General features: G+C 46.5%; 1 protein-coding gene across 1 annotated transcript; it reads right to left on the bottom strand.

The window, feature by feature from the left end:
* Positions 1 to 21,212: 21,212 nt before the first annotated feature.
* LOC120990596 (zinc finger protein 260-like) lies at positions 21,213 to 62,434 on the bottom strand. Its single transcript, XM_040419515.1, has 8 exons — positions 62,365 to 62,434; positions 60,025 to 60,166; positions 59,834 to 59,943; positions 38,577 to 38,668; positions 38,418 to 38,496; positions 38,226 to 38,317; positions 37,621 to 37,741; positions 21,213 to 23,209 (listed from the first exon to the last, which is right to left on the bottom strand). Exons 3-8 carry the CDS (start codon positions 59,922 to 59,924, stop codon positions 21,486 to 21,488), a joined length of 2,199 nt encoding a protein of 732 aa, XP_040275449.1. The 5' UTR covers positions 59,925 to 59,943; positions 60,025 to 60,166; positions 62,365 to 62,434; the 3' UTR covers positions 21,213 to 21,485.
* Positions 62,435 to 72,089: the final 9,655 nt, after the last annotated feature.

Raw genomic sequence — 72,089 nt, 5'->3', positions numbered from 1 at the left:
CCCCCACACTACCCCCATATAGTAATTTCCCCCACAATACCCCCATATAGTATTTCTTCCACACTGCTCCATATAGTAATTTCCCCCACACTGCCCACATATAGTAATTTCCCCCCACACTGTCCCATATAGTAATTTCCCCCCACACTGCCCCATATAGTATTTTCCCCACACTGCTCCATATAGTAATTTCCCCCACACTGCCCCATATAGTAATTCCCCCCACACTGCCCCATATAGTAATTTCCCCCACACTGCCCCCATATAGTAATTTCCCCCACACTGCCCCATATAGTAATTTCCCCCACACTGTCCCATATAATAATTTCCCCCACACTGCCCCCATATAGTAATTTCCCCCACACTGCCCCATATAGTAATTTCCCCCACACTGCCCCCATATAGTAATTTCCCCCCACACTGCCCCATATAGTAATTTCCCCCACACTGCCCCCTATAGTAATTTCCCCCACACTGCCCCATATAGTAATTTCCCCCACACTGTCCCATATAGTAATTTCCCCCACACTGTCCCATATAGTAATTTCCCCCACACTGCCCCATATAGTAATTTCCCCCACACTGCCCCATATAGTAATATCCCCCACACTGCCCCATATAGTAATTTCCCCCACATTGCCCCCATATAGTAATTTCCCCCACACTGCCCCATATAGTAATTTCCCCCACACTGCCCCCATATAGTAATTTCCCCCACACTGTCCCATATAGTAATTTCCCCCACACTGCCCCATGCAGTAATTTCCCCCACACTGCCCCATATAGTAATTTCCCCCACACTGCCCCATATAGTAATTTCCCCCACACTGTCCCATATAGTAATTTCCCCCACACTGTCCCATATAGTAATTTCCCCCACACTGCCCCATATAGTAATTTCCCCCACACTGCCCCCATATAGTAATTTCGCCCACACTGCCCCATATAGTAATTTCCCCCACACTGCCCCCATATAGTAATTTCCCCCACACTGCCCCATATAGTAATTTCTCCCACACTGCCCCATACAGTAATTTCTCCCACACTGCCCCATACAGTAATTTCCCCCACACTGCCCCATATAGTAATTTCCCCCACACTGTCCCATATAGTAATTTCTCCAACACTGCCCCATATAGTAATTTCCCCCACACTGCCCCATACAGTAATTTCCCCCACACTGCCCCATATAGTAATTTCCCCCACACTGTCCCATATAGTAATTTCCCCCACACTGCCCCATATAGTAATTTCCCCCACACTGCCCCATATAATAATTTCCCCCACACTGCCCCCATATAGTAATTTCCCCCACACTGCCCCCATATAGTAATTTCCCCCACACTGCCCCATATAGTAATTTCCCCCACACTGCCCCATATAGTAATTTCCCCCACACTGCCCCATATAGTAATTTCCCCCACACTGCCCCTATACAGTAACTTCCCCCACACTGCCCCATATAGTAATTTCTCCCACACTGCCCCATATAGTATTTTCCCCCACACTGCCCCATATAGTAATTTCTCCCCACAATACCCCCATATAGTAATTTCCTCCACACTGTCCCCATATAGTAATTCCCCCCACACTGCCCCATATAGTAATTTCCCCCTCACTGCCCCATATAGTAATTTCTCCCACACTGCCCCATATAGTATTTTCCCCCACACTGCCCCATATAGTAATTTCTCCCACACTGCCCCATATAGTAATTTCCCCCTCACTGCCCCCATATAGTAGTTTCCCCCACACTGCCCCTATATAGTAGTTTCCCCCACACTGCCCCATATAGTAATTCCCCCCACACTGCCCCATATAGTAATTTCCCCCACACTGCCCCCATATAGTATTTCCCCCACACTGCTCCATATAGTAATTTCCCCCACACTGCCCCATATAGTAATTTCCCCCACACTGCTCCATATAGTAATTTCCCCCACACTGCCCCATATAGTAATTTCCCCCACACTGCCCCATATAGTAATTCCCCCCACACTGCCCCATATAGTAATTTCCCCCACACTGCCCCATATAGTAATTTCCCCCACACTGCCCCATATAGTAATTTCCCCCACACTGCCCCATATAGTAATTTCTCCCACACTGCCCCATATAGTATTTTCCCCCACACTGCCCCATATAGTAATTTCCCCCACACTGCCCCCATATAGTAATTTCCCCCACACTGCCCCATATAGTAATTTCCCCCACACTGCTCCATATAGTAATTCCCCCCACACTGCCCCATATAGTAATTTCCCCCACACTGCCCCCATATAGTAATTTCCCCCACACTGCCCCATATAGAAATTTCCCCCACACTGCCCCATATAGTAATTTCTCCCACACTGCCCCATATAGTATTTTCCCCCACACTGCCCCATATAGTAATTTCCTCCACACTGTCCCCATATAGTAATTCCCCCCACAATGCCCCATATAGTAATTTCCCCCACACTGCCCCATATAGTAATTTCCCCCTCACTGCCCCATATAGTAATTTCTCCCACACTGCCCCATATAGTATTTTCCCCCACACTGCTCCATATAGTAATTTCCCCCCACACTGCCCCATATAGTAATTTCCCCCACACTGCCCCATATAGTAATTTCTCCCACACTGCCCCATATAGTAATTTCCCCCTCACTGCCCCCATATAGTAGTTTCCCCCACACTGCCCCTATATAGTAGTTTCCCCCACACTGCCCCATATAGTAATTCCCCCCACACTGCCCCATATAGTAATTTCCCCCACACTGCCCCCATATAGTAATTTCCCCCACACTGCCCCATATAGTAATTTCCCCCACACTGCCCCTGATATAGTAATTTTCCCCCACAATACCCCCATATAGTAATTTCCCCCACACTGCCCCATATAGTATTTCCCCCACACTGCTCCATATAGTAATTTCCCCCACACTGCCCCATATTGTAATTTCCTCCACACTGCCCCATATAGTATTTCCCCCACACTGCTCCATATAGTAATTTCCCCCACACTGCCCCATATAGTAATTTCCCCCACACTGCTCCATATAGTAATTTCCCCCACACTGCCCCATATAGTAATTTCCCCCACACTGCCCCATATAGTAATTTCTCCCACACTGCCCCATATAGTAATTTCCCCCACACTGCCCCATATAGTAATTTATCCCACACTGCCCCATATAGTAATTCCCCCCACACTGCTTCATATAGTAATTTCCCCCACACTGCCCCCATATAGTAATTTCCCCCACACTGCCCCATGTAGTAATTTCCCCCACACTGCCCCATATAGTAATTTCCCCCACACTGCCCCATATAGTATTTTCCCCACACTGCTCCATATAGTAATTTCCTCCACACTGCCCCATATAGTAATTTCCCCCACACTGCCCCATATAGTAATTTCTCCCACACTGCCCCATATAGTAATTTATCCCACACTGCCCCATATGGTAATTTCCCCCTCACTGCCCCCATATAGTAGTTTCCCCCACACTGCCCCCATATAGTAGTTTCCCCCACACTGCCCCCATATAGTAATTTCCCCCACACTGTCCCATATAGTAATTTCCCCCACACTGCCCCCATATAGTAATTTCCCCCACACTGCCCCATATAGTAATTTCCCCCACACTGCCCCATATAGTAATTTCCCCCCACACTGCCCCATATAGTAATTTCCCCCACACTGCCCCCATATAGTAATTTCCCCCACACTGTCCCATATAGTAATTTCCCCCACACTGCCCCATATAGTAATTTCCCCCACACTGTCCCATATAGTAATTTCCCCCACACTGTCCCATATAGTAATTTCCCCCACACTGCCCCATATAGTAATTTCCCCCACACTGTCCCATATAGTAATTTCCCCCACACTGTCCCATATAGTAATTTCCCCCACACTGCCCCCATATAGTAATTTCCTCCACACTGCCCCATATAGTAATTTCCCACACACTGCCCCATATAGTAATTTCCCCCACACTGCCCCATATAGTAATTTCCCCCACACTGCCCCATATAGTAATTTCCCCCACACTGCCCCCATATAGTAATTTCCCCCACACTGCCCCATATAGTAATTTCCCCCACACTGCCCCATATAGTAATTTCCCCCACACTGCCCCATATAGTAATTTCCCCCACACTGCCCCATATAGTAATTTCCCCCACACTGCCCCATATAGTAATTTCCCCCCACACTGTCCCATATAGTAATTTCCCCCACACTGTCCCATATAGTAATTTCCCCCACACTGTCCCATATAGTAATTTCTCCAACACCGCCCCATATAGTAATTTCCCCCACACTGCCCCCATATAGTAATTTCCCCCCACACTGCTCCATATAGTAATTTCCCCCACACTGCCCCCATATAGTAATTTCCCCCCACACTGCTCCATATAGTAATTTCCCCCACACTGTCCCATATAGTAATTTCCCCCACACTGTCCCATATAGTAATTTCCCCCCACACTGCTCCATATAGTAATTTCCCCCACACTGCCCCATATAGTAATTTCCCCCACACTGTCCCATATAGTAATTTCCCCCACACTGTCCCATATAGTAATTTCTCCAACACCGCCCCATATAGTAATTTCCCCCACACTGCCCCCATATAGTAATTTCCCCCACACTGCCCCATATAGTAATTTCCCCCACACTGCCCCCATATAGTAATTTCCCCCACACTGTCCCATATAGTAATTTCTCCAACACTGCCCCATATAGTAATTTCCCCCACACTGCCCCATACAGTAATTTCCCCCACACTGCCCCATATAGTAATTTCCCCCACACTGTCCCATATAGTAATTTCCCCCACACTGCCCCATATAGTAATTTCCCCCACACTGCCCCATATAATAATTTCCCCCACACTGCCCCCATATAGTAATTTCCCCCACACTGCTCCATATAGTAATTTCCCCCACACTGCCCCCATATAGTAATTTCCTCCACACTGCCCCCATATAGTAATTTCCCCACACTGCTCCATATAGTAATTTCCCCACACTGCTCCATATAGTAATTTCCTCCACACTGCCCCCATATAGTAATTTCCCCACACTGCTCCATATAGTAATGTCCCCCACACTGCCCCCATATAGTAATTTCCCCCACACTGCCCCATATAGTAATTTCCCCCACACTGCCCCATATAGTAATTTCCCCCACACTGCTCCATATAGTAATTTCCCTCACACTGCCCCATATAGTAATTTCCTCCACACTGCTCCATATAGTAATTTCCCCCACACTTCCCCCATATAGTAAATTCCCCCACACTGCTCCATATAGTAATTTCCCCCACACTGCCCCATATAGTAATTTCCCCCACACTGCCCCCATATAGTAATTTCCCCCCACACTGTCCCATATAGTAATTTCCCCCACACTGCCCCATATAGTAATTTCCCCCACACTGCCCCATATAGTAATTTCCCCCACACTGCCCCATATAGTAATTTCCCCCACACTGCCCCCATATAGTAATTTCCCCCACACTGTCCCATATAGTAATTTCTCCAACACTGCCCCATATAGTAATTTCCCCACACTGCCCCATACAGTAATTTCCCCCACACTGTCCCATATAGTAATTTCCCCCACACTGCCCCATATAGTAATTTCCCCCACACTGCCCCATATAATAATTTCCCCCACACTGCCCCCATATAGTAATTTCCCCCACACTGCCCCATATAGTAATTTCCCCCACACTGTCCCCATATAGTAATTTCCCCCACACTGCCCCCATATAGTAATTTCCCCACACTGCTCCATATAGTAATTTCCCCACACTGCCCCCATATAGTAATTTCCCCCACACTGCTCCATATAGTAATTTCCTCCACCCTGCCCCCATATAGTAATTTCCCCCACACTGTCCCCATATAGTAATTTCCCCCACACTGCCCCCATATAGTAATTTCCCCCACACTGCTCCATATAGTAATTTCCCCCACACTACCCCATATAGTAATTTCCCCCACACTGTCCCATATAGTAATTTCCCCCACACTGCCCCATATAGTAATTCCCCCACACTGCCCCATATAGTAATTTCCCCCACACTGCACCATATAGTAATTTCCCCCACACTGCCCCATATAGTAATTTCCCCCACACTGTCCCATATAGTAATTTCCCCCACACTGCCCCATATAGTAATTTCCCCCACACTGCTCCATATAGTAATTTCCCCACACACTGCCCCATATAGTAATTTCCCCCACACTGCCCCCATATAGTAATTTCCCCCACGCTGCCCCATATAGTAATTTCCTCCTCACTGCCCCATATAGTAATTTCTCCCACATTACCCCATATAGTAATTTCCTCCACACTGCCCCATATAGTAATTTCCCCCACACTGCCCCATATAGTAATTTCCCCCACACTGCCCCATATAGTAATTTCCCCCACACTGCCCCATATAGTAATTTCCTCCTCACTGCCCCATATAGTAATTTCTCCCACATTGCCCCATATAGTAATTTCCTCCTCACTGCACCATATAGTAATTTCCCCCACACTGCTCCATATAGTAATTTCCCCCACACTGCCCCATATAGTAATTTCCCCCACACTGCTCCATATAGTAATTTCCCCACACACTGCCCCCATATAGTAATTTCCCCCACACTGCCCCATATAGTAATTTCCTCCTCACTGCCCCATATAGTAATTTCTCCCACATTATCCCATATAGTAATTTCCTCCACACTGCCCCATATAATAATTTCCCCCACACTGCCCCATATAGTAATTTCCCTCACACTGCCCCATATAGTAATTTCCCCCACACTGCCCCATATAGTAATTTCCCCCTCACTGCCCCCATATAATAATTTCCCCCACACTGCCCCATGTAGTAATTTCCCCCACACTGCCCCATATAGTAATTCCCCCCACACTGCCCCATATAGTAATTTCCCCCACACTGCCCCATACAGTAATTCCCCCCACACTGCCCCCATACTGTAATTTCCCCCACATTACCCCATATAGTAATTTTCCCCACACTGCTCCATATAGTAATTTCCCCCACACTACCCCATATAGTAATTTCCCCCACACTCCCCCTGATATAATAATTTCCCCCACACTGCCCCATACAGTAATTTCCCCCACACTGCCCCCATACTGTAATTTCCCCCACACTACCCCATATAGTAATTTCCCCCACACTGCCCCATATAGTAATTTCCCCCACACTACCCCATATAGTAATTTCCCCCACACTGCCCCATATAGTAATTTCCCCCACATTACCCCATATAGTAATTTTCCCCACACTGCCCCCTTACAGAGCACTAGTCAGACCTCATCTGGAGTATTGTGCGCAGTACTGTAGAGCATATCTCCAGAAGGATACTGTTACTTTGGAGAGAGTTCAGAGAAGAACTACTAAACTGGTCCATGGATTGCAGGATAAAACTTACCAGGAAAGATTAAAGGACTGTGACAAACTCCCCTCTTTTGAGGTTGCCACGAGTACTTGGAGAGGACTACTTGCCAGCCTCTTACCATGTGATTACGGTCCCATGTTGTATGCACCGGTTTTGTGCAATAGCTGCATAGTTATATAAGTTCATGTATTTTGCTGTCTTTTGCTACCATGTGGCTAATGGAGTCTTGCCTCTGTCCTTGGGAGATAAGTGGATCACTTCTCAATTGTCTCCAGGACAAAAGACTGTGTAGAACCGGTTTTGGACAGAAAAGCCATGAGTACAGCCAGGCCAAAGAGACGTTTATTTACTTTTGAACTCCTGGTCTAATTCGTGCCATTTTGGGATGTGTTACATGTCTATGTGTATTGTAAAGGGTGGGACATTGTATACGTTGAGTAGGGAGGTCTGTTCCATTGTCTCTCTGTGTATATTGGCGATTGCCCTCTGTCCTGAGAGATAATTGAATTACAACTCGGTTGTCTCCAGGACAGAGGACAATGTGTTTTGTCCTGCCTGGGTTGATTATATTAACCATGGTGTACCATGATTATATCACAGGCAGAGGGGAGGATGATATGTGGGTTGTAATCTTTGTGTTATGGGTTAATGTATGTTTGTTGTGGGTGTCTCCCTTGCATGGGAGCAGGGGATAAAAGCAATTGTATTTTTTGAATGTGGTTGCCTTCCAGTAAAGTATTTCTAGCATTCAGCTTTGGCTCATGTATAGACTTATTTGGCGATACCAGCGATACCAGCGATACTAGCGATAATAGCGATTTATTGCTCTGTGGATTATTTGGCGGTGCTATTTCAAGGGTAGAAGGGAATACTAGACGGTGACACGGATGATACCGTCACAACTGGTGGCAAGCAGCAGGATTTTCCCTTCTTTTTCCCTGCACAGAGGATTCAAGGAAGGCACTAGTGTATGGTGCATGGATGACAACGCTGGCACTCGTGCAGCAACCCTGGCTTTGAAGGAGCTCAAGGGACAGAGCTAGCTACCGGGCAGCATTCCTATCCACAGCAACATGGAAGAGGAGTTTCGCTGGAGGTTGCAGCAGTACTTGGCCCAACAGGATGGGCCTGTATCAGAGGAGGGCATACTGGACTACAGAGATGCCACTCAAAATGGACTGTGGTATGACGCCTTAGAGGAGGTACAGCGGCAGCGGAGAGAGAGCCTTCCCGGTGAGGAACAGAGGCTCCAGGTACTCGTGGCCCTGCGGTCACCCTTCCTAGGAAAGCAACCCTTGGCTGAGTGGGTGACAGAACTGTGGACCCTGATTTGGAGGGAGTTGTGGCTGGACAAAGCATACCGGGCACTAAAGTGGTATGCCACCCAGCGCAACCCATGGATGACTAACCACTATCTGCCGGAGGGAGAGGATTATAATGGTCCGGGCTTACTGTGGAAGCCTTTGATGAGGGCGATGACTTTGGATGCCCCACAGAATGTCGGTTCTTGGACATCCACGACATCAGGGAAACCGAGCTGGACCTTCCCCGAGCGGACGACCTTGGGCCAGACCTGATTCATCTAGTCACCATGGAGTGGGAGCTGGAGTAGAGCTACCGTCAACTGTTCAACCTAGCTCAACCACCATCCCTCAGCCCAGAGGATTGCCTGGAAATTATACCCTCTTTTGCCCAACCGACCTCAGAGGTGGGCAACCTCATAGACTTGTCCTGGGAGGACCCACAGATGGCAGGTGGAGATGGGACCGAGGTCTCTCTACCAGCCCTACAGGGATGCTGGGCCGCCTGCCCAGATCTCCAGTGGCAGTGCATATCACAGGGAGAGGAGACAACCGGTCTCTCTCCCCAGCGGCAACCTGAGTTCCAGGGGGAGGAGATGTGGGTCCCTCTGCCCTACAGCAAGCAGAGTCCTGGGGAGGAGAGGCAACCAGCCTCACCTTTCAACAGCAGCCGGAGATACCGGGAAAAGGGGAACACAAGCCCCTCTACACAGGCGCAGATGAGACCGCGGGCTCTGTGCCAGTCCTACAGGGATGCTGGACGGTCGGTCTAGATCCCCAGCCATCTCCGCAGGGATACCAGGCGGAGGAGGTAAGCGAGCCCTCCCCTTCCCAGCTACTTCTCAACCGAGTTCTGGGGCAGGGGATGAGCCTGCGATGCCCACTGATCCCTCCAGCCGAGTTCTTTTGGCAGGGGATGAGCCTGCGATGCCCACTGATCCCTTCCCAGTGGAAGATCTGGCATCCGGGCATAGCGCCGCTAGCCTCTGCTCCACCGACCCCCTTGTTACAGGGCTGGCTTGCACCCCCCTCACCACAGCAGAAGAGCTGGCATCCGGGAAGAGCGCCGCTAGCCTCTGCTCTACCGACCCCCTTGTTACAGGACTGGCTTGCACCCCCCTCACCACAGCAGAAGAGCTGGCATCCGGGCAGAGCGCCGCTAGCCTCTGCTCCACCAACCCCCTTGTTACAGGGCTGGCTTGCACCCCCCTCACCCCAGCAGAAGAGCTGGCATCAGGGCAGAGCGCCGCTAGCCTCTGCTCCACCGACCCCCTTGTTACAGGAGTCCAAACATGGTGCCGCTATTGGGTTTCTGTGGAGAGATATGTATATCTCCCCTCCCGGGCATCCTAGCATCAAGCCAGGACCACGTGGCTTTTTGGCTTTGCCCCAGGATCACAAAAAGATAACCAAATTATGCCTGGGATGGACGGGCGATTCATAATTCCTTATAAATCGCCGGTTCCATGCTGTCTGCTAGATTCGATTGAACTGGGGAATGGCTTAGACCCCCTGCAGGGGGAAATACAACCAAATGTGGCCTGCTATCTGGCTGCGGCTTTGATGCAGGGCCCTCCTGTGGAGTTCACTACCTCTGCTATCTTTCAGCAAATGGTGGGTGTGAGGACTTGGCTGACAGTAAATATTAATCCATATTCCTGACAGTCTCCATCAACCTTCAGCCACGCCCCCTGACCAAGCTGTTCTTGAGGTGGTACTGAAGGATTTGTGGGCAACATCTAAAACAGACACTGGAAGACTCCCTGTGTCTCTGGCTATGGTATATCTCAGGCCAGGATGTCAGCCCCCTCAAGTAAAGCAGCACCCCCTCTGTCCTGCCCAGGAGATAGCAGTGGCCCATCAAACTGATGCTTTCCTCCAGGCCGGTGTATTGATAAAAACAGTATCTCCTGCTAACACCCCGCTGTTCCCAATAAAGAAACCATTTAAGGGACAGCCTGTCAGTTACAGGATGGCTCATGATCTTAGAGAAGTCAACAAGGTGACAGTTTTATAAACTCCAATAGTGCCAAACCCACAACCTTACTGTCACAAGTTCCATCCACTGCCACATGTTTCACAGTGATAGATCTGCCAAATGCTTTCTTTAGTGTCCCGCTGCATCCTGACTGTCAGTATCTGTTTGCCTTTACATTTACGGGTAATCAGTATACTTGGACCGTCCTGCCTCAGGGAGCTCAGAACTCCCCGACCATGTATACACAGGCTCTGCCATCTGTCCTTACAGACCGGGCACCGCCGGCTCAGTGCTCCTGTTACAACACGTGGATGATTTGCTCCTGTGTGCTGAAGACAGTGAGACTTGCTGTGAGGCGACTATATCTCTTTTACTTTTCCTCCATCAGAACGGGTGTAAAGCCTCAAAGCAGAAGCTGCAGTTTAGTAAAGACAAGGTTGTATTTCTAGGACACCGCCTCTCCCATGGAGCTCACCACCTAACCCCAGAAAGAAAGGATACAAGTGCCCAAAGGAGCACAAAGCCTGCGGGTGTTTTGGGGGCTGGTGTCCTACTGTCGCCCCTGGATTAGACATGTCTCCATGTTAATGCAGCCTCTGTATGATTGTCTGTCATCTCACCCATTTCACCTGACAGAAGAGGCAGTGAATCATTTCCATACATTGAAGCTGTGCATAACCTCGGCCCCGGCCCTGGGTATTCCAAAATATGACGAGGAATTTCACCTGTTCTGTTCAGAAATGCAGGGTCACAGCACGGCTGTACTGACTCAGAATCATGGTGACCGCCAGCAGCTAGTGGCGTACTTTTCAGCCAGATTAGATCCTGTTGCCAGAGGCGCCCCCTCTTGTGTCAAGGCGGTAGCGGCAGTGCAGGCAATGATAGAAAAAGCCTCTGAAATTATGTTAGACTACCCGGTGACTGTACAAACACCTCATTACATACAGGGCATATTAATACAGGTTCAACCTCAGCATATTTCTATGGCCAGGCAACTCAGACTCCAGTGTGCACTCCTCATGCCGCTAACATTTATTTCACAAGGTGTACTACTCTGAATCCTGCTACTTTGTTATCAATCACAGATTCAGAAATGGGGGAAGAGGGCATAGAAGGTATGGGCAGCCTCCTAAATGACATGATGGAACATGACCCCATGACTGTGTACAATTAATGCAACAAGAAACGTTAGGATTTAATCATAGCCATGATTTTTTACAGTAGCCACTGTTTGTACAAGGATGTATGGTCTGTGCATTGAACAATACCGGTGAAGTGGTGAAGACTCCAAGCAAGCACCCCCCCAGGCCACTTTACCCGTTCCAGAGATTGTAGATAGACTATATACAATTGCCTAAGGTAGGAGTATAGGAATTTGTCCTTGGGTGTGTTGATCTCTTTTCAGGGTGGCCGGAAGCCTTCCTAGTAGCAAATTCAAAGAACACAGCAAAGAAGCTGCTCAGTGAGCTGGTGTGCAGGTAAGGTGTCCCTGAAGTTACAGAATCAGACAGGGGTTCCCACTTCACAGGAGAAGTAATGAGGGAAGTGACGCAGGCTTTAGGGGTCACCCAAGCTTTCCATACAGCATACCACCCCCAAAGCAGCAGCCGTGTCGAGCGTCTAAATGGCACGCTCAAATAAAAAATCCAGAAAGCCATGCAGGAAACTCAGCGGCCTTGGCCAGAGTGTTTTCCCTTAGCCTTATACTCAGTCAGGACCTTTCCAAACAGAAAGACAGGATTATCCCCATTTGAGATCCTGTTTGGAAGCGCCCCCAGATTAGGATTGTATTCTCCACAACAGCCTAACAAGCTACATGCGGCCCTCACATAGAGGCCTGAGCACAGCCTTAAACAAGTGTTTGCTTCCCTTCCAGATCCAGTAGAAGGAACACACAGTCTGCAACCAGGAGACATGTGAGGAGAGGCCTGGACCCCACATTCGATGGTCCTTTCCAAGTCCTGTTGACTACTCATATAGCAGTAAAGGTTGAAGGAAAGCCTAACTGGATACAAGCTTCTCACTGCAAGAAAGTTCTGACGCCCAAGAATGAGGATCCTCCTGCTGATGGCCGCCCTAATCCTGGGAACAACGGCCCTGTACCAACAACTGAAGGATAACTGGGACAATGCACTTATCCGACACCACCAGGTGCTGTTTACAGGACTCAATAACACTGGCAGTAAAATTAAGGACTGTTGGATCTGTACTCACAGTCCCATGAGCTCAAGAACTCTGCCTTATCTGGCAATCCCTTTGACTTTTAAAGAACTTATTCATATGTCTTGTTGGCAGTTTGTCTTACAAAGAAGACCAGGGCCTGATGATGAGAAGTATAACTCCACTGCGGTCCCTCTCCCCATAGCAGGGCGGATGGAGGCTCCTGGTGGCAAGACAAACAATACTGCAAGTAGTGATGATTATAATAGTAGTATATGCTGGGATTAAAGGGGTATTCCCATCTTGCTACTTTATTCTCAATTGCTGCCAGCTAGCCGTTCACTTCCTGGTTTCCTGCAGCTAAGGCTGGGCGGGGCTTAGGCAGCTAGAGTGAAGGCCGGCCACGCCTCCTTATGACATCACACTGAGAGCTGAGTCCTGTGTGCTAGTTCATGTGAAGAGTGACTCATCAGCCTGGCAGCCTGCAGTGTCTGTGAGGGTAATGGTCACTCAGAGCCATGTGAAGTGAGCTCAACGTACAGGAACACGTGGCTGTTCTGCAGTTTTACACATAAAATCTCTGTCTGATCTTTTACAAACCCATTCTGTGCATCAAAAACTATAATTCCATATTATACATTAGCCCAAAAGCTTGACCAACCACCACCCCCCAGCACTGATGCAGATTTGCTTCCATTACTGCTGTACTCCAGTTGTGTATAAACCTCACACTATGTATCTTTATAGATGCATATACAGCTCAGCTACATATGTCTTCTCCAGTCCCCTAACATCACTTGAATGGCTTCCTATACATCTCTGCTACATCTTTATTCTACACCCACATTCTACACTGTGTCTGAAAAGCTTCATATACAGCTCTGCTACATCTGTCTGTTTATCTCTTCAACCAGCACTGTGTCAGAACAGCCGCATATTCAGCTCTACTACATCTGTTTTTATCTTCAACCAGCACTGTGTCAGAACACGCTGCATATTCAGCTCTGCTACATCTGTTTCTCTTTCACCAGCATTGATGCTGACCTGCCACATATACAGCTATGCTACATCTGTTTTTATCTTCAACCAGCACTGTGTCAGAACACCCTGCATATTCAGCTCTGCTACACCTGTTTCTCTTTCACCAGTATTGATGCTGACCTGCCACATATACAGCACTGCTACATCTGTTTTTATCTTTAACCAGCACTGTCTCAGAACACCGGCATATTCAGCACTGCTACATCTGTTTTTATCTTCAACCAGCACTGTCAGAACACCCTGCATATTCAGCTCTGCTACATCTGTCTATTCCCTTCCCCACTAGAACTATGGCAGAACATCAGCATATTCAGCTCTGCCACATCCATCTGCCCCCATATGCCTCAAACAGCCCCCATCATCCTCAAATAGCCCCCCATCAGCCTCATATAGCCCCCATATGCATCAAAGCCCCCATCAGCCTCATATAGCCCCCATATGCATCAAAGCCCCCATCAGCCTCATATAGCCCCCCATCAGCCTCATATAGCACCCAATCAGCCTCATATAGCCCCCCATCAGCCTCATATAGCCCCCCATCAGCCTCATATAGCCCCCCATATGCATCAAAGCCCCCATCAGCCTCATATAGCCCCCATATGCATCAAAGCCCCCCATATGCATCAAAGCCCCCATCAGCCTCATATAGCCCCCCATATGCATCACAGCCCCCATCAGCCTCATATAGCCCCCCATATGCATCACAGCCCCCATCAGCCTCATATAGCCCCCCATATGCATCAAAGCCCCCATCAGCCTCATATAGCCCTCCATCAGCCTCATATAGCCCCCCATCAGCCTCATATAGCCCCCAATCAGTCTCATATAGCCCCCCATCAGCCTCATATAGCCCCCATCAGCCTCATATAGCCCCCCATCAGCCTCATATAGCCCCCCATATGCATCAAAGCCCCATCAGCCTCATATAGCCCCCATATGCATCAAAGCCCCCGTCAGCCTCATATAGCCCCCCATATGCATCACAGCCCCCATCAGCCTCATATAGCCCCCCATATGCATCAAAGCCCCCATCAGCCTCATATAGCCCCCAATCAGCCTCATATAGCCCCCCATCAGCCTCATATAGCCCCCATCAGCCTAATTTAGCCCCCCATCAGCCTCATTTAGCCCCCCATCAGCCTCATATAGCCCCCCATCAGCCTCCATCTGCCCCAAAAGTAACTCCGTCTGCCCCCTCAAGTGCCTCCATCAGCCCCCAATCTCATATATAACAAATACTCACCCCGCTGTCTCTCCCACGTCGTCCGCTCTCTGAGTCCTCTCTTCCTTCCACGAACTAATCGGCCGGTCACGCATGCGCAGATCTATTTTCAACGCGGCTCAAAGGAAAATAGATCTGCGCATGCGCGGACGGCCGGAGACGTGCGCGATCTCGATAAGAATTGCAGCCGCCACTAGATCACCAGGGAATGAGTGCGCAAGCGCGGCCAATGGATGCGGCCGGCGAGCGGCGACCGTATCCATAGGCAGCGCTGATCAACTAGTAATTTTTGATTTTCAAATTCAAAAAGAATAGTAGTTTTTTTTTATTATATGTATTTAGTAAAAAGTTTATTGGGGGAGATGTAATAGAATGAGTTAGGAATAAACAGATGGGAATACCCCTTTAAGCTTATGTTTATGTGCGCCAACAGGTTCTGTACCAAAAGGAGAAACTACCAGGATTATTGAGAGGGAACTGCATCAATACCTGAGAGGGAATCTGGCCTCTGGCTGGCAGTTGGACCTACCCCACCTGAAGTAACTCTGGGTTAAGATGTCAGTTCCAAGATATCTCAAAATGTGGGAATTGTGAGGGATGAGAATCCATTTTGTAGGAACATGTCCTTCATCTTGTACATATGTGGAAAAAAATTTATGACCCAGCTGGCAGGACATAGGGAGTCTCTGTGTATATAGATCAAATGCTCCCAGCTGCAAGGCCAAGGCAGTAGCTCCCTCGCTTCCTTATCAGAGTCTGACATACAAGAGAGAGTTATGTTCCTTCGAGTTTCGGGATGCACTGCTCGAGAATATGAACTTTGAGATAAGATGCTGCAGAAACTTTTTAATTATTAGAATTCTGTTAGTATGGTGCGGAAGTATTGCCTTTTATGAATAACTAATTAAATCGTTAGTTTCGATTTCCACCCCCTTGGTGGTGTGCCAGATTAGTCTATGATTATCTGCAGTGTTATAAAGATGTATGTTTGTGTGGAGTAAAGGAGAGAATCTGATTCAGCAGTGTGTCTGTGTCAGCTCTCTGAGCGCTCATAGGTACACATCAATTGGGATCCCGACAATCAGAGAGGTGGGGTGTTTTGCCCCAACACACAGCACAGGGCGATCATCACCCTCATACAGGCCAAACCTATAAAATAAAAGGATTCTACACCTGTGAATCCACAAATGTTATTTACATTATTAACTGTCCACACCGTCTCTTGTATGTGGGTGAAACCATAGAGGCATCGCATAGGAAAACATAAGTCCTCAATACAGACTACTAATCTGCTGCTTCCACTTCCTTATCATTTCGATACACACGGCCATAATATTTCCCAATTGAAATATCAAATAATAGAACAAATTGAATACCCAAGGAGAGGAGTAAATATTAAACTACTAGAGCCCCGAGAGGCATACTGGATTCACACACTCCAGACCCTTGAACCCGAGGGGCTAAACAGGGAATATGAAGTTGCTCGTTTGGCTCTAAACTGAATAATGTGACATTGTTTATGACATTATGTTGTTATCCATATCTGTGCTCGGGCAGAGATGACAAGATAGTGAAATGCAATTCCTTTTTTATGAAGGTTACCCAGACGACAGCGTCCTACGTCATCCAGAGGTGCCGTGCATACCTATATGTTATGCGATTTATTCCATTTGTGTTATGGTTGATGAAGCCTCAGGACGGGTCGAAACGTGTCCCTGTTATAGCAGTTTAATAGCTTGAAGATAGCGAAGTGACAGGATTCTTTTCATATCTATATACAAATTGGAGACTGACCACCTCTTATAGAACCATGGTTGCACATGATCAGACCTCCCATCCTGAGATCAGGATCAGGTATGGAACCATGGGGTGCAAATGGATCCAGGTGTGTCTGGACAAAGACAATCCATGAGATAAAAGCTGAGTTCATCGTTATTTTTCCTTGTGAATTATTTCTCAGCTGTACCTAATGGACGTCAGGAACGCCTGGAGGCTTCTTGCTGATCTACTTTTACTTTATCCAATATGATTAGCTAGAAGGGAAATGCAACTGATCACTGATTTTTTTTTTTTATATATTGTCAGGACATCTCGTTAGGACCAGTGCATAGTCAGAGAGTCAATTAGGACGGACTCAGAAGAAGAGACTACACCTCAGAAGACCGCAGGGGTCGTGACAAGTGATGTAGAGAGGAGGGAGGAGAAAAGGTGGGATATTAGAAAGAGTGGACTCCCAAAGCCTCTTCTCTACTGCAACCCTGATATGATGACCTCATTAACCCCTGAAGAACAAGATGCTATTTCAGCCTCCAAACAGGTTATTGTATCTGCTCCAGCACTAGGACTTCCCAAATATAACAAGCCCTTCCTTCATCTTATTGGTCCCATATGCAGGGAGTACTAGACCAATACTAAACTTGTCTACTTCCTGTCTCATTAGGAATAAAACTTCCCTCCTCACTCCTTCTTTTTGACTATTAGACACTGTACTATGCTGAACTTACATTTATTCCTCAGGGTTCAATACAGGAAGAAGACGACCAGAAACTGCATGATGAGACAAAGTGCTTTGGAAAATAATGGCAAAATAAAATGTCCATGAAGTCATGAGAGGTCATCCCTGTTCGAGAGTATGAGGCATACAGTATATAGGCATTAAGGTCTGGAATGTCATCATGGGGAAGGTCATGCATAAGATGGGTGTGGGCACTGGATTGCCAAATTCCTAATGCAAGGTATTCTGCACTGGAAACTGGTTCCACAGTTGAGGTGTACTAGGAATGAGGTGGACCAGGGATCAGTGGTTCCAGCCCCTGCCATAGGAGCTAAGGGGCTATGGGCAGTGCTGGATAGAGCATAATGACCACCACATTCGTTCCAACATTTACACCAGTTAACTCCTCCTTGGATGCCTCAGTGTGATTGTCATAAATATGATGTGTGGGTGCATACTGGTAGTAACCATTATAGTAAATCTGTCTAGAGATTCATTTACATAAGAAAACACGCCCACTTTCAGAAAACTGGCGAGCATAGTGCAGAGCAGAAAAAAGTTGCAAATTTGTGCGCAGTTTTAGCGTTTGCGCATTTTTTTTGCGACTTTTTCACTCCATTATTCTGACTTGAGATAATGATAAATCTGGCCCATTATGTTGTGTGATTTCATTGCTTGAGAAAGACCAGAGATGGTCGAAACGTCGCCGTCTGTATGCTGCTGGTACAAATAAAGTAACAGGGTTTTGTTAATTCAACTGACGAGTGCTGCAGATTTTTACATATTTATTCTACATATTAACACCTCTGGCTGCCGGGTACTAACCTCAAAGAAGCAGCTGCTCCCCCCTGATAAACCGGATACCGGAGGAAGGGGGCTCAGATACCGGAGGAAGGGGGCTCAGATACAGGAGGAAGGGGGCTCAGATACCGGAGGAAGGGGGCTCAGATACAGGAGGAAGGGGGCTCAGATACCGGAGGAAGGGGGCTCAGAAAGCGGAGGAAGGGGGCTCAGATACCGGCGGAAGGGGGCTCAGATACAGGAGGAAGGGGGCTCAGAAAGCGGAGGAAGGGGGCTCAGATACCGGCGGAAGGGGGCTCAGATACAGGAGGAAGGGGACTCAGATAGCGGAGGAAGGGGGCTCAGATACCGGAGGAAGGGGGCTCAGATACCGGAGGAAGGGGGCTCAGATACCGGAGGAAGGGGGCTCAGATACCGGAGGAAGGGGGCTCAGATACCGGAGGAAGGGGGCTCAGATACAGGAGGAAGGGGACTCAGATACCGGAGGAAGGGGGCTCAGATACCGGAGGAAGGGGGCTCAGATACCGGAGGAAGGGGGCTCAGAAAGCGGAGGAAGGGGGCTCAGATACCGGCGGAAGGGGGCTCAGATACAGGAGGAAGGGGACTCAGATAGCGGAGGAAGGGGGCTCAGATACCGGAGGAAGGGGGCTCAGATACCGGAGGAAGGGGGCTCAGATACCGGAGGAAGGGGGCTCAGATACCGGAGGAAGGGGGCTCAGATACCGGAGGAAGGGGGCTCAGATACAGGAGGAAGGGGACTCAGATACCGGAGGAAGGGGGCTCAGATACCGGAGGAAGGGGGCTCAGATACCGGAGGAAGGGGGCTCAGATAGTGGAGGAAGGGGACTCAGATACCGGAGGAAGGGGGCTCAGATACCGGAGGAAGGGGGCTCAGATACCGGAGGAAGGGGGCTCAGATACAGGAGGAAGGGGACTCAGATAGCGGAGGAAGGGGGCTCAGATAGTGGAGGAAGGGGGCTCAGATAGTGGAGGAAGGGGACTCAGATAGCGGAGGAAGGGGGCTCAGATACCGGAGGAAGGGGGCTCAGATACCGGAGGAAGGGGGCTCAGATACAGGAGGAAGGGGGCTCAGATACCGGAGGAAGGGGACTCAGATAGCGGAGGAAGGGGGCTCAGATAGTGGAGGAAGGGGGCTCAGATAGTGGAGGAAGGGGACTCAGATAGCGGAGGAAGGGGGCTCAGATACCGGAGGAAGGGGGCTCAGATACCGGAGGAAGGGGGCTCAGATACAGGAGGAAGGGGGCTCAGATACCGGAGGAAGGGGACTCAGATAGCGGAGGAAGGGGGCTCAGATACCGGAGGAAGGGGACTCATTTTGGAGGAAGATTTGAAAATTTTAAAACAAAGGGATTTCAATATTCAATGCCCCCCACTCACCTCATTAATTCCCACCCAATGACAGAACTGGGATTTGGATAGTCAATGACTGTGCCGACGGGAAACCAATCCTGGCTCTATAAAAAATGGCATTTCTTCCCCTTCTCCCGGGGGCAGTAAGTTCTTATTACTGTATATTCTCCCATTTATTTTACTTTTACTTTTACTGTTTTTGCATGATATTTTTATTTTGTCTCATTTTACATCTGTTTTGAAAGCTCTGCACTATTTTTTGTGTATAAAATATTCCCTGTATAAGTCCGCCTTGTTGCTGTAAAGAATTCATAGCCTGAACGTGTGATCGCATGTGAGCAGAACGTATATACGTGGATGGCGCAACGTTTATGGCTTACGTCAAAGTCGGTGGTGGCAGCTGGTGTTTGGGGTGTTTGGTCTGTGCGTGTTTGGGGGTGATCTACGCTCACTCTGTGGCCTGAGTGTGTGGTGTGCGCGGAGTGAGAGCTTGGAGGTAGTCTGGCCCCTGGCAGACCCATTCCTGGTCGCGAGACATGACAGTACGTACGTGACAGTGTTCTTTTCCTAAATCTTTATGGTTCAACTATCTGTCCTGCATTCCACCGACTGAGCCACATTCATACCCTTGAATTCTGTGCACCTACTATAGCCCTGGCAAATCAATCCCTCCCTGCTTTATTTGGGGTGAGTTCTGGGAGAGAGGTAATGCGCGAAGACCAACCTCAGACTCTTACCTGCTTCTTACGACCACCTAGGTACAGCACCTACTGTACTTATAGACTTTGTCAGTGAGCAGAAGGTGGGCCTTTAAAAGTCTATAGGAATGCCTAGACAGGATAGCCCTCTATCCAACAGGGGTTACAGAAGGAAAAGAACACATAGAAAGATCTCATTTCTATTCCTGTGGCCTTATGATCCACAGGTTTCACTTTGAAACTCCATTGTGCACTTACAAACTTCCTGCTGCAAACATTATTACAGGCCGCTGTGGAGCCTTTCATGGCTGTGTCGATGGATGGGTCTACATATAGTTTCCCCACTATAAGGACCTACTATATATCTGTGATCCCAATCTTTCCACCAAACAGCACTACACACATTCACATTTTCCACTCACACACACATCAAGATTCCCAGGAAAGACTCTGGAGCCGGGACAGTCTCAAAATAACCAGCCAGATAGTGTGACAGGAAAAGAGGGAGCACTCACCAAGAAATGGTATGACTTACTGCGTTTTAAGTGACTGCATCGAGTTCGGTCACGAACTGGCATCCCTCCTTGGGTCTCATCAGCTCCCTGGTTTCAGTACCAAAGAAATGTCAGAATAATTTAACTGGGAATTAGCTGAAAAAGAAGTCACCGGCGGTGAGACAAGTAATGTGCAAAGACTAGAGCGTCAAATAATCAAGTCTGAGGGAGGTCCTCTCAGTCCCTTTATTTATAACAAGAGAGAAGATCACACGGTTCTGATTACTGGAAGACACTCAGGGGTTGGCCACTAACAAATATACAGAAAAACAAAATAATAGATAAGCTAAATATACATAAATGTAATGGCAAATGACTAAGACTGCATGTAACAGGTATACATATATACACTCAGTCTAAATAAGGCACAGTATGCTGGATAAGTAATCCATGGCTGATACCTGATTAACTTGTCATTATACTACAAGCTTTGCAATTATGATTCTTATTTTAATATGACTTCTCTTAAGTGTGACTTCTCATGTTTAACAAGATGTGATTTTTGTGTAAAACATTTCCTACATTCTGAACATGAATATGGCTTCTCTCCCGTGTGGATTCTCTCGTGTATTATAAGATGTGATTTATCTCGAAAGCATTTCCCGCATTCTGAACATGAATACGGCTTCTCTCCTATGTGACAACTCTGATGTATTTTAAGACTTGATTTATGCGTAAAACATTTCCCACATTTTAAACATGGATATAACTTCTCTCCTGTGTGAATTCTCTCATGTCTAGCAAGATTTGATTTATTTCTAAAACATTTTTCACATTCTGGACATGAATATGGCTTCTCTCCTGTGTGACTTCTCTCATGTTTAATAAGATTGGATTTATCTCTAAAACATTTCCCACATTCTGGACATGAATACGGCTTCTCTCCTGTGTGACTTCTGTTATGTTTAATAAGATTTGATTTGTTTCTAAAACTTTTCCCACATTCTAAACATGAATATGGCTTCTCCCCTGTGTGACTTCTCTTATGTATAACAAGATTTGATTTATACATAAAACATTTCTCACACTCTGGACATGAATATGGCTTCTCTCCTGTGTGGCTTCTCTTGTGCATTTTAAGATTTGATTTATCTCTAAAACATTTCCCACATTCTGAACATGAATATGGCTCCTCTCCTGTGTGGATTCTCTTATGTATTATAAGCTGTGCTTTAAGCACATAACATTTCCCACATTCCAGGCATGAATACGGCTTCTCTCCTGTATGGCTTCTCTCATGTATTTTAAGACCCGATTTATCTCTAAAACTTTTCCCACATTCTGGGCATGAATATGGCTTCTCTCCTGTGTGGTTTTTCTCAGGCAGTTTAAGATTTGACTTTTCTGTAAAACATTTCCCAGATTCTGAACTAGAATATGGCTCTTCTCCGGTGTGACATCGCTTATGTCTAACAAGATCTGATTTATTTGTAAAACATTTCCCACATTCTGAACATATAAATGGCTTCTCTCCTGTGTGAATTCTCTCATGCATTATAAGTTGTGATTTAAAGATAAAGCCTTTCCCACATTCTGGGCAAGAATATAGCTTCTTTCCTGTGTGGATTCGTTCATGTTTAACAAAATCTGATCGCCTTGTAAAACATTTTCCACATTCTGAACATGAATACAGCTGCTCTCCTGTGTGAATTCTTTGATGTTTATCAAGATTTGATTTACATATAAAACATTTTCCACATTCCGAACATGAAAATGGCCTCTCTCCTGTGTGATTTCTCTCATGTATAACAAGAAATGATTTTCTTGGAAAACATTTCCCACATTCAGGACATGAATATTTCTTCTCTACTGTGTGGATTCTCTTATGTGCAACAAAATTGGATCTCCTTGTAAAGCATTTCCCACTTTCTGAACATGAATGCAGATTCTCTCCAGTGTGAAGTCTTCTGTGTTTGACAAGGACTGATCTGCATGAATACTGTTTCCCACATTCATCACACTGAAACCTTTCACCCCCATTCTGCCTGGTACTTGTGGTAGCAATCTGTGATTGGTCAGCAGGTTCCTCATGATTATGTGATAGATCTGTACTGTGAGGTCCTGGGTGTACATTACGGGTAGTGAGGATTTCTCCTGAAGAGCGCTGTACGATACCTTCATCATCTACTTTATAATGGAGAGATAATATGATGTTCTTACTGGGATTTCCTGTAAGGATTAAAAATGGATTTCGTGACTTTTAAAGCAAAAAAGACAACAATTTATTACATTTCTATGAGGCTGGAAACACAAGTGATGGTTTTCTGCAGTTTTAAAATAACAGAATTGGATATAGCAGGATAGAGAAATCATTCCTTTATGTGTCCTACTTCTGTATAATCCACTTCTGGGTTTGTCATTGATATATCGAGCTAAGCAGGAGCGAACAACTTCAGATCAAACCAGAGTATTTTCAGGTTAGTTTCGGACGAATCCACTAAAACGGTGCGCAGCGCCATGCATATGTCGGAGGGAATAAAATCAGTAAAGGGGAGAAGAATGGGTCTCGCATGACGCAGAGTGGAGGGGGGAGGCTTGCCCTGATTGGCTCCCAGGCTGACAGACAGTCTGGATGAGCCAATTAGTGCTGCAACAGGCAGGGAGGAGCCTTAGCAGAACGTCATTCTGTGCTGGGCTGTGAAGGAGTGTGGATGGGTGTTACAATCATGGATAGTCCAAAATCAATCAAGCTTATTGTTAGGGAGAGTAAATCGAAAGGCTAGGTTTCCAAAGAAGAATTGTGTGTGTTGTGTAGAACAGGGACAGGCAGGGCAGCTGACAGACAGGGAAAGAGAGGGCAGGACCTGTGGCTGTGCCTGATATCAGAAGTGCAGATCCTGCAGAGCAGCTACCTGCAAGCAAGCTGCATACATACATGATTACTGCAACAATACCTAAGGTGTGACAGCAATCTACCAGTGTGTATTAAGGTGAAATTGAGCATTAAGCCTCAAGTTTACGTATATTCAGTTTCCACACAGTCACAGGGAAGTAAATTTGGTGCTACGACTGGATCCATGATATCACAGCACCTCACATGCTGCACAACACTCGAGAGCTTGTGGAATGGGGAGTGTGCAGTGGAATATCCACTGGGGAGGCTGATGTCCAAATGGCATGTGAGGCAAGTCTTGGATCAATAAAAGCCGGCTCTACGTGCGGATAAAGACAGATTCTAATAAAACACCAACAGCAGTAACAACGCATTTCAGACCAGAAAACATGCATCCTCAGGTCAGTCTACAAAACGCGTTGCTTTATCACTTCCATAAAATAGTTCTTCCATGGCAGCTGTTCGGTTTTAACTTTCATTGGCCTTTATCCACGAGCAGCTCTAGGGAACTTCCTTCAAATGCCATTATCACAGTACTTAAAAGGGGCTTTGTGACAAAACCGATTCTACATTTTTCAAACCAGCACCTGGATCTGAATACGTTTGTGCTCAGTTTAAATCTTCAATTGTCACCAGCCATATCTTCTGTTAGAAGCTGTGGGAGTTACATGGAGAGAGCAGTAGCAGAAAGGACACGCCGCCTGAGCTGCCTGGCTGAAGATAATTGGAGCACTGAATGTGAAGACCTCTGGATCCATGTGAGGTACAGGGCTGGTATTGTCATGTACTATATGTGTCTGATGCCAATCATGGCATATTCTCTTTAAGAACGGCATTACTAACACCTATTATAGGAGTTTAGGGGAGCCTTCAGACCATGCAGTGGGGGGATTACCATAGAAAGCTTCTCTATAGAGACAGGCCAGTACATCCACGAGGCTCAAAGATGCAGCAGGATCTAATCTATCCCCATCATATCTCTATAGACTCGTGTACGGCGTGTATCATCTGCAGCTGTGGAGCCTGGATTACCCCGGGCGATTTTTCAGCAGATGATCACTAACGAGTGTTCATATGAATGCCGCTTAGCGATCATCTTGCAGTGTAATAATACTGCAGCCAACTACCCGATGAGCGAGCATCATCGGGCAATCCAAATCTGTTGACATGTTAAAGAATTATCATTTGGAGGCTGCAGATTATGGTGTCTAATAATGATCTACCTCCGACAAACTACTATACAGGATGGGGACAAGCGATGGCATAGTGATTGCTCCTCCCTTTACTGAGGAGGAGATCGCTGCATGCAATAGCAGTGATCTCCTCTGCTAGCAAGCAGGCCATTGCCAGGAAGGAACGCTCCTCCCGACAATCATATAGCCTTAAAGGGAGCCTGTCACCAGTTTTATGGTGTCCTGACTAAGGGCAACATAAATAAGTGACTGATTCGCCTAGCAAAATGCTGGGTCACTTTATTTAACCCCTTAAGGACTCAGCCCTATTTCACCTTAAGGACTTGGCCATTTTTTGCAAATCTGACCAGAGTCCCTTTAAGTGCTGATAACTTTAAAACGCTTTGACTTATCCAGGCCATTCTGAGATAGTTTTTCCGTCACATATTGTACTTCATGACACCGGTAAAATGAAGTAAAAAAATATCTTTTTTATTTATAAAAAAATACCAAATTTACCCAAAATTTTTTTAAAAATTGCAAATTTCCAAGTTTCAATTTCTCTACTTCTATAATACATAGTAATACCTCCAAAAATAGTTATTACTTTACATTCCCCATATGTCTACTTCATGTTTGGATCATTTTGGGAATGATATTTTATTTTTTGAGGATGTTACAAGGCTTAGAAGTTTAGAAGCAAATCTTGAAATTTTTCAGAAATTTTCAAAAACCCAATTTTTAGTGACCAGTTCAGGTCTGAAGTCACTTTGTGAGGCTTACATAATAGAAACCACCCAAAAATGACCCCATTCTAGAAACTACACCCCTCAAGGTATTCAAAACTGATTTTACAAACTTTTTTAACCCTTTAGGTGTTCCACAAGAGTTAATGGCAAATGGTGTTAAAATTTCAGAATTTAGATTTTTGGGAAAATTTTCCATTTTAATCCATTTTTTCCAGTAACAAAGCAAGGGTTAACAGCCAAACAAAATGCTATATTTATTGCCTCGATTCTTTAGTTTGCAGAAACACCCCATATGTGGTCGTAAACTACTGTACGGGCACACAGTAAGACGTAGAGTGAAAGGTGCGCCGTATGGTTTTTGGAAGGCAGATTTTGCTGGACTGGTTTTTTGACACCATGTCCCATTTGAAGCCCCCCTGATGCACCCCTAGAGTAGAAACTCCATAAAAGTGACCCCATCTAAGAAACTACACCCCTCAAGGTATTCAAAACTGATTTTACAAACTTTGTTAGCCCTTTAGGTGTTGCACAAGATTTAATGGAAAATAGAGATACAATTTCAAAATTTCACTTTTTTGGCAGATTTTCCATTTTAATATTTTTTTTCCAGTTACAAAGCAAGGGTTAACAGCCAAACCAAACTCAATATTTATGGCCCTGATTCTGTAGTTTACAGAAACACCCCATATGTGGTCGTAAACCGCTGTACGGGCACACGGCAGGGCGCAGAAGAAAAGGAATGCCATACGGTTTTTGGAAGGCAGATTTTGCTGGACTGTTTTTTTACACCATTCCCATTTGAAGCCCCCCTGATGCACCCCTAGAGTAGAAACTCCAAAAAAGTTACCCCATTTTAGAAACTACAGGATAGGGTGGCAGTTTTGTTCGTACTAGTTTAGGGTACATATGATTTTTAGTTGCTCTATATTACACTTTTTGTGAGGCAAGAAATAGCTTTTTTGGCACCGTTTTTTTTTTGTAATTTACAACATTCATCTGACAGGTTAGATTATGTGGTATTTTTATAGAGCAGGTTGTCACGGATGCGGCAATACCTAATATGTATACAATTTTTTTATTTATGTAAGTTTTACACAATGATTTCATTTTTGAAACAAAAAAAATCATGTTTTAGTGTTTCCATAGTCTAAGCCATAGTTTTTTCAGTTTTTGGGCGATTATCTTGGGTAGGGTATGATTTTTGCGGGATGAGATGACGGTTTGATTGGTACTATTTTGGCGTACATGCGACTTTTTTGATCACTTTTATTACCTTTTTTTGGGAAGTAAATTGCTTTTTTTACACCGTTTTTATTTTTATTTTTTTACGAAAAACGGACAGAGTAACAGGTGCAAATCCACAACCAATGGTAGAAAACAAATTGGTTTATTCAGGACAACGCGTTTCGGGGTGCATGACCCCTTTATCAAGTCTACAGAAAGAAATGTATCGATCACATACATGAACTTCGGTGAAAATAAATAAGTGTGGATAATAAACCGTAGCGAGAGTAAATATGCATATACATGTATAAAAGAGTAGATGCGTAAATCTGCATTCGAATAATGAATTAGATTAAATGGAGATATTAAAAATATAAATATATACATATATCCTGGGAACACTTACTGATAAAAATATATATATATATATGTATATAGAGACATGGTGAGAGATAAAATAATATGATAATAATATAATAATAAAAATACAGTAGTCTCAAGGGGATTCATTGGAGGCATCTTGGACGTTGGCATTGGAATATGCGCCTATCACTGGCTGTCTACTGAGAACGTTATGTTTTGATGTCAAGACTTTGTGGCCATAGTGGCATAATTTTGGCCGTGTGTAAGGTGCATTTTGGTTCTTGGGGAGGCGCAGGAAGAATATGGGAGAGAGGGGAACACTTGGTAAAATGTAAGGTATAAAAATGGAATTGGGATAGAGTGTGGTTGAGAATATAAATGTATATATCTATATGTATGTATGTAAATAGCAAAAGGTAATGGGGAGGTGTGATGAGTGAAATTGATAAAGTTTGGGTGAATAAGTAATACCTGGGTCCCAAATGGTGGGGGACAGGGTAGAATGTGTGTCCAGGATGAGCGAGATAAGTTAGCATATTGAAGAGGAGGTGCTGGCTTGCATGGAGGTAACTGACCTGGTGGATCACAGTGGAGCCGCTCGGATCCCAGCACGTGGGGTGTCCGGAGCGATCGATTCACAAAAAAGGCGCGCACTGTCAGTGTTTTTGAAGGGGCCGGCGTTGGATCGCTGGACACGTGGGGTGGGCGGGGCTGTGGTGGTGACGCTGGTCGGAGGGCAGGTGGAGGCGGGGCATGGTGCTGCCGGAGTTGGCGCGCTCATCGCATGGGGTGGGCGGAGCTGCGAAAGTGATGCAGGCTGGAGGGCGGGCGGGGAGCAGGGACGGCGAGAGGCACTGGCGGTGGGCGGGTGCTTTGTTGGTGACGCTAGCTCAGGGGGCGGGGCGAGGCGCTGCCGGCATCTCGGCTCTGATGGTGCGTCGTGGGGAGGGTGGAGCAGCCAGGGGGCTGGCCGGGGAGTGGAGGGGGGAGAAGGGAAAGTGGGTGACGGGAGGGACCGCTGGGGGATGAATGTATGCTGTGAATTTTACTTGTTTGGTGTAAAATGATGGACTTGTGTCCTGCTGAAGTCAATTAAATAATTTCCGTCACTTGTGTCCTGCTGGAGTGGATTAAATATTACGGTCATGCAAGTATAAGTATATGGGGAAATGATTACTAGCCAAGGGGCGTGGGTGAAGGGATGTGTATATATATATATATATATGTGTATGTATATATATACATACATATATATATATATCTGCAGGGTCCAGGGGGCGGGGATTTAAATGTCATGTATGTGTTATTAGGGTGTGGGGTGAAGTGTTGGCGTGGTGGAGTGGAGATTGGATGTGTGTGTGTGGTGGTGGGGTGTGGGATGGGACGATTATTTGATGAATTGGGAAAAAGGTATATTAAATTCGGGGTAATGGTGTGGGGGGAAGGGTTACATGGCGGTGGGATGGGGGTGATTCGCTGAAGTGGAATGCCAAGACGAAAGAAAGGGGGGGGGGATGGGAAGTCAAGGGGGGGGGAAAGAAGGAAAAAGGAAAGGGAATTAAAGACAAGAGGGGGAGGAAAAACAGGTTTTTAGAGTCAGAAGCACCTGTTCTCTAGACTCTCGTTGAGACCATAAGGTTCTAGCGTCTGCAATTTGAAAATCCAGAACATCTCCCTTTTTTGGAGTGTTCTGAATCTATCTGGGCAGGTTTCGTTAATGGATTTGATCGGTGTGATGTGGAGTTTGGCAGGGTCTTTGTCGTGACGCGATAAGAAGTGTCTTGAAACGCTATGCTTCTGGAATCCGTGTACGATGTTCCACCGATGTTTATTTAGGCGTTCCCTGAGTGTCTGTATGGTTCGACCCACATATTGCAGTCCGCATTCACATTCCGCCAGATATACTACAAATGAGGAGGAGCAGTTCATGAAGCTCTTTATTTGGAACTCTTCTCCTGTGGCATTGCTTCTGAATTTTTTTGTTCGGTTGGCGATACTCATGCAGCATTTGCATTGAGCGTGACTGCATTTGTAACTTCCTATTAAATCTGGGAAAAAGGCTGGAGTGGTTGTTGCTGTGGGGTTTTTATTTTTCAGTTTGCTGGGGGCTAGTATGTTTTTCAATGTCCTCGCCCTTCTGAAGATAATCTGGGGTTTGGCCAGAATGGTTTCTTTGAGAAAGGGGTCATTTTTTAGGATGTTCCAGTGTTTTGAGAGGATGTTCCTCAGGACATCGTGATTTGAATTGAACGTGGTGATGAAGGAGGATTTGAATTTGGTTGTTGCCTCTGGTTCCTTGGTTTTGTCCTTCTTCGTCAGGCACTCCTCCTGGCTTTGTATGCTGGCTCGTTTGAAGGCGCCGTTAATAATCCCTCTGGGGTATTTTTTACTGGTGAATCTTGAGCATAAGATCTGACTCTGTGAGACGAAGTCCTCCGTGGTGGTACAGTTTCTTCTTAGTCTTTCGAACTGGCTGAAGGGAATGTTGTCTTTCCATTTTTTGTGGTGTGCACTTTTGTAGTCGAGGTAGCTGTTGCTATCTACTTTTTTGAAGAAAGTTTTGGACATTATTGTTGTATCGCTGTGGTAGAGAGTCAGATCTAAGTATTCGACCGAGGTGATTGAACTGTTTGCTGTGAGACTGAGGTTCCACGTATTTGTGTTGAGATGAGAAATGAAAGCGTTAGCCTCTTCTGCGGTTCCTTTCCATATGAGGATCAGGTCGTAAATGTACCTTTTATAGAAGACTATCTTTTCTTTCCACAGGTGTTCGCTGTAGATAAATTCCTCCTCAAAGCGGCCCATATACAAGTTCGCAAAGCTTGGTGCGAATCGTGTCCCCATCGCGGTGCCATTCTGTTGTTTGTAGATCTTGCCCTCAAAGGAAAATACATTGTGTTTTAAAATGAAGTTGATTGCATCCAGGATAAAGGTTTTGTGTGTCTTGGAGAGGAGACTGTCTGTCTCTAAATAAAAGCCTGTTGTTTTGATTCCCATTTCGTGGGGGATGTTGGAATAGAGGGCTACCACATCCAAGGTGAGCCAGCTATACGAGGGGTCCCAGGTGATCTCTTTGAGTAGTGTGATTAGTTGAGTGGAGTCCTGTAGGAAGGAGGGGAGATTCAGAACATATTTTTGTAGGAAAATATCTACGTAATGGGACAAATTGCTTGTGAGTGAATTTATCCCAGAGATGATGGGTCTTCCGGGTGGGTTTTTGTCATTTTTGTGGATTTTTGGTAGATAATAAAACAATGCTGTATTGGGGTGGTCTATTGTAATGTATTCTTTCTCCTTTTTTGTGAGAATGTGGTCTTCTTCAGCTTGTTTCAGCAATTTGTCCAGATTCTTTTTGTCGTCGGATAACGGATTGTGGGGGAGAGGTTTGTAATATAGTGCATCTTCCAGAATTCTGTTAGCTTCTTTGATGTAGTCTTCTTTGTTCAGTAATATGATTCCTCCGCCTTTGTCTGCATTTCGAATGACCAGAGAGTCGTTACTGTTGAGTTCTTTTACTGCCTGCTTTTCTTCTTTTGTTAGGTTTTTCTTTGTTTTGGTGTTCACATTAATTTTTCTCATGTCGTCAGATACTAATGAGAAAAAGGTGTTGATATGGTTCCCTCTACGGTGGATGGGGTTAAACGTCGATCTTGGTTTTAAACCTGTATGGGTAGTGGGCGAAGAAACTGGATCTGGTGGGCTGTTTGCTGTTTTCTTGTTTTGATGGTGTTTGGCTTCAATGGTGAAATGTCTCTGTAGGGTGACATTCCTAATGAAGGTGTTCAGATCCACAAACAGTTCGAATTCATTAAATTTCTCTGCTGGGCAGAATGATAGGCATTTTTGTAGTACTGAAGTTTGTGCGGCATTGAGGCTGAATTTGGAGAGATTGAAAATTTTTACCGTTGTGTGATTTTGTTCCTCTTTGGATCTTGGTGGTTCTGTGTGTTCGCTTTCTTGGTTCTTCCCTCGCTTTTTGCTTCTGTTTGCGGCTCCTCCTCTCCATCCTCTGCGGCATTTTTTCTTTTTTGGCCCTTCAGTTTTTTTGGAGCTGGTTTGAAAAAATCCGTGATTGTTGTGGTATTGCCTGCAGGTTGTCTTAGGGTGTATGTCGCTTCCGGGGTCAGTGCCCCGGGTAGCGGTAAAAAAGACACCGAGTGGTTTTCTGTTAGATTGAGGGGTGTGGAAGAGGATTCTGAAAGACTTTCGTCGTGGGTAGTGAGTAATGATTCCTCGAATATGATAGAGTGGTTCTCGGCGGGGGGTGGGGTTGAGAGCACTGATGGGAAAAAGGTAGGGGGAAGGTTCAGTGGACAGCCTTGGGGGAGGCTGGAGGGGGAGAAAGGTGGAGACTGAGATGGGGGATGGGGGGATTTGGTAGATGTCGGGGACTCGGTACTGGAAACATGAGCGAGAGATGTCACAGTATCCGGGTTTGGTGGGAATAGCGTGCGAAGGGAACTGGTGTCAGGAGCAGGTGAGTGGGTGGTATTGATGGGGGTGGGATTGCTTTTTCTTGGGAAGTTACGTGTTGGTGGGGGGCGGGATTTTGTGGTTGGCGCCGGAGAATGTGGTCCCAACCCTCGGGTGGACGATAGCTATGAAATCTGGTGTAAGTGTGGGGGTGGCGGCCATGTGGTTTGGCATGAGTGTGGTGAGGGACCGGGTGGATCTCAGTTGCCATAAGTGGGGTGGGTCGATGTTTGGCGGTGGGGTCGATTTTGGGCTTGTCTTTGAGCCAAAATTTTATGTACCATTGAGAAAATCATGTCTATCTCTAGCTAGTTTGGAGGATTTTTTTGTAATGATTTCCCGTTCATGTTGGAGTAGTCTGCCTGTGATCAGTCTGTCATATTTGATGTAGTCGGTATGTTTATTGTGTTGAATTAACAGACTGGTTTGTGAGTGGATCTGTTCCTTGAGTGAGCTGCATAGGGAATCACGTTTGGCGCTTAGACGTCTTAACAACCGCCTTGAGCAGTCTAATAGAAAATTGTCCCAATCGTGTGTAAATTCCACATCATTTTTGAAGGGACTTTCAAGTCTCAGGCGTAAACCGCGTGGAACCAGGGATTCCTTGAGGTACACCTCGAGAAGGATCCAATCAAGGTGATGTTGGATCTCTTCTGTGAGTAGATTTTCTAGCTGGAAGAAAAGACTGGCTAGATCTTTAGAGCTGATGGTCGATTCCGAAGGTGGAGCTTCTTGTGTGGGCGACTTCGCAGCTGTTCTGTTGCCGTTGTCTGTTGCCCATATTTGTGTCAACTTTTGTCGTTCCACTAAGCGGTAATCACAGTAATCCATTGGTTTGGCTCTACCGCGGTAATTGCACTGTGTCCGAGACCTAGAGCGGCCGTATCTCAGAGTCAGTAGTGAGTTACTAACTCTTTACCTGAGTGACTCAGGAGAATACAGCGGTTGTAGACAAAAAAAAAAAAGGAAAGAGAAGGCGCTCGTAAAGGATGATTTCCCCTTTCAGACGGGAGGTAATATGCTCACCTGTTAGAGTTGCACCAATTGGGTGCAACTACAATGAGAGTTGAGTACTCGTGAGGGTTGGTTGGTGCCGCCGGCTTTGTCCCTTCGGTCGGTGCCGAACCGCCGAATGGGTGAGTATGGGAACTGTGGGTTTGGTGGACCAAGAAAGTCCAAGAAAAACGGACAGAGTAACAGGCGCAAATCCACAACCAATGGTAGAAAACAAATTGGTTTATTCAGGACAACGCGTTTCGGGGTGCATGACCCCTTTATCAAGTCTACAGAAAGAAATGTATCGATCACATACATGAACTTCGGTGAAAATAAGTGTGGATAATAAACCGTAGCGAGAGTAAATATGCATATACATGTATAAAAGAGTAGATGCGTAAATCTGCATTCGAATAATAAATTAGATTAAATTGAGATATTAAAAATATATATATATGTATATAGAGACATGGTGAGACATTGAAAAACATACTAGCCCCCAGCAAACTGAAAAAGAAAAACCCCACAGCAACAACCACTCCAGCCTTTTTCCCAGATTTAATAGGAAGTTACAAATGCAGTCACGCTCAATGCAAATGCTGCATGAGTATCGCCAACCGAACAAAAAAAATTCAGAAGCAATGCCACAGGAGAAGAGTTCCAAATAAAGAGCTTCATGAACTGCTCCTCCTCATTTGTAGTATATCTGGCGGAATGTGAATGCGGACTGCAATATGTGGGTCGAACCATACAGACACTCAGGGAACGCCTAAATAAACATCGGTGGAACATCGTACACGGATTCCAGAAGCATAGCGTTTCAAGACACTTCTTATCGCGTCACGACAAAGACCCTGCCAAACTCCACATCACACCGATCAAATCCATTAACGAAACCTGCCCAGATAGATTCAGAACACTCCAAAAAAGGGAGATGTTCTGGATTTTCAAATTTCAGACGCTAGAACCTTATGGTCTCAACGAGAGTCTAGAGAACAGGTGCTTCTGACTCTAAAAACCTGTTTTTCCTCCCCCTCTTGTCTTTAATTCCCTTTCCTTTTTCCTTCTTTCCCCCCCCCCTTGACTTCCCATCCCCCCCCCCCCTTTCTTTCGTCTTGGCATTCCACTTCAGCGAATCACCCCCATCCCACCGCCATGTAACCCTTCCCCCCACACCATTACCCCGAATTTAATATACCTTTTTCCCAATTCATCAAATAATCGTCCCATCCCACACCCCACCACCACACACACACATCCAATCTCCACTCCACCACGCCAACACTTCACCCCACACCCTACTAACACATACATGACATTTAAATCCCCGCCCCCTGGACCCTGCAGATATATATATATATGTATGTATATATATACATACACATATATATATATATATATACACATCCCTTCACCCACGCCCCTTGGCTAGTAATCATTTCCCCATATACTTATACTTGCATGACCGTAATATTTAATCCACTCCAGCAGGACACAAGTGACGGAAATTATTTAATTGACTTCAGCAGGACACAAGTCCATCATTTTACACCAAACAAGTAAAATTCACAGCATACATTCATCCCCCAGCGGTCCCTCCCGTCACCCACTTTCCCTTCTCCCCCCTCCACTCCCCGGCCAGCCCCCTGGCTGCTCCACCCTCCCCACGACGCACCATCAGAGCCGAGATGCCGGCAGCGCCTCGCCCCGCCCCCTGAGCTAGCGTCACCAACAAAGCACCCGCCCACCACCAGTGCCTCTCGCCGTCCCTGCTCCCCGCCCGCCCTCCAGCCTGCATCACTTTCGCAGCTCCGCCCACCCCATGCGATGATCGCGCCAACTCCGGCAGCACCATGCCCCGCCTCCACCTGCCCTCTGGCCAGCGTCACCAATACCGCCTACCTCCAGTACCTCTCGCCATCCCCGCCCTCCCTCCGCCCTCCGACCAGCGTCACCACCACAGCCCCGCCCACCCCACGTGTCCAGCGATCCAACGCCGGCCCCTTCAAAAACACTGACAGTGCGCGCCTTTTTTGTGAATCGATCGCTCCGGACACCCCACGTGCTGGGATACGAGCGGCTCCACTGTGATCCACCAGGTCAGTTACCTCCATGCAAGCCAGCACCTCCTCTTCAATATGCTAACTTATCTCGCTCATCCTGGACACACATTCTACCCTGTCCCCCACCATTTGGGACCCAGGTATTACTTATTCACCCAAACTTTATCAATTTCACTCATCACACCTCCCCATTACCTTTTGCTATTTCCATACATACATATAGACATATACATTTATATCCTCAGCCACACTCTATCCCAATTACATTTTTATACCTTACATTTTACCAAGTGTTCCCCTCTCTCCCATACAGGGCCGGTACAAGGCAGGGGCCGAAGGAGCGGGTGCCCTGGGCGCTACCATTTGCGGACAGGAGGGGGGCGCAGGTGAAGTGCCAGCAGTGTACAGCTTTACTGTACCACATTAGCCAAGCGCCACTTGCTGTGCTGAGTGCGCTCCTGCACCCGCCTACACCGTCCACACCAGCCATGTCAGCACTGCTCCTTCTCTCCCCCTATGAATTTTGTGCCGACTGTGCTCCTGGCTCGGGCTCCCTTTCCTCCTCTGCGTTTCCTCGCCCCCCCCCCCCCCCATGGAGGATTCATTTGGTTGATACCACCGGCGTGCGCCGTGTGACGTCACGCGGCTCACGCCGGAGGCGAGGTGTGAGGTGAGAGAGGGAGGACTCGCGCAGCCTACAGGGAGCTGTGTCGGCGCGTGAAGCCACGAGGAGCCTGCCTTCACTAGCTGCTACTCACACACAGACTGTAAAAAGTAAGAAAATAATGTAATACAAATAACAAACTAATTTTTTTATTTAAAAAATTATGGTCATCTCAGTCTAATCCCCCCCCCCCGGGGGGGGGGGGGGGGTTGGACTGAGATGATCATTCGCCCTGGGCACCAAATGGCCTTGTCCCAGCCCTGCTCCCATATTCTTCCTGCGCCTCCCCAAGAACCAAAATGCACCTTACACACGGCCAAAATTATGCCACTATGGCCACAAAGTCTTGACATCAAAACATAACGTTCTCAGTAGACAGCCAGTGATAGGCGCATATTCCAATGCCAACGTCCAAGATGCCTCCAATGAATCCCCTTGAGACTACTGTATTTTTATTATTATTATATTATTATCATATTATTTTATCTCTCACCATGTCTCTATATACATATATATATATTTTTTTTATCAGTAAGTGTTCTCAGGATATATGTATATATTTATATATTTTTAATATCTCCATTTAATCTAATTCATTATTCGAATGCAGATTTACGCATCTACTCTTTTATACATGTATATGCATATTTACTCTCGCTACGGTTTATTATCCACACTTATTTATTTTCACCGAAGTTCATGTATGTGATCGATACATTTCTTTCTGTAGACTTGATAAAGGGGTCATGCACCCCGAAACGCGTTGTCCTGAATAAACCAATTTGTTTTCTACCATTGGTTGTGGATTTGCGCCTGTTACTCTGTCCGTTTTTTTTGGACTTTCTTGGTCCACCAAACCCACAGTTCCCATACTCACCCATTCGGCGGTTCGGCACCGACCGAAGGGTGTTTGGACAAAGCCGGCGGCACCAACCAACCCTCACGAGTACTCAACTCTCATTGTAGTTGCACCCAATCGGTGCAACTCTAACAGGTGAGCATATTACCTCCCGTCTGAAAGGGGAAATCATCCTTTACATATTCACCCTATGAGCGCCTTCTCTTCTTTTTTTTTTTGTCTACAACCGCTTCATATAAGATAGGGCCAGGGGCTATCCATAGTACTCAGTATATTGGGCAGACTAGATGGGCCAAATGGTTCTTATCTGCCGACACATTCTAGGTTTCTATGTTTCTATGTATATAATTAGATTATAATCAAATATCCACATGACAGGTCTGAAATGCGTCGGCCGGTCGGATCACAAGTAATGGATTTTGAAGTTTAGTCCAAACAGAACAGGTTAATGGGCTCTACAGCAACGTCCTTCTCATGAACTCCAGACTACACCCACCATCCATCACCGGGATATCCAATGAAAGCTCAGAGTCCAAGAGTCCAAGTCATATCCACACGCCACAGATGAAGAAAATACACTCCCCAATGTAAATCCGGCACTCCATCATAGGGGGGAGCAGGTTATGCCCCGTTATGTACCCGATTGTGGAGATGGATTTACATGGGCGAGTGCCGGGAACAGATTCTACAGGCCCTACCCAACAATCTTCTGCATACAATCAGGACTTTATCTCTGCGCTTCTTCTGCTTTATATCTATGTAAAGTCTAATCTCTGACTGCTCTGTGACAAGTGGATCCCCTGCACAGCGGAGCCCTGAGCTGACCGATTACAAGGGGGTGACAGAGCGGACAATGGTCGGAAATTAGGAAGTCCATTCCCAGTCACTGCTGTTCATCATCTGCATCATCGTTACTACGATCATTCCTCCCCATACAGCTCTATTATTTCTCAGCACTGCACCCACTTTACACAGAGAGATGTGCGGCCAATAAATGACGTTAATATGCGCCGGATGAATATACAATAACACCAAGGAGTGACTGCAGCATCTTTACACCGGGCAATTATCAGGAACAGGCGATCGGACAAACACTCATTCCTGATGATTACCTCCATCCTCAGCCTTAATGTAACTCCAAGATGGGACCTCTGAATCCACCTTCTCCATCCAGTATCACATACCTGTGGTCACATGGGCTGGAAGGTCCTCCTCCGCCTCACTCTTACACGGGGGATCGCCCATCATCCGCTCTTCTTCATCCTCCACTTTAATATCAATCAGATCTTCCCCCTGATTTGTCATCTGTAACAATTCAGTACAATACAGCAGACAGGTGGGAAATCTAACAGATCCACATAAGAGACCCCCACCATCTATAACCCCTCTATGACTGCAGGACCACATATATAGATGTGTATAGGGCCCAGCTCCATCTACCTGATGGTTCTCTGGGAGCTTCTCCTCTGGACAGTCCTGGGAATACAGAGGACAGGGACAACTCTCGGGGGGATTTCCTTCTATGAGTCCATCTGTGGAGACACACAGGGACAGGAGAGATCATTACATGTGATGATGAGATGATGGGAGTAGTATCCAGGTGACCCTGACATGACAGCCCCCCTCCTTACACTGCTGATCGCCCCATAAATCCGTCTCCTCTTCTGCTTCATCTTTCACCTCAACCTTAATATCAATCAGATTTTCATCCTAAACCAGAAAAATGTAGAATGATCTTTGGTTCAATCACTTTCTGGTCAAATGTTGGTGAGACTTCAGCTCCATCTACCTGATGGTTCTCTGGGAGCTTCTCCTCTGGACAGTCCTGCAAATACATGGGACCGGGACATCTCTCAAAGGGATTTCTTTCTATGAGTCCATCTGTAGAAAACACACAGGGACAGGAGAGATCATTACATGTGATGATGAGATGATGGGAGTAGTATCCGGTTGATCCTGACATGACAGTCCTCCCCCTTACACTGCTGATCGGTCCATAAATCCGTCTCCTCTTCTGCTTCATCTTTAACCTCAACCTTAATATCAATCAGATTTTCATCCTAAACCAGAAAAATGTAGAATGATCTTTGGTTCAATCACTTTCTGGTCAGGTTCTGGGGGAGACCTCAGCTCCATCTACCTGATGGTTCTCTGAGAACTTCTCCTCTGGACAGTCCTGAGAATACAGAGGACGGGGACATCTCTCTGAAGGATTTCTCCTCCTGGATCCATCTGTGGAGACACAAGCACACAGTGACTGAAAACATGGCCTCCTGTAGATCTGTCTATGGATCAGACACTTCTCTCAGCTCCTTCACCTCTAGGTTTAGTGATCGGGGCCTAGATAACAATGTACAAACATAAAAGAAACGCTTTGCACAGCTCACAAGAAAGTGAATAGAGGTTCATAAATCCCCTGGTTAATTCAGGTAGCACGGATCAATCCCTGGGCTGTGGATTGAGAATGACTTCAAAAGAAAAACTTGACTGATCCAGCTCCTTATCGACAAAATCTAACTTTTAATGTAATATATTAAAATCTCCATGACGTCCTCCGGCAATGTAATGTGTGTTATCAAAGCTAAAAGTAGGATCAAGGGGAAAGCCATTCAAAACCAAAAGCAACCAGTGGAGTAAAAGTAAAAAGCATGACCACATCCTGAGGGAATGCCCACTGCTGACTATCTGCATGTAATCACGTTATTATAAGCATAGCCCTAAAGCGAGACATGCGTGTCTGAAGTATGTGGAGAATATTCATGTGCTATCAAGGAGACGTTTCAACCTTCTACTGCTGTAAATACAATGTAGACAACGCAATGTGCCGTAGAATATATTGACCGAACAGAGGGAAGCTGCCTGTAAAACCCTGCCAAGGGATAAACCTTAGTGCAGCCATATGTGAGCGGTACAACATGTGTACAGAAGAGAACTATACTGAAGCAGGACTGTATGGACAGTCTGAACGTGACACACGAACCCTATTGTAAATAAGAGAAGGAAAGTTTGCGAGAAACACACTAGTGCACTAGCCTCCATTTTGTATTTCCTTCCCTCTGTGACCAACTGGATTCCTCATCTCTCATGATTTCTACTCATGCTCCCACTGGTGATTGTGCTGTACTGGCAAGTAGGGAACTGCGGAGGAAATCTGAGAAGGTGCCTTCCAGAGATACTGTTCATGAGCGCGTATCTATTCAGAATATTTCCTGTTGTCATGCATTTCTAATTGGCACCTTTACATTCAGCACATAAGACGGGTGAACCCTCACCAGGCCATGGACAACAAACCGACTGAATGGGCCACATCAAGGAGAGAATCCATTGCACACAGCAAAGTGTCTGTGTATTTGATTCTTAGGGTGCATTTTAACGGCCCAAGAATCGGGCAGATTATCGGGAACAACTGTTCCTACAAACGGCCATTACCAACAATCTGGCAATGTAAATGTGCCGCCGATCACCTGATGAATGAGCAAAACGCTTGTTCATCTTGTGATCCTGTCGTTCATGCAGGCACCAACAATCATGGCTTCTCGGCAGCAGATTGTGCGGTCTAAAGAGCGATCTGCTCCCCAGAAACAATGATTCTGTATGATGACGAGCTATGGCAATAGTGACCCCTCGTTCTCATACTGTGAAGGAGATCGCTGCATGCAAATGTGTCTCCTCCTGTCCTCCCTTTCTCTTCTCTCATGTAACATATATAAAGGTCTCCGTCGTGTCCTCCCTTTCTCTTCTTCTCTCATGTAACATATATAAAGGTCTCCGTCATGTCCTTCCTTTCTCTTCTTCTCTCATGTAACATATATAAAGGTCTCCGTCGTGTCCTCCCTTTCTCTTCTTCTCTCATGTAACATATATAAAGGTCTCCGTCGTGTCCTCCCTTTCTCCTCTTCTCTCCTGTAACATATATAAAGGTCTCCGTCCTGTCCTCCCTTTCTCTTCTTCTCTCATGTAACATATATAAAGGTCTCCGTCATGTCCTCCCTTTCTCTTCTTCTCTCATGTAACATATATAAAGGTCTCCGTCGTGTCCTCCCTTTCTCTTCTTTTCTCATGTAACATATATAAAAGGTCTCCGTTGTGTCCTCTCTTTCTCTTCTTCTCTTATGTAACATATATAAAGGTCTCCGTCGTGTCCTCCCTTTCTCTTCTTCTCTCATGTAACATATATAAAGGTCTCCGTCCTGTCCTCCCTTTCTCTTCTTCTCTCATGTAACATATATAAAGGTCTCCGTCATGTCCTCTTCTCTTCTTCTCTCATGTAACATATATAAAGGTCTCCGTCATGTCCTCCCTTTCTCTTCTTCCCTCATGTAACATATATAAAGGTCTCCGTCGTGTCCTCCCTTTCTCTTCTTCTCTCATGTAACATATATAAAGGTCTCCGTCGTGTCCTCCCTTTCTCCTCTTCTCTCATGTAACATATATAAAGGTCTCCGTCGTGTCCTCCCTTTCTCTTCTCTCATGTAACATATATAGCGGTCTCCGTCGTGTCCTCCCTTTCTCTTCTCTCATGTAACATATATAAAGGTCTGTCATGTCCTCCCTTTCTCCTCTTCTTTCATGTAACATATATAAAGGTCTGTCATGTCCTCCCTTTCTCTTCTTCTCTCATGTAACATATATAAAGGTCTCCGTCGTGTCCTTCCTTTCTCTTCTCCCCCCATGTAACATATATAAAGGTCTCCGTCGTGTCCTCCCTTTCTCTTCTTCTCTCATGTAACATATATAAAGGTCTGTCATGTCCTCCCTTTCTCTTCTTCTCTCATGTAACATATATAAAGGTCTCCGTCCTGTCCTCCCTTTCTCCTCTTCTCTCATGTAACATATATAAAGGTCTCCGTCCTGTCCTCCCTTTCTCTTCTCTCATGTAACGTATATAAAGGTCTCCGTCGTGTCCTCCCTTTCTTTTCTTCTCTCATGTAACATATATAAAAGGTCTCCGTTGTGTCCTCCCTTTCTCCTCTTCTCTTATGTAACATATATAAAGGTTTCCGTCCTGTCCTCTGTCACGGCCATGCCCATGACCGTGACTCCTTTACCGCATGCAGTTGCCTGCGGTTTTGTATGGGTGTTCAACCACGGGTGAGGGCCGCTTGTCTGTGGCCTCACTTGTGGTTGCCGCGGGCAACCAGTGTTGTATTTTGCAGCAGAGCAGCCTGAGCGTCGCTAGGCAGCTTGCTGCCCTGGCATGCGGTCTCACCTAGCAACCTTTATCTTAGGTGTGTGTATGTTATGCACGTTGTATGTATTCTGTGCACTTCCCATTTATGTGTCTTTCCCTTCTGTGGTACTGGAAGGGTTAACTTCCTTCCCAGTGTGTGTGTGATGTCACTGGGTGTGTCCAACCCTTGGGTGTGGCCACTTGGGCTTATATAGACCCTCTCTCTAGCAGGGCTCAGTAGGTTGCTTCAGTCTTGCTAGCTGAAGCAGCCTCCTGTGTTTTCCATCCGTCTGTGAGAGCCACCACTGTGGTCATAAGTTTAATGTCTCATTAAGTTTATGTTTAGCTAAGTCTGTGTTATGTTTTCCTGTACTATTTAGTGCTGCCATGTATCTGGGTTCCGGTGTGTGGATGAGTTTGTGCTGACGTCTGTCTGCTATTTGTGGACTTCAGCTTTCCTGCACACGGATCCAGTCAGCAGGGCTGTGGCAGGTGGCTGGAACTAGTGCAGCACCTGCCATATACATAGGCTGTTTATGTTTCCCCTTTTCCAGCAGCTTGGCCGTTGAGACTCCTGCTCCTCCGTGCTTAGGAGGAGTGGGTTGTCTTACTCAGCTCCTAGCTTAGGGCCATCTTGAGGGCTAGCAGGGACTTCTAGGTTCCGGAGCATGAGCCCTCCTACCATCAAGGTTGGCTCATGTAGCTAGGAGTCAGGGTCAGGTTAGGGATGCGTTTAGGAGGTGACCTGCTCCCTAATCCTGTCTTCTTGGTCAAGCAGCAATAACATCATCTGGCTTCACACGGCTGAGGATTTCCCACATCCTCAGCCGTGACATCCTCCCTTTCTCTTCTTCTCTCATGTAACACATATATAAAGGTCTCCGTCCTGTCCTCCCTTTCTCTTCTTCTCTCATGTAACACATATATAAAGGTCTCCGTCGTGTCCTCCTTTTCTCTTCTTCTCTCCTGTAACATATATAAAGGTCTCCGTCGTGTCCTCCCTTTCTCCTCTTCTCTTATGTAACATATATAAAAGGTCTCCATCATGTCCTCCCTTTCTTTTCTTCTCTCATGTAACATATATAAAGGTCTCCGTCATGTCCTCCTTTTCTCTTCTTCTCTCCTGTAACATATATAACGGTCTCCGTCATGTCCTCCCTGCACCCATTTTATTTTATCAATGGTTTTTTTTTGTAGGTGGGGGTCTCCAGAACTGGACACAGTATTCCAGATGTGGTTGGCGCTTTATACAGCGGGATAAGTATTCCAGATGTCTCGCTCTATACGGCGGGATTACAATCTCTCTCTTCCTACTAGTTATACCTTTGGCTATACAGCCAAGCCTCCTGCCTTCTTTCCCTGCTGCCTATCTGCACTGTGCACTCATTTCGTAAGCTGTCTGACATCCGGACACCTAAATCCTTCTCTTCTGAAGTCCAAACAACACTCTGGAATCTATCCAACAGCCAACCCCGGATCCACTGGACTATTCAAGGAGGAAGTCCAATCTTCAGTAATTCATCCATCAGCTCGTTATGTGGACCTGTATCAAAGGGTTTGCTAAAATCCAGGTAGACAATATCCACGGCATCTCCTTCATCCAACACTTTTGTGACAGTCAAAGAAAATCAATAAGATTAGTTTGACATGATCGTCTCTCAGTAAAGCCCTGTTGTTTTGGGTCCAAAAAGGAGTTGGGTTTTCGGTGGTCAATTATCTTTTTATTTAGGAGGCTTTCCATTATTTTACTACTACAGATGTGAAGCTCACTGGTCTGTAGTTTCCAGCCTTCTCTCTGCTCCCCTTCTTGTGGATGGGGACAACACTGGCCATTCTCCAATCTTCAGGAACATCACCTGTTAAGAGGGACTGGTTAAACAAATTCGTTACAAGAGAAAAAAATCACAGACTGTAGTCCATCTGGACCCATGGCCTTGTTTGTTTTTAAGAGTTAAGCAAATCACCTATAACAACAGCCTCCAAAAACACTGGGGCTCCTCTCTTACAACTACTGGGACTGCCCTGCCCATACAAATCATGATTTTGAGGGATGCCTACTGAAAATACTGAACAGAAGGAACTATTTGAGTGCTCAGCGACAGCCTCATCCCCATCAACAGAGTTATTTCCCCAATTTCAAATTTTAGTAATCCCACTGTTTTTCTTTCTATCACTAGTATACCTGAAGAAGTTTTTATCTCCTTTCTTAACAGATTTGGCCGTTTCTTCTTCCTTTGATGCCTTGGCGACCTTGATAATATGTTTGGCCTCCTTATGTCTAACTTTATACAGCTTTCTTCAGCTACACTTCTTGAGTCTTTATACTTCCCGTCAGGGTCACGACTTAGACTTAGGATGTCAGCCTAAAGGATCAATCTTCCACACTGCTACTTTGAGCCACAGAGTTACGCTAAATCTTCTCCCTTCAGCTATTGGACATCCACATCAAAGGAAAATAATCTGCCACCACTTGTCATATTAGGCGGAAAAATGCCTTAAACTAGGTAACTCCAATGACCTGCTCTCTCTAGCACTCACAGAAGTAACACACAAACATACAAAATACTTCTCCTGAGGTTGTGAAATCATTTAGAGCACAAAGAATACAGTTATCACAAGGTAAAGATACAAGGACATACAAGAAAAATAACGGAAAATAAAGTGGCCTGAATGGGAGGAAATGCTCAAAAACTCCAAACACTGTGGCGTGTTTATAACCGGGGGAGCAATTCCCCCGCATGTGATCCGTTGCTAACGGCAATCCCTAAGCAAAAATGCATCCAATGGAGGACGTCGGCAGCGGAGCACATGCACCACAAAGGCATCCTACACAAGATGGGATAATGTGTGGATGCAAATATAAAAATACATAAATCACTGCGAAAGGTGCCCCACAATGATATGCACCTGACAACATGGGCTAATCCCTCAGGCTGATGTTAAGAACTGAGACTTTAGCCAATGTATTCCGGTCAGGAACACATCGGAGCCCTTTTGCACCGCCGTTAAGCGTGGCATGGGTCCTACCACTAGACTCCCTACGGTGTGTGAACACGGTCTGAGAGGTGCTAAGATACAACTCACAGCCAAGCCCCCACATACCTCCATAGTGAGATCACTCAGGCAGTGGGAGAGATGATAAGGGCTGTAAGCCCCCCTATAACAGGCCATGTGACACAGGCTACCAGGTGCAGCAGAATGCTACCAGCAGTACGCAACGGCACATTCTACATATATCAAGAAAAATAACGTGGCAGTTCATCAATGACTTGTGCTGCTACTGCTGCTGATCAGGATGGCGACAACCACCTCATTGAGGGCAGAGCCTGAAAGAACAGGGTTCTCGGGCATGTTCATGAGCATGGCAAGCTGCATGTTTGCTTGCTTCCATTCTGACAAGTGTGTTGTTAGCATAAGGGCTCATTCAGACGACTGTAGAGTTTTACGCATCCGCAAAACACGGATACCGGCCCATGTGCATTCCATATTTTGCGGACCGCACATAGCCAGCACTATCAAATAGAATAGGACACATTCTATCTTTTTTTTTTGCAGGGGCGCGGAACCGAATTACGGATGCGTTTAGCACCCCGTGTGCTGTCCGCATCTTTTGCAGCCCCATTGAAATGAATGGCTCCGCACCTGTTCCGCAAAATTGCAAACGGGTGCGGACCCGTTCATACGGCCGCGTGAATGGGCCGTAATGGACAGTGATTACTGGACAGCCATGATTATAGACCCTCACAAGAAAAGGAAATGGGGGAAAGTTTTCCCGATATTGAAAGGGAGGCAAAATTGTTGTCTTACCAGGACACGCTCTGGGCCCAGCTTACTGCAGCTTTCAGCGAGCGGGTGCCTGCAACCTCCGACTCTGACCAGGAGGCCCCACTCTGCCTCCTCTGAGTCAACTCTCTCCCACGGTCTCTGACAACCCTACAAGTATCAGCAGCAGCAGGTCAGTATCATCAACATGATGGAATAGTCTATTCATGTGCCACGCCAACCTGACGATAATCAGCAAACAGATGTGCACTGCCTGAACAACTAGGTTCAGTCCTACCTGGACTGTGCCCCTTCCCTGACCACATGGACTTCTGGGGCTGCAGACTCTCTGTTCTTTCTTGCCCAGCCTCCAGAGTCGTCTCACAGAAGCACGGCAGGGAAGTGGCCACATCCAAGCAGGCAAAATTGTCCCCCACAAGTGTAGAAAACATGACCTTTGTGAGAATTAGTAAGGCATGTATCCATGAGGATTTTCACAGGCCTCCTGCTGACAGTGGCTATCCAGCTGTGCGGTGACTACTGCCGATAGACAGCCGCACATCTCCAGCCTCGTCCGTGCTGCTGCCGCTGTGGAGGCAGGGGAGAAGGTTTGGACGGTCTTATCATAGACCCGGGGCTGTTTACCCATCTTGGGCCCCTTCTCTCCATTTGCCTTGACCATCCCCCTTTTTGCATTCTACCCCATATTTATTTTTTTCTAGTAAATATTAACCCTTTCAGGACCCTGCCATTTTTCACCTTAAGGACTGGGCCATTTTTTGAAAATCTGACCAGTGTCACTTTATGTGGTAATAGCTTTGGAACGCTTTTACTTATCCAGGACATTCTGAGATTGTTTTCTCGTCACACATTGTACTTCATGATAGTGGTAAATTTCAGTCAATATATTTCATTTTTTACAAAATCCCAAATTTACTAAAATGTGTAACTTTCCAAATTTCTATTTCTCTGCTGTTAAAACAGCTAGTGATACCTCCTATAATAGTTATTACTTTACATTCCTCATATGTCTACTTCATGTTTGGATCATTTTGTGAATGCCATTTTATTTTATTGGGACCTTAGAAGGCTTAGAAGTTTAGAAGCAAATCTTGAAATTTTTCCAAAAATTATCAAAACCCACTTTTTAACCCCTTCCCGACTGCCATACGGCTATATACGTGCTATTTGCACATAAACGCCATTTTCCTTTAATTCTTGTGGAACCTGAGGGGTGTAGTTTCTACAATGGGGTCTTTTTTGGGTGGTTTCTATTATGTAAGCCTCACAAAGTCACTTCAGACCTGAACTGGTCCTTAAAAAGTGGGTTTTGGAAATGTTCTTAAAAATTTCAAGATTTGCTTCTAAACTTCTAAGCCTTGTAACGTCCCCAAAAAATAAAATGGCATTCACAAAATGATCCAAACATAAAGGAGACATATGGGGAATGTTAACCCTTTCATGACCAAGGGTCATTGATGCCCCAGTGTCCAGGTCAAAATCTACAAATCTGACCAGTGTCACTTTATGTGGTAATAGCTTTGGAAAGCTTTTATTTATCCAGGCCATTCTGAGATTGTTTTCTCGTCACACACGATAGCGGTCAATTTCAGTCAATATTTTTCACCTTTATTTATGAAAAAATCCCAAATTTACCAAATTTGCAATTGTCTAAATTTCAATTTCTCTGCTTTTAAAACAGAAAGTGATACCTCAGAAAAAATGTATTACTTAACATTCCCCATATGTCTACTTTATGTTGGCATCATTTTGTAAATTACATTTTATTTGTTTAGGACATTAGAGGCTTAGAAGTTTAGAAGCAATTTTTAAAATATATTTCAGAAAATTTCCAAAACCCACCTGTTAAGGACCATTTCAGGTCTGAAGTCACTTTGTGAGGCTTACATAATAGAAACCACCCAAAAATGACCCCATTCTAGAAACTACACCCCTCAAGTTACTCAAAACTGATTTTACTAACTTTGTTAACCCTTTAGGTGTTCCACAAGAATTAAAGGAAAATGGAGATGAAATTTCTAAATTTCACTTTTTTGGCAGATTTTCCATTTAATTACACATTGAGGTTTAACAGCCAAATAAAACTCAATATTTATTACCCTGATTCTGCGGTTTACAGAAACACCCCATATGTGGTCGTAAACTGCTATACGGGCACACGGCAGGGCGCAGAAGAAAAGGAGCGCCATATGGTTTTTGGAAGGCAGATTTTGCTGGACTGGTTTTTAGATGCCATGTCCCATTTGAAGCCCCCCTGATGCACACGTACAGTAGAAACTCCCAAAAAGTGACCCCATTTTCGAAACTAGGGGATAAGGTTCCAGTTTTAATGGTACTATTTTGGGGTACATATGATTTTTAATTGCTCTATATTATGTTTTTTGTGAGGCAAGGTAACCCAAAAATGGCTGTTTTGGCACTGTTTTTATTTTTTACAAGATTCATCTGACAGGGTAGATCATGTGCTATTTTTATAGAGCAGGTTGTTACGGACGCAATGATATCAAATATGTCTACTTTCTTTGTTTGTTTCAATTTTACATAATAAAGGATTTTTGAAAAAGAAATTATGTTTTTGTGTCTCAATTTTCTGAACTCCATATTTTTTTATTTTTCTGCCGATCGTCTTGTGCAGGGGCTCGTTTTTTGCAGAAAGAGTTGAGGTTTTCATTGGTACCATTTTTGGGTACATAGGATTTTTTGATCATTCATTATTACACTTTATGGGGCAAGGTGACCAAAAAAATTGGTTGTTTTGAGGGGTTAGGTCATGTAATATTTGTATAGAGCAGATCATTACGGACGTGGCAATATCTAATATGTATACTTTTTCTTATTTATTTAAGTTTTCACAATAATAGCATTTTTTTAAACCAAAAAAATGATGTTTTAGTGTCACCATAGTCTGAGAGCCATAGATTTTTTTATTTTTTGGGCGATTGTCTTAAATAGGGTATTACATTTTTTGCGGGATAAGGTGACGGTTTGATTGGTACTATTTTGGGGGACATACACCTTTTTGATCGCTTAGTGTTGCACTTTTTGTGATATAAGGTGACAAAAATAGATTTTTTGGCAAAGTTTTTATAATTTTTTTTACGGTGTTCACCTGAGGGGTTAGGTCATGTGATATTTTTATCGAGCATGTTGTTACAGACACGGCGATACCTAATATGTCTACTTTTTTAAATGTATTTCACTTTAACACAATAATAGCATATTTGAAATGAAAAATAATGATGTTTTAGTGTCTCCGTGTTCTGAAAGCTATAGTTACTATCCTGCAGAGTCCAGTAGAAAAAATCTAGACGTTAAGATATACATTTTTCTCTCAAACTCTATGATAAAGGATGCCACTGCATGCATACATGAGACGGATGGGATAGGAACTCGGCCTTACCCTTCAGATAGGTGGAAAGCAGAGCCTATAGGGTTAATTACTGCAGCAGGTCAATGTGACCCCGGGGAGAGGTCAGCTTCCACAGCGTTAGTTATTAACAGGAGCAGAGCAGTTTTCGTCATGTCCCATCCTTTACCTTAGAGGTAGGCTATCTCCAGCCTACATGCCTCAGGTCCCAGTCAGCGCCTCGCACCTCAGCTCCATCTGCTGCTGCATCCCTCTGACCTCTCAGCGCTTCCGTGTAATCCTGGGACAACCCGTCTCACTTGCTGGAACTAGTTCCCGTAGTAACCTGGTGAGGGCAGCGATCCCCGACCTTTGGGTATTCCTGCGATGTATTTTATCTTCGGCTACAGAGGTTTCCTAGCTGGGTCAGGCTATACTTCTGGAAGCCGTATGTAGGAAATGAGCGCGAGTCCTGGACGGGAGGCGCGCACTAACCTCGCCTCTAGACAAACTCTGTACCACAAATAAATGCACAAAAAACAGATAAAGACAGTCCAAAAGTAATACGTATTCCTCATACATCAGACCTTTCTGTATTGTATCCAAAGCAGTACACTGCAGCTCTAAGTTACCGGATAGTATGTTACTATGTATACTAAGTTACCGGATAGTATGTTACTATGTATACTAAGTTACCGGATAGTATGTTACCATGTATAATAAGTTACCGGATAGTATGTTACCATGTATAATAAGTTACCGGATAGTATGTTACTATGTACAGTAAGTTACCGGATAGTATGTTACTATGTATACTAAGTTACCGGATAGTATGTTACTATGTACAGTAAGTTACCGGATAGTATGTTACTATGTACAGTAAGTTACCGGATAGTATGTTACTATGTACAGTAAGTTACCGGATAGTATGTTACTATGTACAGTAAGTTACCGGATAGTATGTTACCATGTACAGTAAGTTACCGGATAGTATGTTACCATGTACAGTAAGTTACCGGATAGTATGTTACTATGTATAGTAAGTTATCGGATAGTATGTTACTATGTATAGCAAGTTACCGGATAGTATGTTACCATGTATACTAAGTTACCGGATAGTATGTTACTATGTACAGTAAGTTACCGGATAGTATGTTACCATGTATACTAAGTTACCGGATAGTATGTTACTATGTACAGTAAGTTACCGGATAGTATGTTACTATGTACAGTAAGTTACCGGATAGTATGTTACTATGTACAGTAAGTTACCGGATAGTATGTTACTATGTACAGTAAGTTACCGGAAAGTATGTTACTATGTACAGTAAGTTACCGGATAGTATGTTACTATGTACAGTAAGTTACCGGATAGTATGTTACTATGTACAGTAAGTTACCGGATAGTATGTTACTATGTATACTAAGTTACCGGATAGTATGTTACTATGTATACTAAGTTACCGGATAGTATGTTACTATGTACAGTAAGTTACCGGATAGTATGTTACTATGTACAGTAAGTTACCGGATAGTATGTTACTATGTACAGTAAGTTACCGGATAGTATGTTACTATGTACAGTAAGTTACCGGATAGTATGTTACCATGTACAGTTAGTTACTGGATAGTATTTTAGTACTTTACAAGACACACGTGTTCCGCAGCGCGCAGAGTGTCCCGTCTCCACACTAACCCTAAGCGTAATACAAGCGTAGTATTTTAGTAACTGGCCCCTGACTCAGGGCCTTTTCCAGAATCACATGGACCACTTCTGTTTCCAAAAGCAGCCACTTCACCGCCCCCCCCCCCCGAGTTCAGTTAACTCTTCACAGGACACCAGAGAACAAAACTAAATTCACATCATCAAACACACGCTATCTACAGTTTTAGCAGGTTAGTAGCAGAATCATGTATAATATAATAACATAACTCAATCCAATTCATCCCCTTCCAGCTGAATGATATCCGTCGGACTGATCCTGAGGCACAGCCCACAAAGCAGCGAGTCAATGGCTTTGCGTTCCCCAATCCCTGGGTGCTGCTCCCCTGTGGTTCAGTCCTGGACCGGCTGGTTGGATATCTCGCTGGGGCCTCCAGAAAATGTCAGTTCTACGTTCAGGTACAATTGGCCGATAGCACAGACACAATGATAGGAGTTGTATCTGAGGAGATCTGAGGACTGTCTCCAAACCTTTATTACTATGGGAGTAACTGGGGGTCTCCAGGGTGGTTACACTATCTAGGATTGGATAATTACACCTGATACATTTGCATACATCTCATCATTATGTAACTAGGATTTATGTCATTTGGACAGTAATCAAGGTAAAAGTTCATGTTCCCAAACACAGGCCTCCTTTGGACACCTACACCGGACACTTGGGAGAATTATCCTTAAAAACACGTCGAGAACTTCTGGATAAATTGATTTAGAACTGACGACATTGCGGCTTTTCAGCCATTACTATTGTGTAACCAATCAGTAGGTAATGCTCCCCTTTCCTTTGTATTATGCAAGTATAGCACAATCACAGACGGCCTTCAGGGTCCATCCATTCTCAGGTTAAGGCCTCTTTCACACTACCGTATGGCTATTTCAGTGTTTTGCGGTCCGTTTTTCACGGATCCGTTGTTCCGTTTTTTGTTTCCGTTGTGTTTCTGTTTCCGTTCCGTTGTTCCGTTCCGTTTTTCCATATGGCATATACAGTATACAATAATTACATAGAAAAAATTGGGCTGGGCATAACATTTTCAATAGATGGTTCAGAAAAAACGGAACGGATACAGAAGACATACGGATGCATTTCCGTATGTGTTAAATTTTTTTGGCGGACCCATTGACTTGAATGGAGCTACGGAACGTGATTTGCGGGCAATAATAGGACATGTTCTATCTTTCAACGGAACGGAAAAACGGAAATACGGAAACGGAATGCATACGGAGTACATTCCGTTTTTTTTGCGGAACCATTGAACTGAATGGTTCCGTATACGGACGTTATACGGATTGCAAAAAACGGCCCGCAAAACGGAAACAAAAAACAGTAGTGTAAAAGAGTCCTAACATGCCAAGAGACAGGGAAATATGAGAACGTTCAACCTAGGTTCAAAACTAACACTGAGCAGTATCATTTCATATAGTGAGTATATTACTTATATATATACAGTTGCAAGAAAAAGTATGTGAACCCTTTGGAATGATATGGATTTCTGCACAAATTAGTCAAAAAATGTGATCTGATCTTCATCTAAGTCACAACAATAGACAATCACAGTCTGCTTAATCTAATAACACACAAAGAGTTAAATGTTACCATGTTTTTATTGAACACACCATGTAAACATTCACAGTGCAGGTGGAAAAAGTATGTGAACCCCTAGACTAATGACATCTCCAAGAGCTAATTGGAGTGAGGTGTCAGCCAACTGGAGTCCAATCAATGAGATGAGATTGGAGGTGCTGGTTACAGCTGCCCTGCCCTATAAGAAACACACACCAGTTCTGGGTTTGCTTTTCACAAGAAGCATTGCCTGATGTGAATGATGCCTCGCACAAAAGAGCTCTCAGAAGACCTACGATTAAGAACTGTTGACTTGCATAAAGCTGGAAAGGGTTATAAAAGTATCTCCAAAAGCCTTGCTGTTCATCAGTCCACGGTAAGACAAATTGTCTATAAATGGAGGACGTCCAGCACTGCTGCTACTCTCCCTAGGAGTGGCCGTCCTGTAGAGATGACTGCAAGAGCACAGCGCAGACTGCTTAATGAGGTGGAGAAGAATCCTAGAGTGTCAGCTAAAGACTTACAGAAGTCTCTGGCATATGCTAACATCCCTGTTAGCGAATCTACGATACGTAAAACACTAAACAAGAATGGATTTCATGGGAGGACACCACAGAGGAAGCCACTGCTGTCCAAAAAAACATTGCTGCACGTTTACAGTTTGCACAAGAGTACCTGGATGTTCCACAGCAGTACTGGCAAAATATTCTGTGGACAGATGAAACCAAAGTGGAGTTGTTTGGAAGAAACACACAACACTATGTGTGGAGAAAAAGAGGCACAGCACACCAACCTCAAAACCTCATCCCAACTGTGAAGTATGGTGGTGGGGCATCATGGTTTGGGGCTGCTTTGCTGCGTCAGGGCCTGGACGGATTGCTATCATCGAAGGAAAAAGGAATTCCCAAGTTTATCAAGACATTTTGCAGGAGAACTTGAGGCCATCTGTCCACCAGCTGAAGCTCAACAGAAGATGGTTGTTGCAACAGGACAACGACCCAAAGCATAGAAGTAAATCAACAACAGAATGGCTTAAACAGAAGAAAATACGCCTTCTGGAGTGGCCCAGTCAGAGTCCTGACCTTAACCTGATGGAGATGCTGTTGCAAGACCTCAAGAAAGCGATTCACACCAGACATCCCAAGAATATTGCTGAACTGAGACAGTTCTGTAAAGAGGAATGGTCAAGAATTAGTCCTGACCGTTGTGTCTGATCTGCAACTACAGGAAACGTCTGGTGGAAGTTATTGCTTCCAAAGGAGGTTCAACCAGTTATTAAATCCAAGGGTTCACATACTTTTTCCACCTGCACTGTGAATGTTTACATGGTGTGTTCAATAAAAACATGGTAACATTTAACTCTTTGTGTGTTATTAGTTTAAGCCGACTGTGATTGTCTATTGTTGTGACTTAGATGAAGATCAGATCATATTTTATGACCAATTTGTGCAGAAATCCAGATCATTCTAAAGGGTTCACATACTTTTTCTTGCAACTGTATATATGTATGGACTATAACTCTCACAGCTGCCATAGTGATAAATGAGAATGTAAATATGTAACGGCACTGGGGCGTTTGGGGTGGCAATGGGCCCCTCATTGACACTGGGCCGGGGCTGGAGACCCAAACGGTCCTATTATAATCCGCCATTGCTTGTTACCACGGTCACCCACTGCTCTGTATGTCATTGTCACTCGGAGATTACCGACGCGTCTGTGTGTCCAAGAGATTGAGAAAAACTATAAAAGATGCAAAGACAAGACAGAATCTCCGCTGTGAGCCGAGTTACCGTGAAGTTCCTGCACAACCTGAGCTCTCTAAAACTACGATCATTCCTCCCCACACAGCTCTATCAGGCTTGGACTGGCCTACAGGGGTATATGTGAATCCCCCAGTGGGCCCCTGAGCAGGCCGGGCCCCTTCTGCCCCAGTGGCACATACTTACTGCACCAGTGGCACAGATGGGCACCGCACCTCAAACAGCCTAAGTTCATATAAAAAACTAGGCGTCATATTTAAGAAACTCCCCAGTTTATTAGGGAATCGTTCATGTGGCTGAGATAGAAACATAGAAACCTAGAATGTGTCGGCAGATAAGAACCATTTGTCCCATCTAGTCTGCCCAATATACTGAATACTATGGATAGCCCCCGGCCCTATCTTATATGAAGGATGGCCTTATGCCTATCCCATGCATGCTTAAACCCCTTCACTGTATTTGCAGCTACCACTTCTGCAGGAAGGCTATTCCATGCATCCACTACTCTCTCAGTAAAGTAATACTTCCTTATATTACTTTTAAACCTTTGCCCCTCTAATTTAAAACTGTGTCCTCTTGTGGTAGTTTTTCTTCTTTTAAATATGCTCTCCTCCTTTACCGAGTTGATTCCCTTTATGTATTTAGCAGTTTCTCTCATATCCCCTCGGTCTCTTCTTTCTTCCAAGCTATACATATTAAGGTCCTTTAACCTTTCATGGTAAGTTTTATCCTGCAATCCATGGACCAGTTTAGTAGCTCTTCTCTAGGTACAGATGTCTTCTAGGTACAGAGACAGGACATCCAGTGTCCTCCTTTCCCAGGGACCTGCCTTCTCAAAGTTGCTGCAAGGACCCCAATCATCTTGTAGCGTCTTGCTGCTCTGTGAGCAGGTAATATTTGGGCCCCCAAAATAGATTTAACTGCTGGGCCCTAGACAGCCCAGTCCGACACTGAGCTCCACTATTTCTCAGCACTGCCCCCGGAAGACTGTTTTCCTACAACCAGAAGCCACCCGTAGAACGTTGGAAGAGATTGTGGATTTTCTAGAAGAAATATACGGTGAGACGACTAGTGCGGGGCACCTCCGGGCAACGTTCTTTTACCGGATTCAGCGAGAAGAGGAAGGGGTCTCACAATATGCGATGGCATTACAGGGAATATTGGGCGAGATACAGAAAAAAGAGGCAGACGGAGTAACCGGCCTGGGGCCCGTGGACCGTATACTGCGGGAACAATTCATTCTGGGACTCTACAGAACTCCCCTGAGACAGGCCCTGCGGGAACGAGTCAGGGTGGACCCTGCCCTAACCTTCCGACAAATATTGGCAGAGGCAGTGGCGCGGAGTAAAGAGGAAAGTTATGCGTCCGGAGTGGTACGGACCCAGACCGTCACACCCCACAGGGTTACAAAGAGCGAAGAGGTCCTAGTCAGAGTGGTACAAGACTTACAGAGCGCTCTGAGTGCTATGCACGAAAAGTTGACGCTCCTGGAAAAACGGATGGAGTCGTGTTATCTCCCTGAGGCAGCCTGTCCGGCCCGACAACAAGCCTATCAGGCGACCCTGCAGGTTCCTACACCAGAATGTCCTCCCCTTAAGTTGCCTCCCCATCAAGTTCTAGGGGCGCCTCCCGCACGCAGGCAGAGAGGGGGCCGTCGAAGAGCACAATGTTGGCGGTGTGGAAATATAGGACATTTCGCCAGAGAGTGTTGGAGTAAGCCGCCTGGACACCCAGAACCTCTGGATTATTGGGAGCAAGCCACTCCACACAAACCTACCCAGACAGCATTTCAACAGCGGATCCGATTTTGTGGGACCCGGAAGAGAGTCCCAGCACACCAATCTGTGGTAATTCTGCGAGAGAAACGTCCCAGAGGCGATTTGAGCGAGTGTTGGGAGGTACGGCCATACAAAGTGAGCAAGGGAGTGTATCCCGATGGTCCGGCTTACAAAGTGCAGGTTGAAAAGGAGGAGTTTGCCTCACGGACTCTACATAGGAATATGCTACGGCCATGCCGGTCCGAAGAACCCGCGACCACATCCAGATCTCCTGTCCAGGAAGAACCCAGGTTAACAGCTACCAGTGGAGAAAGTCAGGTCCTAGCAGAAAGTCAAGACCTTCGGAGATCCAGTAGGTCTACTGCAGGGGTTCCACCAAACAGGTACACTGCTGATGAGTTCATTTGGTCTGCCTGTAGGAATGGTGGACAATGTTGTACTGCCGTTTAAATGTTCCATTAACCCCTTTGTTTTCCATGGACTATATAGCAAGGCCGAGGACGGCCACCTTTAAAGTGGGGGGGCATGTAAGGGTCAGCCCCTAGAATACTGTTCTTTGCACAGATATCTTACAATATGGTGTTACATAGACTGTGATTACTTATTTCAGCCACTAGAGGTCACTGTGGCTCTGAGAATGAGAAAACTGAACTGTTGCTGAGATGCCCAAGAGGTAGGAGGAGCCAGAAGTTCCCGGGGTTGGAGTTCTGACTGGAGTTGAGAGTGTCCTGAGAGCTGTGAGAGGATGGCTGCCATGTTAGGAGCCAAGTAAAGGCTAGTGATGGGACATGGAGCCTGACTGATGGAGTCCTGAGAAGCTGAACTGTGCTGGAGACAGTCCAAGATAGATTCTGAACTGAAGTGCTGTAGCTGTGACCCAGAGAAAAAGACTGCACAGTGTGTTACAGAGGAGTGGGCTGCATCTGCTGTAACCAGAGAGAGAAAGACAGACAAGCAAGCAACCGGACCTGGAGCAGACTGCATCTTATGGGATCCAAGAGAATCTGCAGAACTGTGAGTGGCACCGGTGCTGATCTGTGATAGGTTATAGAGTCAGGGACTTAGTCAGTGCGCTGCAGAAGCGTCCCCTGGGTAGCAGGGCTAGATAGGAGTATACTAGCTGAGTGTAGCCTGGACTCTGATGTGTATACTGGGGAACGCATTTATTCAAACTCGTGTTCATGTAATCTGTGTAAACCTGTTTATACCGTTAATCCGATTTTCCGGCAGTTACATCTGGTTCTTTAATAAAACCGGCTTTTGCTTCAGTTTCCTTGTCCGCTGTACTGTACTTGAATCCTGCTTTGCGGTCTCTCCCTCCTTAGACCGCTACAAATATACAATTATACCACAAAGGAGTGACTGCAGCATCTTTACACCGGGCAATTATCAGGAACAGGCGATCGGACAAACATTCATTCCTGATAATTGCCTCCATCCTCAGCCTTAGTGTAGCTCCAAGATGGGACCTCTGAATCCACCTTCTCCATCCAGTATCACATACCTGTGGTCACATGGGCTGGAAGGTCCTCCTCCACCTCACTCTTACACGGGGGATCGCCCATCATCCGCTCTTCTTCATCCTCCACTTTAATATCAGTCAGATCTTCCCCCTGATTTGTCATCTGTAACAATTCAGTACAATACAGCAGACGGGTGGGAAATCTAACAGATCCACATAAGAGACCCCCACCATCTATGACCCCTCCATGACTGCAGGAGCCCCCTATATAGATGTGTATAGGGCTCAGCTCCATCTACAGTCAGGTCCATAATTATTGGGACATGGACACAATCCTAACATTTTTGGCTCTATACACCACCACAATGGATGTGAAATAAAACAAACAAGGTGTGCTTTACCTGCAGACTGTCAGCTGTAATTTGAGGGATTTACATCCAAATCAGGTGAACGGTGTAGGAATTACAGCAGTTTGCATATGTGCCTCCCACTTGTTAAGGAACCAAAAGTAATGGGACAATTGTCTTCTCAGCTGTTCCATGGCTAGGTGTGTGTTATTCCCTCATTATCCCAATTACAATGAGCAGATAAAAGGTCCAGAGTTCATTTACAGTCTGTTATCTGCATTTGCAATCTGTTGCTGTGAACTCTCAAGATGAGACCCAAAGAGCTGTCACTATCAGTGAAGCCACCATTAGGCTGAAAAAACACCACAAACCCATCAGAGAGATAGCAAAAACATTAGGCCTGGCCAAAACAACTGTTTGGAACATTCTTAAAAAGAAGGAACGCACCGGTGAGCTCAGCAACACCAAAAGACCCGGAAGACCACGGAAAACAACTGTGGTGGATGACCGAAGAATTCTTTCCCTGGTGAAGAAAACACCCTTCACAACAGTTGGCCAGATCTCCAGGAGGTAGGTGTATGTGTGTCAAAGTCAACAACCAGGAGAAGACTTCACCAGAGTGAATACAGAGGGTTCACCACAAGATGGAAACCATTGGTGAGCCTCAAAAACAGGAAGGCCAGATTAGAGTTTGCCAAACGACATCTAAAAAGCCTTCACAGTTCTGGAACAACATCCTATGGACAGATGAGACCAAGATCAACTTGTACCAGAGTGATGGGAAGAGAAGAGTATGGAGAAGGAAAGGAGCTGCTCATGGTCCTAAGCATACCACCTCATCAGTGAAGCATGGTGGTGGTAGTGTCATGGCGTGGGCATGTATGGCTGCCAATGGAACTGCTTCTCTTGTATTTATTGATGATGTGACTGCTGACAAAAGCAGCAGGATGGATTCTGAAGTGTTTCGGGCAATATTATCTGCTCATATTCAGCCAAATGCTTCAGAACTCATTGGACGGCGCTTCACAGGGCAGATGGACAATGACCCAAAGCATACTGCAAAAGCAACCACAGAGTTTTTTAAGGGAAAGAAGTGGAATGTTCTGCAATGGCCGAGTCAATCACCTGAGCTGAATCCGATTGAGCATTTCACTTGCTGAAGACAAAACTGAAGGGAAAATGCCCCAAGAACAAGCAGGAGCTGAAGACAGTTGCAGTAGAGGCCTGGCAGAGCATCACCAGGGATGAAACCAGCGTCTGGTGATGTCTATGCGTTCCAGACTTCAGGCTGTAATTGACTGCAAAGGATTTGCAACCAAGAATTAAAAAGTGAGAGTTTGATTTATGATTATTATTCTGTCCCATTACTTTTGGTCCCTTAACAAGTGGGAGGCACATATGCAAACTGCTGTAATTCCTGCACCGTTCACCTGATTTGGATGTAAATCCCTCAGATTACAGCTGACAGTCTGCAGGTAAAGCACATCTTGTCCGTTTCATCTCACATCCATTGTGGTGGTGTATAGAGCCAAAAATGTTAGAATTGTGTCCATGTCCCAATATTTATGGACCTGACTGTACCTGATAGTTCTCTGGGAGCTTCTCCTCTTGATGGTCCTGGGAATACGGAGGACGGGGACATCTCTCGGGGGGATTTCCTTCCATGAGTCCGTCTGTGGAGACACAAGCACACAGTGACTGAATACATGGCCTCCTGTAGATCTGTCTATAGCAGTGTTTCCCAACCAGTGTGCCTCCAGCTGTTGCAAAACTACACCTCCCATCATGCCCGCACAGCCAAATGCAGTCCGGGCATGCTGGGAGTTGTAGTTTTGCAACAGCTGGAGGCACGCTGGTTGGGAAACACTGGTCTATAGACCAGACACTTCTCTCAGCTCCTTCACTTCTAGGTTTAGTGATTGGGGCCTAAATTACAATGTTCTGCTCCAGCTGAACCCCAAGCTAATCCGGTCACCCACATGGAAACCCCAGTCTTAGAGCTGCTCTTCCATCCAGAGACCTGCCTTCCCTTCTTTCCTCAGTATAGAACATGTCCTAGGATGGGGGGTTCAATGAGATCAGGAAGGAGGGAACCAGAGAGAAAACAGAAGGAGAACTGCTAACTCAGACACGTCCAATACAGTCAGTAAATTCAGTAATACTGGTGAGCGCAATACCATGAGGTGTTAAGTGCACTGAGGGTGTGGCCAAGCCACTCAATGCTCCTGCTTCCTCTACTAGCCCCGCCTTCTTAATTGTGATTGAATGGCCCCAGTTCTTGCACCCACTATCTTATAAATACATGATAACCAATACCATTACCAGAAAGGGGAGTGACCTGTTTTACCGTGTCATCTCCATACATTACAGTATAAAAGTATTAATCTGTGTACATCATACACATGGGGGTAATAACACCCCCCCCAGTGCCAGCCTGTGCCCATATACATATATAGACTCCTCTTACCCGGTGATGTGAGGGGTCGGTGGTCCTCCATCATGGCGTCCTCGTATCGATCCTTGTGTCCTTCTATATACTCCCACTCCTTCATGGACATCCTGACACCTTACAGGAACCTGACAACACAATGACACCATCATCACCCAGACCCCTCCAGACCCCCACCCAGAACCTCCCAGCATTCCCAGCAGTGTCACCTCTCCAGTCAGCAGCTCAGTGATCTTGCTGGTGAGTCCTAGGATCTTCTGTTCATGTACCAGAGGGTGAGGAGTCCGGCTCCACCCACCTGACTCATGGAGATGGATGATGGGAGTAACAGAAGTCCACTATTGTGTAATCCTGTGGAAAAACAGAGAGTAGTAGTCCATAGTCTCACCGCTCTTACAGTATAGAGTCCATAGTCTCACCGCTCTTACAGTATAGAGTCCATAGTCTCACTGCTCTTACAGTAAAGAGTCCATAGTCTCACTGCTCTTACAGTAAAGAGTCCATAGTCTCACTGCTCTTACAGTAAAGAGTCAATAGTCTCACTGCTCACTTATTAAGGAGTCTTTTAGTGTCTCCTAATAAGCATAACACTTGGACTCCCAACCAGGACACCCTCCTCACAGTCTTCAGCCCGACATAAAGTGAACGCGGGAAATGCAGTGGCTGGGTTTGGGGTGGCTCCAAAACTACGCTGATTCCTCCAGACAGTGTCAAGGTGTCACCACGTGTTGCTGCTCTCCGGAAGGGATGGTAAGGCGTGGTGCACCCCAGTGGGCAATAAGACCAGAGAATCAGGGTCTGCAGTAACCAGGGGGCTTCTTTACTGGAGGAATTCAGGTACAAAACAATAAAAGTGAGGCATAGGGTTGGCTTCTCCAGTCTCCTCCCTGAGATGAGGCATAGGGCTGGCCTCTCCAGTCTCCTCCCTGAGACCAGGCATAGGGCTGGCTTCTCCAGTCTCCTCCCTGAGATGAGGCATAGGGCTGGCTTCTCCAGTCTCCTCCTTGATACGAGGCATAGGGCTGGCTTCTCTAGTCTCCTCCCTGAGATGAGGCATAGGGCTGGCTTCTCCAGTCTCCTCCTTGATACGAGTCATAGTGCTGGCTTCTCCAGTCTCCTCCCTGAGATGAGGCATAGGGCTGGCTTCTCCAGTCTCCTCCCTGAGATGAGGCATAGGGCTGGCTTCTCCAGTCTTCTCCCTGAGACAAGGTATAGGGCTGGCTTCTCCAGTCTCCTCCCTGAGACTAGGCATAGGGATGGCTTCTCCAGTCTCCTCCCTGAGACAAGGCATAGGGCTGGCTTCTCCAGTCTCCTCCCTGAGACAAGGCATAGGGCTGGCTTCTCCAGTCTCCTCCCTGGCAGAAGAAGGGTTTGATGCTGAGGACAGGCCTGAGCTAGCTGTCCCTCTCTCTTGAGAAGGCTGGTGACCCACGGTCTGTGGCAGAGTATCCCCATCTCAGCGTCTTCTTCTGGTCACTCAGTAGTCTGGCAGAGTCTCCCCTCCAAGCACTGGTCCTAACTGCAGCACACTAGAGGCTCTGACTGCTCTCCTTATATACAGCTTCTGGCTCAACTAGAATCTTCTAGTGGGAGGGGTGGAGTGGAGAAGCTCAGCACAGATACAATGTAACACTTTCCGTCTGTCATAGACTAACATTACAGCTTCAATGACAATGTCACAGCAGTTTTTACCAAACACAGTTTCCAGACATAACAACAGAGCTAAACCAGACGGTCACAAGGTCAGTCTGTCTGGATTGGTGGTAAACAACGTCTGGCTTTTATCCTCCAAAACATGCTCTTCTTTAAACCCTATAGCAGCTGTGGAAAATTACTAGCTTCTCATTCAAAGTCCTAATAGTCTTTCAGTATTCATTAACCCTTTTCACAGAGCCATAAAAATACAGTGATAATAAACAGGATATATATCACATATAACAGTTACACAGTAATATACAGTGCACATTAACCCTTTGAAGTGAAATAAAGTAAGACATTTATAACTTCGCATAGGAGAAACAGGGGCAAATGTCCAGACTTCACAGTAGCCCTGCTCCAGGGTACTACACTCACACTCCCTATCGTCCCTCACAGCCTTCACCCTGACATTAAGAGAAGACAGGGCACGCCCCTTACCGCCTTCACCCTGACATTAAAGCCTGATGCAGACGTCCATGGAACATGGTCTGTGAGATTCCGGACTGGCATTGCAGGAGCGCACTGTGTCATTAGTTGCTATGACACCATGCGCTTCGTGCTGCTGCTGCTGTACAGTAATACACTCGTATAGATCATACGAGTGTATTACTGTACTGAGGCGGCGGCACAAAGCGCACAGTGTCATAGCAACCAATGACGCCGTGCGCTCCTGCAATGCCAGTCCGGAATCTCATGGACCGTGTTCCACGGACGTCTCCATGAGGCTTAAGAGAACACAGGACACGCCCCTCACCGCCTTCACCCTGACATTAAGAGAACACAGGACACGCCCCTCACCCCCAGAACATATACCTGCTGTATACTGCGCTGTGACTACCAGCCATACACACCTGACCTGGATCTTTTCTGGAGCTCATATATACTAAGAGGTGAAGGACCTGTGATGATGTCACAGTCATGTGATCAGTCCATGAGGGGCGGAGATCAGCACTACAGATTATATTAATTGGTAGGTAAAGGACCTGTGATGATGTCACAATCATGTGATAAGTCACATGAGGGGCGGAGCTCAGCACAGTATATTACAGGGAACAGGAATCTTCGGCACTCCAGCTGCTGTGAAACTATAACTCCCAGCATGCACAATTAAGCCTTATTCACAAGTCAGTGTCCGCGCTCAAATCCGTGAGCAGGTGGTCAGTGATGCATCCGTAAAGCTGTCCGTTAAGGATCTGTGTTGGGTCCGTTTTTTGCTGTCCGTGTTGCATCCGTGTTTTACTGACACTGAACAGCTAAAAAATAATTTTCAAAGCATCTCTTCTTAATGATCCGTGAAACACGGATGCAACACGGATAGCATCCGTGGTTTTCACGGACCCATAAACTATAATGGACGTGATGGATCCGTGAACACGGAAAAAATAGAGCATACATCTGTGCTGAAAACACGGAACCACGGACCGCGCTAAAACACTGATGTGTGAATACACATATTAAAATGAATGGGGACGTATGCTGTCCGTGAATCACTGACCAGGCTTTACTCTGCTATTCTTGTAACTCCCATAGAAGTGAAAAGAGGATTCTGGGAGTTGTAGTTTCAGAACAGCTGATCCCTGGTAGATTAGGTGGTGTGATGATGTCACAGTTTGGATGCTGGTCACACAGTTAACCCCTTAGTGACCTCTGTGTGGGTAGTTTCTGTGTCTCCTTTGATGTGCTGTGGTAGAGAGCAGGGTTGCCAACCCGTCCAGAAATTTCTGCACAGTCCGTAAAAATAGGTGACGTCTGTGAATAATAATTGATGTGTCCATCATTTTCCTGAGGCAGGTGACTGGTAATTGTGGTGGTAAATCTCAGATCTCATCAGTAAACAGCTACAGACATGGAGGGAATCTTTATCATTCATTATGGTTTTCCCATTTGTCTATATAAATGTTGGCTGTCTGTGATTTGTCCAGAAAATTCTGGTTGGCAGCCCTGTAAAAAAGTTCCAGAGTGCGGGGGATGCAGGGAAGAAATCTATGAGACGATTGTGGGAAGAGGTGATAAAAGGAGAGGAGGAGGTCCTGTGAGGATCGGAGAGTATGGGTGGGGGTGTATTAGGAGGTCAGAGATGTACTGGGGGGGCAGGTTGTGATAAGAGTAGAGGAGGAGGTCCTGTGAGGATCGGAGAGTACGGGTGGGGGTGTATTAGGAGGTCAGAGATGTACTGGGGGGGGGTCAGGTTTGATAAGAGTAGAGGAGGAGGTCCTGTGAGGATCGGAGAGTATGGGTGGGGGTGTATTAGGAGGTCAGAGATGTACGGGGGACAGGTTGTGATAAGAGTAGAGGAGGAGGTCCTGTGAGGATCGGAGAGTACGGGTGGGGGTGGATTAGGAGGTCAGAGATGTACGGGGGGCAGGTTGTGATAAGAGTAGAGGAGGAGGTCCTGTGAGGATCGGAGAGTACGGGTGGGGGTGGATTAGGAGGTCAGAGATGTACGGGGGGCAGGTTGTGATAAGAGTAGAGGAGGAGATCCTGTGAAGATCAGAGATTACATGTGGGGATGTATCAGGAGGTTAGAGATGTACGGGGGGGGGGGGAGGTTGTGATAAGAGGAGAGGAGGAGGTCCTGTGAGGATTGGAGAGTACGGGTGGGGGTGTATTAGGAGGTCAGAGATGTACGGGGGGGGGGGGGGGTAGGTTGTGATAAGAGTAGAGGAGGAGGTCCTGTGAGGATTGGAGAGTACGGGTGGGGGTGTATTAGGAGGTCAGAGATGTACTGGGGGGGCAGGTTGTGATAAGAGTAGAGGAGGAGGTCCTGTGAGGATCGGAGAGTACGGGTGGGGGTGTATCAGGAGGTCAGAGATGTACGGGGGGGGGGAGGTTTGATAAGAGTAGAGGAGGAGGTCCTGTGAGGATCGGAGAGTACGGGTGGGGGTGTATTAGGAGGTCAGAGATGTACGGGGGACAGGTTGTGATAAGAGTAGAGGAGGAGGTCCTGTGAGGATCGGAGAGTACGGGTGGGGGTGGATTAGGAGGTCAGAGATGTACAGGGGGCAGGTTGTGATAAGAGTAGAGGAGGAGGTCCTGTGATGATCAGAGATTACATGTGGGGATGTATCAGGAGGTCAGAGATGTACGGGGGGGGGGGGAGGTTGCGATAAGAGTAGAGGAGGAGGTCCTGTGAGGATCGGAAGTACGGGTGGGGGTGTATTAGGAGGTCAGAGATGTACTGGGGGGGCAGGTTGTGATAAGAGTAGAGGAGGAGGTCCTGTGAGGATCGGAGATTACGGGTGGGGGTGTATTCGGAGGTCAGAGATGTACTGGGGGGGGCAGGTTGTGATAAGAGTAGAAGGTGCTAAGAGGATTGGAGAGTATGGGTGGGGGTGTATTAGGAGGTCAGAGATGTACGGAGGGGACATGTTGTGATAAGAGTAGAGGAGGAGGTCCTGTGAGGATCGGAGATTACATGTGTGAATGTATCAGGAGGTCAGAGATGAAAGGGGGGGGCAGGTTGTGATAAGAGGAGAGGAGGAGGTCCTGTGAGGATCGGAGATTACATGTGGGGGTGTATCGGGAGGTCAGAGATTAAAGGGGGGCAGGTTGTGATAAGAGGAGAGGAGGAGGTCCTGTGAGGATCGGAGATTACATGTGGGGGTGTATTGGGAGGTCAGAGATGAAAGGGGGGGCAGGTTGTGATAAGAGGAGAGGAGGAGGTCCTGTGAGGGTCAGAGAGTACAGGTGGGGGTGTATCGGGAGGTCATAGATGTACGGAGGGGACAGGTTGTGATAAGAGTAGAAGAGGAGGTCCTGTGAGGATCGGGGGTTACATGTGGGGATGTATCGGGAGGTCAGAGATGTACAGAAGGGGCAGGTTGTGATAAGAGTAGAAGAGGAGGTCCTGTGAGGATCGGAGATTACATGTGGGGATGTATCGGGAGGTCAGAGATGTACGGAGGGGGCAGGTTGTGATAAGAGTAGAAGAGGAGTGTGGCGAATCCAACCTCGCCACTGGGTTTTGGAGAGGCCTGTTTAAAAGCCTCTTGCCTCAGGATTACGGCCCATACTGACTTTTAAACCCCTGAACCTATTCAAGTGAATTTTAGATAGGTTTGTCCCCAAGTTATACTGTTTAAATTGATGTAAGTTATATGTATGGACAATGTAAACTCACAAAGTTGTAACAATTTATAATAAGTGTAACTTGTCAGCTTGGGAGGAATATGCTGGGTGTGTTTCTATTGTGCCATTGTCCCATTGTGTGTTTAAATGGTGATGTCTGTTCTGTTGTCCTCACATGTGTATTGGCGATTTCCCTTTGTCCTGAGAGATAATTGGATTGCTCCTTGGTTGTCTCCAGGACAGAGAGGAGGAAACCATGATGCATTGTGGGGATGTGTTGTATCTGTCCTGTGTCGCTGTCTTCATTCTGGTCCTCTGGGGGCGTGAACGATTGGTTGCTGTACTTACATTGTATGTGTTGTAAATTACTGATTGGTTGTATTTCAAACCCCTGTGGGCAGTACTATGTTTGTGGTTTATGAATAAAAGAGGCTGTACTTGAAGTACAGTCAGACCACTGCTTGACCCTCAACACGGAGCCTTGTCTCGTTATTGGGGGGATCCGCTGTATGCTGTTAGAGACTGATTGCCAGGAGTGTAAGCTGATTCCTGTTCGTCTGCTAGCAGCTATTCGTGAGGTTCCAGTTTGGAGTGCTATTTTGTATCCAGTTCGGGAGTTTGGTGTATCCTGCAGTAGCTGTGCCTGTCTCTCAGAAAGGGGCTTATCGCCTGAACGGATTTTAACCCCTTGTCTGCTGAAACGGTCCGTTACAAGGAGGTCCTGTGAGGATCGGGGATTACATGTGGGGGTGTATCGGGAGATCAGAGATGTACGGAGGGGGCAGGTTGTGATAAGAGGAGAGGAGGATGTCCTGTAAGGATCAGAGATTACATGTGGAGGTGTATCGGGAGGTCAGAGATGTACGGAGGGGCAGGTTGTGATAAGAGTAGAAGAGGAGGTCCTGTGAGGATCGGAGATTACATGTGGGGGTGTATCAGGAGGTCAGAGATGTACAAGGGGGGGTAGGTTGTGATGATAGTAGAAGAGGAGGTCCTGTGAGGATCGGAGATTACATGTGGGGGTGTATTGGAAGGAAAGATATATACGGGGGTGGGGGCAGTTTGTGATAAGAGCCTTTTCACTCCACTACCCTTTGGTAGGCGTCTTAGAGCCCTACACGCCCGCACCACTAGGCTGAAGAACAGCTTTTACCCCAAAGCAATCAGTCTCCTAAATGCTCGGAGACTATTGCCCCTTCCTAGGATAGAAACTACCACAGACTGAAAGTGACTGCTGCATCCATGACCCCATGATGATCTCTTGTCTGCAGTGGTGTCTGATCAGGGTGTATATATACTCAGAAGCACTTCCTACTTTGCTCTTGCTATATATATGCTGTGGACTAGGAATAGTAATGCTTTCTAGTGCAATGTTTTGTTTTGTTTTCTAGTGTAATGCTTTTCTAGTGTAGTGCTTTAGTTTAAATGTCAGTTCTTGTTCCTCTGTCCATGGCATCTAGGATTGCTCCAAACAGCATCTCATTGTATTGTACATTGTATCACATTGTATTGCAGTGACAATAAATTGTGGCATCTTATCTTATCTTATCTAGAGGCGGAGGTCCTAAGAGGATCGTAGAGTACGGGTGGGGGTGTACCGGGAGATCAGACATGTACGGGGGGGGGGGGGGGGCAGGTTGTGATAAGAGTAGAGGAGGAGGTCCTGTGAGGATCGGAGAGTACAGGTGGGTATATATATCGGGAGGTCAGAGATATAAAGGAAATCAATTGGGGAGAGTCAGAAACCAATCACGGAGAGTCAGAGATCAATCAGGGAGAGTCAGAGATCAATCAGGGAGAGTCAGAGATCAATCAAGCTTTTTTTCTACTGTCAGGGAGAGTGAAGGGAAAGACTAGGATTCCAATAGAGATTCCAATAACCACCACCAGTGCTGGGTACACCGCCACAAAATGTCAGTGTCTTAAGAACTTGTCCTGTGGCCTTGAGCATCAATTACAGCTTGACAACGACGTCTCCTGCTGTTCACATGTCGCCTTATTGTCTGCTGAGGCACGGTGTCCCACTCTTCTTGAAGACTCGTCTGGTGACTACAGTGGCTGATGCTGAGCGCTCTCCTTGACGTCTCCAACATCGTTGGTGGCCATCATTTCTGCTCAGTGTGAATCGCCTTTCATCAATGAACAGCACTGAGGCCACTGGTCCCTCCTCCAGCGTAGATGCTCCCTGGCCCAAGACGATGAGGCCTGTGCCTGGTGATGTGGTCAGGTACCTTGCAGGTCGTTTATCACGCAGACCACGCTGATGTAAACGGTTTTCAATAGTCTGACATGACACTTGGATGCCTCTCACCTCCCTTACATGTGCCTGGAGTTGTGTGGCATTCATCATCCGCATGGCATTGTTCACAATGAAGTGGTCATCAGTGTGGGATGTGGCCACAGGACGTCCACGTCTCTGCCTTTCTGTGACTCTTCCAGTCTCTGTATCTCTAATACAACCTGCTGATGACACTCAGTAACACTGTAAGCTCAGGGGCCACTTCCGTCTGAGAACATCCTGCGTGAAGCCTCACAATGGCGAGGTACTGCTGATCAATTGTTAGGTGTCGTGGAAGAAGATTCAGGTCAGCAGTGGAACAACCAGGAAGGTCCACAGATTAAGCGTTTCTGGGCCGGAACGGTCACTTCCTCAGATCAGGAAATATGATACAAAAAGGTACAAGTACCCAGTTTACATAGACAGTTTTTGGAGGGGGTGGAATATGTTAACAAGAGCAAGTGAATGAATGAATAATAATTAGTTTACAAAGGGACAGCAAATGTAAAAAGTGATAGAAAAAAAGTATAAAAATGATGAAACAATTGGACTCTCTCATAATAGAAACTAGAATTGTTAAAAATATTGTTCAAATTATTGCCAGGGGGTCAGTGGATTGTTAGTGCCTTCTACTGTGCAGACCTCACTGGAGATGTGTAGTATCTAGAAAGGGCCACTAGGTGTCAGTGCAGTAAAAGATGTAAATAACAGTAACAAGGTAACAAGTCATACAGAAAGTTATTATAAAACGCTTTCTGCAACCTCGTTAAGGCCGTGCAGATTAATAGAACCGAGTTTGTACATCCAGACCATTTCTCTACGTTTGAGTACTTCATACTGATTGTACGTGTGGCAGTACTGATCAATAGTGCTGTGGGACTCGTTGGGCCAGCGTCCAGTGTTTGGAGAGTCCTTGTTGGAGCCCCTTCTTCTATTGTAGCTGTGTAAGCCGTGTACCGTGGTGGGCTCCCCAGGATACAGCGAAGTCACGAACGAGCGACTATGCCAAGATGTAGGCTGTGTACCGTGGTGGGCTCCCCAGGAAACAGCAAAGTCACGAACGAGCGACTATGTAAAGATGTAGGCTTTGTACCGGGGTGGGCTCCCCAGAAAACAGCGAAGTCACGAACGAGCGATTCTGCCAAGATGTAAGCCATGTACCGGGTTGGGCTCCCCAGGAAACAGCGAAGTCACGAACGAGCGACTATGCCAAGATGTAAGCCGTGTACCGGGGTGGGCTCCCCAGGATACAGCGAAGTCACGAACGAGTGACTATGCCAAGATGTAGGCTTTGTACCGGGGTGGGCTCCCCAGGATACAGCGAAGTCACGAACGAGCGACTATGCCAAGATGTAAGCCGTGTACCGTGGTGGGCTCCCCAGGATACAGCGAAGTCACGAACGAGCGACTATGCCAAGATGTACGCTGTGAACCGTGGTGGGCTCCCCAGGATACAGCGAAGTCACGAACGAGCGACTATGCCAAGATGTAAGCTGTGTACCGGGGTAGGCTCCCCAGGAAACAGCAAAGTCACGAACGAGCGACTATGCCAAGATGTAGGCTTTGTACCGGGGTGGGCTCCCCAGGATACAGCGAAGTCACGAACGAGCGACTATGCCAAGATGTAAGCCGTGTACCGGGGTGGGCTCCCCAGGAAACAGCGAAGTCACGAACGAGCGACTATGCCAAGATGTAAGCCGTGTACCGGGTTGGGCTCCCCAGGAAACAGCGAAGTCACGAACGAGCGACTATGCCAAGATGTAAGCCGTGTACCGGGGTAGGCTCCCCAGGATACAGCGAAGTCATGAACGAGCGACTATGCCAAGATGTAAGCGTGTGCCGGGGTAGGCTCCCCAGGAAACATCGAAGTCACGAACGAGCGACTATGCCAAGATGTAAGCTGTGTACCGGGGTGGGCTCCCCAGGATACAGCGAAGTCACGAACGAGCGACTATGCCAAGATGTAAGCGTGTGCCGGGGTGGGCTCCCCAGGAAACATCGAAGTCACGAACGAGCGACTATGCCAAGATGTAGGCTGTGTACCGGGGTGGGCTCCCCAGGAAACAGCGAAGTCACGAACGAGCGACTATGCCAAGATGTAAGCCGTGTACCGGGGTGGGCTCCCCAGGAAACAGCAAAGTCACGAACGAGCGACTATGCCAAGATGTAGGCTTTGTACCGGGGTAGGCTCCCCAGGAAACATCGAAATCACGAACGAGCGACTATGCCAAGATGTAAGCCGTGTACCGGGGTGGGCTCCCCAGGAAACATCGAAGTCACGAACGAGCGACTATGCCAAGATGTAGGCTGTGTACCGGGGTGGGCTCCCCAGGAAACAGCGAAGTCACGAACGAGCGACTATGCCAAGATGTAAGCCGTGTACCGGGGTAGGCTCCCCAGGAAACAGCAAAGTCACGAACGAGCGACTATGCCAAGATGTAAGCGTGTGCCGGGGTGGGCTCCCCAGGATACAGCGAAGTCACGAACGAGTGACTATGCCAAGATGTAGGCCGTGTACCGAGGTGGGCTCCCCACGATACAGCGAAGTCACGAACGAGCGACTATGCCAAGATGTAAGCTGTGTACCGGGGTGGGCTCCCCAGGAAACAGCGAAGTCACAAACGAGCGACTATGCCAAGATGTAGGCTGTGTACCGGGGTGGGCTCCCCAGGAAACAGCGAAGTCACAAACGAGCGACTATGCAAAGATGTAGGCTGTGTACCGGGGTGGGCTCCCCAGGAAACAGCAAAGTCACGAACGAGTGACTATGCCAAGATGTAGGCTGTGTACCGGGGTGGGCTCCCCAGGAAACAGCAAAGTCACGAACGAGCGACTATGCCAAGATGTAGGCTTTGTACCGGGGTGGGCTCCCCAGGAAACAGCGAAGTCACGAACGAGCGACTATGCCAAGATGTAAGCCGTGTACCGGAGTGAGCTCCCCAGGAAACAGCGAAGTCACGAACGAGTGACTATGCCAAGATGTAGGCTGTGTACCGGGGTGGGCTCCCCAGGATACAGCGAAGTCACGAACGAGCGACTATGCCAAGATGAAGGCCGTGTACCGGGGTGGGCTCCCCAGGATACAGCGAAGTCACGAACGAGCGACTATGCCAAGATGTAAGATGTGTACCGGGGTAGGCTCCCCAGGATACAGCGAAGTCACGAACGAGCGACTATGCCAAGATGTAGGCCGTTTACCGGGGTAGGCTCCCCAGGAAACAGCGAAGTCACGAAAGAGGAAAGTCTCCAACACCAGCTTTTGCCAAAACAGAATTGTACTTAAATGTGGTAATGAACACAACCACAAATGCTGGGAACATACAATAAATTACCCAGCCGGAAGGCTGAGACCCTTGTGCTGCACAGCGCGGCGCCCTCCGATGGATGCTGGAAGAAAATGCAGTAATTTACCTACTGGCTGGCACAACTAAACTGCCACACCTTACCTGTTATTACCCTAAAAAAACAAGAAGAACTGTCGGTTCAGGGACAACACTGCTGCAGTCGGACACTTCCTCTGCCAGTCAGGGGGTTGTCAGTCCAGGGACGGCACTGCTGCAGTCGGACACTTCCTCTGCCAGTCAGGGGGTTGTCAGTCCAGGGACGGCACTGCTGCAGTCGGACACTTCCTCTGCCAGTCAGGGGGTTGTCAGTTCAGGGACAGCACTGCTGCAGCTGGACACTTCCTCTGCTAGTCAGGGGGTTGTCAGTTCAGGGATGGCACTGCTGCAGTCGGACACTTCCTCTGCCAGTCAGGGGGTTGTCAGTCCAGGGACGGCACTGCTGTAGTCGGACACTTCCTCTGCCAGTTAGGGGGTTGTCAGTTCAGGGACAGCACTGCTGCAGCCGGACACTTCCTCTTCCAGACACGGGGTTGTCAGTCCAGGGATGGCACTGCTGCAGTCGGACACTTCCTCTGCCAGTCAGGGGGTTGTCAGTTCAGGGACAGCACTGCTGCAGCCAGACACTTCCTCTGCCAGTTAGGGGGTTGTCAGTTCAGGGACAGCACTGCTGCAGTCGGACACTTCCTCTGCCAGTCAGGGGGTTGTCAGTTCAGGGATGGCACTGCTGCAGTCGGACACTTCCTCTGCCAGTCAGGGGGTTGTCAGTCCAGGGATGGCACTGCTGCAGTCGGACACTTCCTCTACCAGTCAGGGGGTTGTCAGTCCAGGGACGGCACTGCTGCAGTCGGACACTTCCTCTGCCAGTCAGGGGGTTGTCAGTTCAGGG

The sequence above is a fragment of the Bufo bufo genome, chromosome 2, assembly GCF_905171765.1.
Source record: "Bufo bufo chromosome 2, aBufBuf1.1, whole genome shotgun sequence".
Lineage (NCBI taxonomy): Eukaryota > Metazoa > Chordata > Amphibia > Anura > Bufonidae > Bufo > Bufo bufo.
The sequence above is the reverse complement of the archived record's forward strand: the minus strand, read 5'-3'. Positions and strand labels throughout refer to the sequence as shown.

Coding starts and splice junctions, on each gene's coding strand:
- LOC120990596 (XM_040419515.1), bottom strand. CDS start 59,924: ATGTCCATGAAGGAGTGGGAGTATATAGAAGGACACAAGGATCGATAC. Junction 38,669..59,833: donor CCGACCCCTCACATCACCGG/GTAAGAGGAGTC, acceptor GTGTCTCCACAG/ATGGATCCAGGAGGAGAAAT. Junction 23,210..37,620: donor TCCAGCCCATGTGACCACAG/GTATGTGATACT, acceptor TAATCCTTACAG/GAAATCCCAGTAAGAACATC.